The sequence below is a fragment of the Zootoca vivipara genome, chromosome 12, assembly GCF_963506605.1.
Source record: "Zootoca vivipara chromosome 12, rZooViv1.1, whole genome shotgun sequence".
Classification (NCBI taxonomy): domain Eukaryota; kingdom Metazoa; phylum Chordata; class Lepidosauria; order Squamata; family Lacertidae; genus Zootoca; species Zootoca vivipara.
The window spans coordinates 58,043,133-58,112,747 of record NC_083287.1 but is presented as its reverse complement, the minus strand read 5'-3'; the positions used below and the strand labels follow the sequence as shown (position 1 = coordinate 58,112,747).

Below are 69,615 nucleotides of genomic sequence, written 5' to 3'. Positions count from 1 at the left end.
TTCTCCCACTTTCTGGACAATGAAGTTGTCTGCAAGGCCAGTGAGGAATCTGTTCGACCTTATGCTCTTGGCTGAGTTTGACATCCAACAAATATCAGGATAGTTGAAATCCCCCATTACTACTATCTCACTTCCTTTGGAATGCTTGGCCATCTGTTCCAGGAAGGCATCATCTGTGTCCTCAGTTTGGCTTGGGGATCTATAGTAAACTCCCACAATGAGATCACTGTTGTTTTTCTCTCCCTTAATTTTGACCCAGATACTCTCAATTTGGCTTTGAAGTTTTACATCCTGGATCTCTTCACAGGTATACATATCCCTAACATATAAAGCTACTCCTCCTCCTTTCCTGTTTGGTCTATTTCTCTTAAATAGATTGTATCCCTCTATTACTACATTCCAGTCATGAGACTCATCCCACCAGGTTTCAGTGATGCCTATTATGTCATATTTAGTTTGCTGTACCAAGAGCTCAAGTTCATCTTGTTTATTTCCCATGCTCTGTGCATTAGTATACAGACATTGAAGACCGTTGATCATTCCCCCATGTCTCTTATTTAAGGGTATTTTCGTCCCACCACTAGGTCTGCATGCTGCTTGCTCCATTTGGTCCTTGACATTTGGATGATCATCTTCAGCATTTGATAGACTCCTACCTTCAGGACCACTGTCTCCCTCCCCCACATAAGTCAGTTTAAAGCCCTCCTGATGAGGTTTTTGAGTTTTGTGGCAAAAACATTCCTCCCAACTTTTGTGAGGTGCAGTCCATCACTTGCCAGAAGTCCATCTTCAAGAAACTGCAGACCGTGATCTAGGAATCCAAACCGTTCCTGTTTGCACCATTTGCGAAGCCAGTTGTTCACTTCTCCTATTTTTCCCTCTCTCCCTGGGCCATGTCGTTCAACTGGGAGGACAGAAGAGATGAAAATTTGTGCATCTAATTGCTTCAACTTCCTGCCCAGAGCCTCATAATCATTTTTGATCTTCTGTAAGCTATGGCTTGCAGTGTCATTGGTTCCCACATGCACCAAAAGGAAGGGGTATTTGTCAGTGGGTTTTATGATTCCTTGCAGCCGTTCTGTTACATCTTTGATCTTGGCCCCCGGTAGACAGCACACCTCTCGAGACATCTTGTCAGGCCCACAGATCACTGCTTCTGTACCCCTCAGTAGGGAATCCCCTATCACCACTATACGCCTCTTCATAGGCTTGGTTGGGATTCTTCCATGTGCTGTCCCTTCCAAGGTTACCTGAATATTCCCGGAGGACTGTCTTTGCTGCTCGTCTTCATATTCCTCATCAACTGTGATGAGGGAGAGATCCTCAGGTGGAGTCTGTTCCTCGTCTTCCATGAGCACTTCAAAACGGTTGTGTAATTCTAAGCATTCAGAGCGATCCCTGGGCCTTCTACTTCTATGAGTCACGTTCCTCCATACATCTGGCTGCTGTGTTGGGGAACTGACCTCCTCAGAGAGAGTCTCAAGTTCTTGCCCACTCAAACTGGTCTGCAAGAAATGTACATTTATATGCTCCCCCTTTTAAAAAGCAGCTGCAGATGTTTTGGCACTTGTAGAAGGGCTGTAGAAAGTCACGGTGCAAACATTGGAAGCTGCCGTAAACTGAGCCAGACCACTGGTCCATTTAGCTTGGTATTGTCTGCTCTGACTGGCAGCAGTGGCACTTCATGGTTTCAGGCAGGGTTCCCTCCTCCTCCAGCTTTACCTGGAGATAGCAGGGATCAAGCTGAGCACCTTCTGCATGCAAAGCAGGTGCTCTGAGAGGCAACATCTCCTTAAATATTGGGATTTCGTAGAATTGTAGAGTTGGGAGGAACCCCTAAGGGTCATCTAGTCCAATCCTCTGCAGTGCAGGAATCTTGAGTAAAGCACATTGCCCGGCAGCTAAATACTTCACACTGTTGCATTAAGAAATCATTTATGAAACATTGGATTTCATCCTGTCGTGTCCCTGCCAGTGACTTTTTAAAATCAAAATGTTCAAACAGTAGATATCGATTCTGGTGCAGCTTTGAGGTCTGGGTGTGAAATGGTTGTAATGTGGGGTCTGGTAATTCTGTCCCCCCCTTTTCCTTTATTTTGACAAATCATAAATAAATAAAAATAAACATGTGCAGCCCACCCCCAAGACCATTTCATTGTAACTACCCAACCTCCCAAAATTTCAACACGTCTTGCAATGGTTTGACCCCTTTCCGTTTTAACAGTACATATTCTACAAACACCCTCCATATCTCCTCAAAATCATTTCCCCTGCATATTCCCTGTCTTACCTTTAATGGCACATGTAAATTTATCATTAATAGCTATACCCCACACTCCTTTATACCGTTCTTCCATTTTATATTCTGCTTGCCCCTTCCACTTCCTGGCTATAATAATCCGTGCAGCTGTCAATATGGAGCCTAGTAATTCTTACTATTATCATCATCATCATTGCTGTTATATCAAGATGGGACGGCAGGTGTCTGTCCACATCTGCATAAAGTCAGGAGAGCCATAATTTCCTAAAGAGCAACTGAATGGCAAGGAGAGGGAAGATGGACATTGGCTGTGCAAGAAGATCCACGTTGCCGTGAGAGGCTGGCTTGGCCTGACCCAGAAATGCCTTCCCAGAACTATTATCCATGAGTCTTCGGATGCAGTGACTCAGTGAAACGGCTCTGCTGGGGGGCTCCGCTTTTCTCCTCCTCCTCCATCCATTCCAGATCAAATGGTTTCCGCTTAATGAAAGCCGCAGGGATGCTTCCCTCCTCTGCACTTTCAGTCCTACAACCTGTTGTTCTTCGGTATTTTCCCCCCTTAAAGTATTAAAGGAGAAACCCCTGGATACCTCGTTCCAGGTTTGGGGCAAGTGCTCTTTGGCAAGAGAGCCTCTGCAGAGATTTAACATCACAAAATGTGCAGCAAAATTTTCATAGAATCATAGAGTTGGAAGAGACCACAAGGGCCATCCAGTCCAACCCCCTGCCAAGCAGGAAACACCATCAAAGCATACTTGACATATGGCTGTCAAGCCTCCGCTTAAAGACCTCCAAAGAAGGAGACTCCACCACACTCCTTGGTAGCAAATTCCACTGTCGAACAGCTCTTACTGTCAGGAAGTTCTTCCTAATGTTTAGGTGGAATCTTCTTTCTTGTAGTTTGAATCCATTGCTCCGTGTCCGCTTCTCTGGAGCAGCAGAAAACAACCTTTCATCCTCCTCTATATGACATCCTTTTATATATTTGAACATGGCTATCATATCACCCCTTAACCTTCTCTTCTCCAGGCTAAACATAGCCAGCTCCCTAAGCCGTTCCTCATAAGGCATCGTTTCCAGGCCTTGGACCATTTTGGTTGCCCTCTTCTGGACACGTTCCAGCTTGTCAGTATCCTTCTTGAACTGTGGTGCCCAGAACTGGACACAGTACTCCAGGTGAGGTCTGACCAGAGCAGAATACAGTGGTACTATTACTTCCCTTGATCTAGATGCTATATTCCTATTGATGCAGCCTAGAATTGCATTGGCTTTTTGAGCTGCTGCATCACACTGCTGACTCATGTCAAGTCTGTGGTCTACCAAGACTCCTAGATCCTTTTCACATGTACTGCTCTCAAGCCAGGTGCGCCCATCCTGTATTTGTGCCTTTCATTTTTTTTGCCCAAGTGTAGTACCAAGTATTTTTGTCGGCCTCCGTCTGTCTCAGGAGACACCTTAGGGGGGGCGAAGCAATACACAAACCACATATCACAGACAGCACAGTCTTCGCTCTTGGCCAAAGGAAACACGGACCCTGGGTAAGTCTGCCTGGATCCCCTCAAAACGGCTCAGAGATTGGGGTGGTGTGCAACAGTGGAAAGAGGAGCACCTACCTCCAGCCATGGTCTGTTCACCAGCAGTGGTCTTTCCTGGACTAGGATAGCATTGCAGCTGTGGCACGTGCTCCAGGAAACTCCTGCGTAGGCTACTGCAATGTGCTGTATGTGAGACTGCCCTTGAAGATGACCCAGTTGGTGCCAAGTGCAGCCACCCAGATCTCAGGTGGTGGAGTCAGGTGGGACTATGTTGCGCCCCCTCCTCCAAGAACTGCATTTTTGTTTCAGGTGTTTGCTTCAGGGACTTTGCATGCAGCTTGGGGACCAGGCGCTTGAAGGAAGAAGAAGAAGAAGAAGAAGAAGAAGAAGAAGAAGAAGAAGAAGAAGAAGAAGAAGAAGAAGAAGAGGAGGAGGAGGAGGAGGAGGAGGAGGAGGAGGAGGAGGAGGAGGAGGAGGAGGAGGAAGAGGAAAAGGAGTAGTTTGGATTTGATATCCCACTTTATCACTACTCGAAGAAGTCTCAAAGCGACTAACATTCTCCTTTCCCTTCCTCCCCCACAACAAACACCCTGTGAGGTGAGTGGGGCTGAGAGACTTCAGAGAAGTGTGACTAGTCCAAAGTCACCCAGCATCTGCATGTGGAGGAGCAGAGACGTGAACCCAGTTCCCCAGATTATGAGTCTACCGCTCTTAACCACTACACCACACTGGCTCTCAACTAAAGCAACCATGACAGATGGGGAGTCCACCACCTCCCATGGGAATCCCTTGCATTGTGGAGCAACTCTTCCTGTCAGAAAGTTCTTCCTGATGTTTAGCAGGAATCTCCTTTCTTGTAGCTTGAAGCCATTGGTTTGGGCCCTCCCCTCCAGAGCAGGAGAAGACAAACCTGCTTCTGTCTATAACTGCAGCACATTGTGCAATTTCTCACAGCAGGATCTTCCTGGGGCTGTCGGGCTTCCTGCTCTGCCATCTCCCTCAGAGGGACCTGCTTGCTATTGAATTAATTCCTTTAATATGGAAAGCCAAGGGAGGAGAGGATGGGGCAGAAAGCGGATCCTTGCTAGGCAGCACAACCTCCTCCTTCTCTTCCTGCTCCTCCTCCTCCTCCTCTGCTTGCCTCCACCTCAGTGGACCATCTTCTTCCTCCCATGAGCCTCTCTACTGCTGCCTGTTGTCCACAACCAGCTGCTGGAAATGCATTTTGGTGTTGGAGGTGATCAGGGATGGTGGAGGGTACAAAAAGCCCACTCAGCCACCCAGTAAATTTGTAGTACCATTAGTTCGTGGCCACACCACCTACCGTGTCATGACATTCTTGACAATTTTATATTTTAGTTAGGTATCGTGTAGGTTGTATCCAACACTGGATAACTTGGTTGGTTAAAGTGTGGTGCTGATAACCCCAAGGTCGCAGGTTCAATCCCCTTAAGGGACCACTGCATATTCTTGCATTGCAGGGGGTTGGACTAGATTCCCCTTGGTGCCCCCTTCCAACTCTACAATTCTTCGATTCTATGATTCTATGCTCACAGGCAAAACCAACCACCAGAAGCCTTTTCTCTTCCCAGCTCTCCTCCTCCTCCTCCTTTCCCTCCCTCCCTCCCTCCCTCCCTCCCCCCTCTCTCTCTCTGTAGAGGGGCTACTCATCACCATGGCAACCACTCCGCCTTTGGGCTCCCACAACTGCACAGTAACTTCACTGCTGCTCCTGCAGAGCCGGATAAATTAAAAGGGAGAGAGATGGAGGGGAGGGGGGGGAATGAGAGGACAGTCTGGGGCCTCAAAATGTGGAAAAGGGTTTATAGGAGTTGCCCCAGGAGGAAGCCAAAAGGAGGGCTCAGCCCCCAGGCCCATCCATCACGCAGCTCCTCCGCATTACGTAACTGGGCTCGCCTGCCCCAGGCACAGAAGATGATGAAAGTCCTTTCCTTTGCATCCGTTCAGGCACTCTGCTGCGAGTGGCTTGAGGTGCAGTGAGCCCAGGCAGAGCAGGACCCAAGGACTCTCAGCCCCCCCTGTGTGTTCTGGGAGGTGACTCTGATGCTGCACGGACAAAAGTCTAGTGTCCAACTCAAGGAAAGTCATAGTCCCACTCTCTTCTGCCTTGCTCAGACCACACCTAGAGTCCTGGCTCCAGTCCTGGGCTCACAATTTAAGAAGGATGTTGACAAGCTGGGAGATGTGCAGAGGAGGGCAACTAGGATGATCAAGGGTCTGGAAACTAAGCCTTATGAGGAACGGTTGAAGGATCTGGGTATGTTTAGACTGGAAAAGAGGAGACTGAGAGGAGACAGGAGAGCCATCTTCAACTATCTGAAGGGCTTTCATATGGAAGAGGGAGCAAACTTGTTTTGGAAGGCAGGACTCGAAACAGTGGCTTCAAGTTACAAGAAAGGAGACTCCAACTCAACATCAGGAAGAGCTTTCTGAGAGTAAGAGCCGTTAGACAGTGGAACGGTCTCCCTTGTGAGGTGGTGGACTCTCCTTCCTTGGAGGTTTTTAAGCAGAGGTTGGATGGCCATCTGCCCTGGATGCTTCAGCTGAGATTCCAGCATTGCAAGGGGGGTTGGAGTCCACCATTCTACGACTCCATGAAATGCCTCTCCCAGTTGAGGGAGAGGTCCCCCTGAATCCCCCAGGGCGATTTTCCCACCTCAGCTGCCTTGCTTGGAGGAGCAAGTCCCTCCTTCCACTAGACACCTGTGGAGACTGAAGGGCACAGAGGAAATACCGTAGATCAGGCACCCCCAAACCAGCCCTCCAGATGTTTTGGACTACAATTCCCATCTTCCCTGACCACTGGTCCTGTTAGCTAGGGATCATGGGAGTTGTAGGCCAAAACATCTGGAGGGCCGCAGTTTGGGGATGCCTGCCGTAGATTGACAGAGTTGAAAAGTCAGCCAGGGTTGCTGTCCAAGTCCTGAAAGTGCAGGGACACAACCTTCCCTCACTTGGCTGTCATGGACGGCCACCTGCCATGGCCGATTTCACTGAGATTCCTGCATTGCAGGGGGTTGGGCTAGATGGCCCTCAGGGTCCCTTCCAGCTTTACAGTTCCATGATTCTCCAGCCCAGCCTTCTTTGCCTCTGGCTCACTGGAGCCTGCAAGCCAGCACCCACCTAAGCAGTCAGAGCCTGCGTATTTTTAGCCTTGGAGAATAGCCAGTGAATGGGAGGGGGGAAGGAGTAGGCGAGGGATGACTGCCTGCTCTCACCTTCTCCTCTCCTCTCCGGGGACCCTGGTATCATCACATTGCTCAGGAGCCGTGAAGCCATGTGGGGATGGGGGGCATCCCAGGCCCAGGAGGAAGAGGGAAGAAGCGCATGGATTTAACTCCTCTCGTCCATGAGAATGGAGCAGGAGTCCGATGACAAGAGGGGGAGTTTGTGGCTGGTGGCTGCATGGCTGAGAGGCATGTGTGTTGGGCAATGCCACTGGCTTTGCCACCTCTCCCCCCCAGGTGTTCGAGAGACGCCAGGCAGGTATTATGATTCCTCCGGGCCCTGACTTATTTATTAGTGCTGTAGACGTGGATTATTTATGCTCGTCACACATTATCCTTAGCACAGAGCTGCACACCAGTGGAGTCAAGAGACCGACTCAGTCCCCGCAAGCTGGAGAGATGCGCGAGGCGAGCGGCTGGAGGAGCCGAGCATCCTGGTGCGAAACGGGGGGGGGGGACAGAGCGGAGAGCAAAACTGCTTCAAGTGCTGCTTTTTCTACAACATTAATTTCACACCCAACAGACTTTCTGAAAATACCTCTGTGTACCAGGAAGGCTTTCTCCCTGGCTGCCTAGGGATTCCCTTGCAAGAGGTGAAAAAAGGAATGTCAGGAGCTGTGATTAGGGACCGGGGGCCCTCCCACACCTGGCCTCCCCCCCCCCCACAGCTGCGTTATCATGTTCCAGAGAAAACGCTGAGGGGTGTCAAAGGTCCTCCCAGAGCATTAGCCAAGGGTCCCTTTCACTTTCACTTTTATTTTTGCAGTGTTTTCTTCCTGATTGCTGTGTGTGTGTGTGTGTGTGTGTGTGTGTGTGTGTGTGTGTGTGTGTGTGTCAGACTGCTGCTGTGTTGGTAAAACAGCTGCTGAATCCTGTTGGGATGTGAATAGATGCTAGGAGAGGCTATATTTATCAGATATTATTTCCTCACATTTGTGAGTTCAGCAGATTGTCATCCCTATTTAGGTAAAGGTAAAGGGCCCCCTGACCATCAGGTCCAGTCGTGTCCGACTCTGGGGTTGCGGCGCTCATCTCGCTCTATAGGCCGAGGGAGCCGGCGTTTGTCTGCAGACAGCTTCCGGGTCATGTGGCCAGCATGACTAAGCCGCTTCTGGCGAACCAGAGCAGCGCACAGAAACACCGTTTACCTTCCCGCCGGAACGGTCCCTATTTATCTACTTGCACTTTGATGTGCTTTTGAACTGCTAGGTGGGCAGGAGCTGGGACCAAGCCACAGGAGCTCACCCCGTTGCAGGGATTCGAACCGCCGACCTTCTGATCAGCAAGTCCTAGGCTCTGTGGTTTAACTCACAGCGCCACCTGGGTCCCATCCCTATTTAAGAGAAGCTTAAATAGCCTGGTTTTAGCCTTTGAGTTTAACTAATCCAGGATGCTTTAAGGCAGACCGGATTCTCCTGGTATTTTCATCTTTTCATCACACACAATATAGTCTTGTAAAAGGTGAAAGTATCTTTTACTCACTCAGAATACAGTACTTGTTGAAGGGTAACAGATACAGCAACTTTGTTGAGGTAGGCTTAAAGTGGTAATTCAGTTACAAAGTCTAGTTTAAGACGGAGTCTGAGCATTGGACCTCAGATTTAGCAGATGTTCTCATATTTTTTGCTTGGTGATGAAAAGGTTTATTTTGTGTGGCTTTAGTTTTAAACGTTTCTGCTGTTTAACTGTGTGTGGTTTTTGTTTTGTTTGTAGTGTATATTGCCTTGAGAGAATTGTATAGAAAGCGACTAATGACTTAATGACAATAACAATCACAAATCCCACCAGCTAATAACACCGCCTTGGTCCCAGTGAGTGGCATTTAATCTGGGTTAATTAACTTGGAGCAACACATCCTGTTTGGCCCATACAAGGATTTGCAAACCATTTAATAAATTCATAAGCGGTTTTTAAACACCAGGCTATACCTCCTGCTGCACTTGTAGGCTGATGCTGAAGAGATAGCTCCTCTTTCCTCTGGTGTAAACCGGGCCTTCCTCCAGCCTGGGGGGTTGCAGAATCATGCCCTGGAGCTATAAGCAGATCACCGTATCCATGGCAGCGGGATCCTTAGCTGAAAGATCCTTGACACTCGTCACCTTTTCCTTCTTTCTTTCCACTAATCTGGAAGCCCTCCAAGTCTCATTAGACTTCCTCCTCCTCTACCTGATGTCCAGGGATGATGGGAATTGCAGTCTCTCCACATCTGGAGCCACAAAGAATTGTCTGTCTTGTGTTGTCAAGCAGCCAGTGGCTGAAATCACACAGCTTTTGGAAACTGCAGCTCGCTTTGCTCAGATATGTGATGTAATTTGGGATGTTTCCTAGAAATATATTCCTAGGCATAGGTGGAAAGGAAACCGTAGCATATTATCAAACTTTCATGCATCTGATGGAAATGGGCTGTGGCCCACACATGCTTTCCCCCCTGCCACAATAAATCTGTTAGGTGCTACAATGCCTGATGAGGAACGGTTGAAGGAGCTGGGTATGTTTAGCCTGGAAAAGAGGAGACTGAGATAGGAGAGCCATCTTCAAATGCCTCAAGGGCTGTCACATGGAAGAGGGAGCAAGCTTGTTATTTCCTGCTCTGCAGGGTAGGAGGCGAACCAACGGCTTCAAGTTACAAAAAAGGGGATTCTGACTAAACATCAGGAAGTCTTTCTGACAGTGAGAGCTGTTCAGCCGTGGAACAGACTCCCGTGAGAGGTGGCGGACTCTCCTTCCTTGGCAGTTTTTAAGCAGAGGTTGGATGGTCATCTGCCATGGATGCTTTAGCTGAGATTCCTGCACTGCAGGGGGTTGGACTAGATGACCCCTGGGGGTCCCCTTTCAACTCCACAGTTCTATCATTCTGTGATGTTACTATGACTGATCTTTGGTCTTTCGGGGGGGGGGGTGAAACGGAACTATTTATATATGCTACCACAGCTGCCCAATTGATATTTGCCCAAAATTGGAAGGAGCAACTGGCTCCAGAAAGAGACAACTGGCAATTAAAAGACAATTGGCAATTAAAACTGATGGAATATGCAGAGGTGGCAAAACTTACCGGAAGATTAAGAGATCAAGATGATAGGCTTTTTGTAACAGAATGGGGGAAATTTATTGAATACATGAAAAAGAAATTGTAACCAATTAAACATGTTAGCAGGAGTGATATAAACACGAGCAGTAAGAAATTTGAAGGAATTATAAATTTGTAAAGAGGATAAATTTGGATATGCAGTAAGTTAAAATAATAGAAAAATAAGAAACCGCAGAAGGGGAGGGAAGTCACAGAAAACATTATTTGATTTGTGTAGGTTTTTAGTCATTGTTGAATGCTGTAAAATGGAAAAATAAAATATTTAATGAAAGGTGCCTTGAGCCCCTGTCAGGGAAAAAGGCAGGGTATAAACAACAACAACAACAACAACAACAACAACAACAACAACAACAACAACAACACTGGGCGGCTTCAAACAGAACATTAAAAACATGATAAAAGATCAAACATTAAAAACTTCCCTAAACAGGGCTGCCTTCAGATGTCTTCTAAAAGTCAGGTAGTTGTTTATTTCCTTGACATCTGCTGGGAGGGCATTCCACAGGGCAGGTGCCACTACTGAGAAGGCCCTCTGTCTGGTTCCCTGTAACCTCACTTCTCGCAGGGAGGGAACCGGCAGAAGACTCGGCGCTGGACCTCAGTGTCCAGGCTGGATGATGGGGGTGGAGATGCTCCTTCAGGTATACTGGACCGAGGCCATTTAGGGCTTTAAAGGTCAGCACCAACACTTTGAATTGTGCTTGGAAACGTCCTGGGAGCCAATGTAGGTCTTTCAAGACTAGTGTTATGTGGTCTCATCAGCCGCTCCCAGTCCTCAGTCTAGCTGCCGCATTCTGGATTAATTGTAGTTTCCGGGTCACCTTCAAAGGTAGCCCCACGTAGAGCGCATTGCTGTAGTCCAAGCAAGAGATAACTAGAGCATGCACCACTCTGGCGAGACAGTCTGCGGGCAGGTAGGGTCTCAGCCTGTGTACCAAATGGAGCTGATAGACAGCTGCCCTGGACACAGAATTGACCTGCGCACCTGGTCCTTCAGGGGCACAGTTACCCCATTCAGGACCAGGGAGTCCCCCCCACCTGCCCGCCCCCTGTCCCCCCAAAACTCTGTCCAATCCAGATGCAATGTAAAGTTGAGGGCAGAGCCAGGATGCTCCCCCCTCAGACAACAACAGGAGGGGAGGGACACTGCTAGACATGTCACTCTGTGGAGACTTGCTGCTCTTGCACTCAGCCTGCTGCTTGTGGGCTTCCTATAATGGGCATCTGGTTGGCCCCTGTGAGAGCAAGATCCTGGACTGACTTGGGTCCCCTTGGGCCTGATCCAGCAGCTTGCCTTGTCTTAGGCTCTTAAAGTTTTCCAGGAAACCGTCAGTTACCCAGGGGTTGGGGCAGTGGGATGGGAAAGATTCACCAAAAATGTTTGTAAAAATAGATATAGAAGGTGGTTGGTGGGAGGACCCTGAATGAGAGGCTGAGAAGTGAAGATCTCCCAGGGTGGGAGAAGAAAGGAAACGAGTGAAGTTGAAGTATTTGGGCCTGAAAGCATTGCAGAGCAGAAGGCAGAACAGCTGGATGTCATCCAAGAGTGAATATTTTTTGGGGGAAATTGTATGGAACTGGCAGTTGGAAAGTCTGAAGTGCTTTTGAGCTCTCTTTCTCTCCTCTATTCCTTTTCTCTTCTTTATTCTTTCTTTCTTTCTCTTTTGTTTCCCTTGGTGTCCTCTGCTCTGAGTCTTTATTGGGATTATGGTGGTGGGTGGAAGGACCCTGAGTGAGAGGCAGGGGGAGGAAAATCTCCCAGGTTGGGAGATGGGGAGAAGAAAGCAGAGGTCCCAGGCAGAAGCTGGGAGGGTCCACTCCTTCCTGGGTGAGGCAAGAGTTCAGATCTACCTGTGAGGGAGGCCTTTTGCGTTCTTCTTCCTTTCTCTTTCTCTGTTTTTACTTTTGTCTAGGTTAGTTTCTTTTATCTTATTGCGTGTGTAAGTGTAAATAAACACACACATACACAGCTCCCCAATAAGCAGCTTAGATAACTACCGTTTTTGGTCCCTAAAGTTCTTGGATTCACAGTTCAGGAGCCGCCTTCAAGAAAATGGATGTTTAAACTCACCCCACCCCCCAGCAATTTTACTGTTTTTATTAGCCACTTTTTTCCTGCTGGGATAAAAATGTCTAAATCCCAATATGCTAGGTGGTGTGGGGAGGGAGGGAGACAGACTCAAGACCTTTGTCTGCTTTTATTTTGCCTTTTGATCCACCGCTTGATAAATCCAAGGCCGCCTGCTTTGTGTGTGTGAGTGTGTGAGTGTGTGTGTGTGTTCCTGAATAACTCCTTGTGTCAACAAGGCTTTCAGAAGCCCTTTTCCCCTCAGCTGCTTGACGTGACGTGGAAACATGCAGTGATTTTGAATCGCTATGAGCTTTCGCAGCGGATGTGCCATGTGTCTATATTTAAACCAGGCTGATAAATTTTGCATCAGACACAGTTTAAAGGCAATGAACAATTAAAGTCCCCCCCAAAATGGGCTGCAATGCATTTGGACTTGTTAACAAATGTGTTTGTTTTTCTTGATTGAGGGGGGCATTTCTTCCCATGAGGGCATTTCTTTGTCCCACAAAGAGAGAGAGAAGCTAAAGGAGTGCCCATTCCATGGGTCAAAAAGAACATCTGCTTCCTATGACAGGCCATTTGCACAGCTGTTGCTGCTGAGAAGGTTTCTAAATCTGCAGCATCTCCTTCCTAGGATATTTTAAAGCAGAGGTTGGATGGCCATCTGTCAGGGATGCTTTAGCTGAGATTCCTGCCTTGCACGGGGGTTGGACTAGATGGCCCCATGGGGTACCTTCCAACTCCATAATTTTGCGATTCGTTGGTGTGGAGCAGGCTTCCTCAAACTCGGCCCTCCAAATGTTTTTGGCCTACAACTCCCACGATCCCTAGCTAGCAGGACCAGTTTCCAGGGATGATGGGAATTGTAGTCTCAAAATATATGGAGGGCTGAGTTTGAGGAAGCCTGGTGTGGAGGAAACAAGACACATTCTGCCGCCTGCCTGGGGTCCTTCAGACCTTTCCCTGCCATATCTCTAAAACAAGAAGCTCATATTTTTTGCTCCTCTCACCAAGAAGCACCATGGTGTCATTCACAACACCATGGAGGGCAGAGATCATGAGCCCCACTGCGCTGTGAGCATCAGATGCTTCCCTAGACAGTGCTCAAGGAATGGGGTCTGTGCTGGAGCCTGCCCTTGTGGGTGAGGGAGTGCCTGAGCGCCTCTTCCCCACAGCTGGAAACCAACAATGGCTGCAGCAGGATTTGGTTGCAGTTCAAGTCAGTCTCTCTTGTGAAAATAAAAAAATTCCTTCAGTAGCACCTTAAAGACCAACTAAGTTTTTATTTTGGTATGAGCTTTCGTGTGCATGCACACTTCTTCAGACCTTTAGGTAGCTGTCCTATTGTGGGGCTGGGAGCACATTGAATATGGAGCTTAGCTGCCGTGGCTGCTTTTCAGCACTTGGACAGCGCAGATCTAGCAAGAGGGATTTCTTCATTTGGTTCTACTCTTTCATTACCTTTCTAGGCTGCCCTTCATCCAAAGATCGCAGGGCGGTTTACAATATAAAAACACGAAACAGTCAAGTCGTCTACCCACAGCAGTGACCAGAGGAGAGATGGCCGCTGGGAGGAGCACAGAGAGAAGAAACGCTCTGATGCGACTGCAGCAGCACAACGGGAAGCCTTCATCTGCCCTAGCTGCAACAAAACATGTCTCTCCCACATCGGTCTCTGCAGCCACAGAAGGAGCTGGGACCTTCCAACAGTTTGACTTCACCCCCCAAAGGCACACTCCTCCATTGTCTCCCAAGAGTGGTGGATTTCTACGAATATAGCATAATACAGCATAATACAAAAATAATACCCCCCACAATTCCCTCCAGTAAAGAGCTTTTTATTCAAAGCGTCTCTCACGAAACAGCTGCCAAACTTGCAGGCAGGTTTCAACAGCTGCACCCAGAAAGAGGCAGGTGAGCGTGTAAGAAGTGGCCCGCAATGGACAAGCCTGGCTTTGTGCTGACCTCACACAAGCCCCAGAGAACCTGCGTATGCTAGGAAATGCTTCTTGGCCCAACCTTCTTCTCCCCCACTCCCAGGGCCAAGTTGCAGCAGAGGCAAGGACCTTAAAGGTAAAGCTGTGTGCGCACGTGCGCATGCGCACAGAGCACTGGGTCTTGCTCATCAGCACCCTCACCTTGAGCAGGAGTTGCCAAGCAGAGAAGCCTCTTCCGTGTCCACGGCCAGGTGACAGATGACTTTTCTGCTGCCACCAGCTAATTTTAGCCTTGCACTGGGAACAAACAGCTCTTGCAATTTTTTTCGGGAGTTACGGTGAAGGGGCTGCCATATGTTCGCCTGGGATAGTAGAGTGGGAAGCGATCTTGAGGGTCGTCTCAACCCTTTGCAATGCAGGACACGAACATAAGTGCCCTCTCTTTTCCTGTGGTTTTTGGCAATGGGTCCTTTTCTGAACAAGCCCTGCTGAGGCCCATCAGCACGAGTTTGCTGGGATCTCGGGGTGCGAGAGTTCCCCTAAACATTTGTGGGTCCGAACTGGAACTCCTCCAGCAGCCAAACAGCCGCCTGGCAGAGAAGATCCCCTGTTTTCCAGTGGGCCAGTGGGCATCTCTTCCTGCTGTGCTTCTGCTCTGTCCTTGAGACCTCCCTCCCTCCCTCCTTCCCTTTCCTTTGGATGTGTCTTCTGCTCTTAAGCCTATACTCCTCTTCTAATCTACCCTCTGCACCACAGCCACATGTAACTGGGCCCCTGACAATATCACTTTAAGAAACTGCCAGCCTTCCTCAATAAATTTTCACCCTCCCAACTCTTCACAGCAATTTCCCAGGTTTGCTCAGCCAGTCATGGCTCAGGATGTGCTGAGGGGCATTTCTTCCCACCCATCATGTTATGGGCTGATGGATGCAGAGCAATGGTGAGAGGAACCAGCTGGGGAACCCTCAAGGGAAGAAGGCTCAGAACCCGGGGATTGGTGGTGGGATGACAATGAGCAGTCAGAGAGAGTAGACTGGGAGGAGGAGGTGTCGGAAGCTGATGAGGCAACAGGGCTTAGTGAGCGAGGAGAGTCTGTGTCAGAGAGCAGTCCAGAATTAGAAGCTGAAGCTGAAGCAGGAGGGTGGGAAGAGAGAGGCAGAGATGAGACAGGTTGGTGTAGAGTCAAGCCTGTCTCCCCCTCCTGCTGCAACAAGCTCCCCTTCCCCCCTGTCTCCCAGAACCAGATGAGGCATGAAAAGGGTGGAGGGGACTTAGACACAGATGTAGTCTCTGACTGCTTGGGGAAAGCCCTGGAGAGGAGGGGATTTAGACAGCCATGGGGGACTTTCAGTCTCAGCAACTGATCTTCAGTGTATCTGAAGAAGTGTGCATGTGCATCTGTTCATCTGTGTATCTGAAGAAGTGTGCATGCACACGAAAGCTCATACCAAAATATAAACTTAGTTGGTCTTTAAGGTGCTACTGAAGGAATTTTTTTATTTTGCTTCGACTCAGACCAACACGGCTACCTACCTGTAACTTGATCTTCATAGAGTAAGACCACCAGGAACGAACTTTTCTGTGAACTGCTCTGAGACCTCAGGGCATGGGCAGTATATAAATTCAATAAACACAAACACTAACAAAAACACCTGGTCTGCTCATTAGGCCTGACACTCAACCAAGTCCATGGAGACTGTGTATTTTGCTAATAAAGAGTAATTCCAATTTTGAACTGTGTGATTACTGACCAGCAGTCTCCTTTAACACCAGATCTCTCTCCCTCTCCCTCTCCCTCTCCCTCTCCCTCTCCCTCTCCCTCTCCCTCTCCCTCTCCCTCTCCCTCTCCCTCTCCCTCTCCGCTCATTGGAGCCCCAACCTCTCTTTTTCCAGTGGTGCTTTTCAGGTGATTTCACTCTCTTCATTTCCTCTCCACCCCACTTCAAGGAATTAAAAGTGTGTGTGTGTGTGTGTGTGTGTGTGTGTGTGTGTGGTAAGATCATAGAAGAGCTTGCTGAATCAGGCCAATGGGCCTTCTAGCCCAGCATCCCGTTCTCACATCCTGCTCTTAAAAATTGGCAGATGGATCGTCTCAATTTCGCACCTCCTCGGCTCGATGCTCAGTGCAGGGAACCAGCCTGAACCAGCCTAAATGCAACCGGGGGGGGGGGCACCTGCTTGGCCACTGTGAGCTCAGGATGCTGGGCTGGGTGAGCCTTTGGCCTCACAGGACTCTTCTTACATTCTTAGTGCCAAACTGGAATTCGGAGAGTTTGCCTTTTCTCTGTAGCTGAGAATTCTGTGTCATTCCAACCTTCCCGATGAAGAGTCGGGTGTAACCCGGAAGCGTTCAGATTCCATCAGAGCTAATTTTTGGTGAACAAGTCTGAGGGCTCACCCACACTTCTCTGCTCGATGCTTTCTAGACTCACTTTCAGCTTTTCCAGGTCTGTGCCAAAGGTGGCGGTGGTTGTTTTATTGACTTTGCCCAGGAAAACCTGTGATTTATGAGATTCTTAAGGTCATGGGTTCAAGTCCCTCCTTGGCCAAAAGATTCCTAAATTGCAGAGGGTTGGACAAGATGGCCCTCGTGGTCCCTTGCAAACAGCAACCCACAGAAAACCCGATTTGCTCCAATTCAGCGGTAAAATGCAGAATCGATCGCATGACATGGCACGCACACACCATTTGAATGCAAAACACTACTAAACCTTAGGTTACGTAAATACAATCTTGGTAACAACACACACAATGTAATGGGCTGTTTTTGACTATGTAACTTCTATTTCAAACACGATTCAACATATAATATCTCACAAAGTGTAATTCCATAGACCAACACATCATGCAAACAAAACATATCCTGAGAAATTAAAGTTCAATGGGTGGCCAATTTAGGAACCAATGGACTTTATCTCCTGGCCATCCATTGGACATTAATTTCTCAGGATATGTTTTGTTTGCATGTGTTGGTCTATGGAATTACACTTTGTGAGATATTTTATGTTGGATTGTGTTTGAATTAGAAGTTACATAGTCAAAAACAGCCTGCTACGTTGTGTGTGTTGTTACCACACCATTTGAATGGCAATGCCCAACAATCTTTTTTTGGGGGGGGCAGCCCCCTCAAATATTTTGTTGGGGTGGCCGAAAGGACCTCAGCCCCTAGGAGGTGGCTCCTAGGAGCAAAAGATTCCTTCATTGAAGTGGGTTGGACTAGATGACCCTTGGGACCCCTCCCAACTCTACAATTCTGTGAAGTAAAAGCCCGCTGGTTTCTCGCAGGCTGCTGGGCTGCTGCAGGGTGGTGGGTGGGTGGCAGGCTGTCTATCCAGCCCAACTGGTAGAAGTGAAGCCCTTAAGAGCATCGGAAGAGTCTGGCCACAGGTTGATCAGGCCAGATCTCGCCTAAGCTGCCTCTTGGGGACGCAGAAGTCCGGCTGGAATCGGCTCTCCATGTGGGTTCATTTCATAGCTGCCAAGTTTTCCCTTTTCTCGCGAGGAAGCCTATTCAGCATAAGGGAAAATCCCTTAAAAAAAGGGATAACTTGGCAGCTATGGTTCATTTCTGGGGAGAACTTCGCGAAGGCGGTGGGAGGGGGGAGTGTCCGGTGAGCAAAGCGCTTCGGCGCCAGCAACCTCACAGAACAGAAAGCCAAAATGGGAAGAGCTGAATTGGGGGCGAGGGAGAGAAGCAATCCGACGTCGCGGACAGGGAAAGAGTCGGGGAACCCACGCCTTTGCTCTCCCCTGCGAGGATTAGGGGCACCCAGAACCAACCGCGCTGCGCTGACACCACAGTTTCTGGTAAGCAGAGAGTAACCCTTCAGACGGGAGAAGCGATCCGACGGCGCAAACCTTCCTCTCCGCCGGCGCGCACTCTGCGCAAGCTCTGCGGCTCCTTTTTTTGCGCGCCCGAGAAGGTTAAGCTTGGAGAAAAAAGTCTGCGGCGGCGGATCTGGTTTCGGGGAGAGCGGCAGCGGAGCGCCGCGCCGTCGGAGCTGTCCTTGCGTGGGTTGGGCAGCGCCCTCCCCGCTGGAGGGCGGGCAGAAGCGAGCGGGAGCGTCTCTGCCAGGCTCGGGGCTACGGGCGGAGGAAGCCAGCGGCGGGCAGCACTGAGGCGCTGGCCGTCGCTCGGCCGTCGAGGCGCCTCCATGCGGCGCTGCTGCCGCCGTCGCTGCCACTGCCGCTGCCGGACGGAGCCGCGGAGCAGCGGCGGGACATGCGCGCGCGCCTCCTCGGGCTGGGGCGCCGCCGCCACCTCCAGCCTCGCCGCCCGCCCGCCTTCCCCGCCGCCGGCGGGGGACGCCGCGCGGCCGAGGGATGCGAGGGCCCGTCGTCTCCCACCTCCTGCTCGGCGTGCTGCTCAGGTGAGACGGGGGGGGCGGGCGGGACGGGGAGCGTCTCCGGTGGGGGCCGCAGCTGCAGGGAAGGGGCGCTTTGCACGTGCTCAGAGGCGCGCTGGTATTTTCCAGGTGGCAGCGCGTTCTCTGCGCCGGGGCTGAGAGCTGGCGCTCCAAACCGGTTCGGGGTCTCAAATCAAGTGACAGGCGGGCCCCGCCCCCCGCCTCACTTTCCCTCTTCGCCTTCGTTCCCGCAGCTGCCTCGCTCGTTCCCGCACCAGCCTCGCTCAGCTCCTTCCCCTCCAGAGCCGGCTTTGGAGCCTAAGCCCCCCAAAGAAATCCCGAGATTTCTCTCCCCCACCTTCACCATCAGCTTAGCCGGCAGATCTCCACAGTCCCAGCCCCCACCTCGCTTCCAGATCTGCTTGGATCTTTTTGGGGGGGGGGGGCTTCCTGCTTGCACTCGGGCTGCGGGGGCGGCGGGTTGTGAAGGGAGGGAACGAGCGAGGCTGGTCTTATCCGGACCCAACGAGGCCTCTTGGTCCTTCTCGGGGGAGAATTTTAGCACCAGCCGCTTTTCACTGCCCGGGGGGGGGGTGGAGATACCCTTTGCCGGGCAAGAAGGCTCTGGGGACCGGATCCCCCTTAGAGACTGGCGCTGGCCATCCGGGCGGCGGGGGCCACTTACCGGTAGCTCTCAGGCCGGCTCTTGCAAGGCTCGGGGAGGGGTCTCAAGGAGAAAGAAGTCGTTTCACCTGAGCTACTAGGCCTGGTTCTCTCCAGGGTCCGAGCAAGCAACACTCCAGCAGCGAAGCGCCTCTTTGGAGTTGCCAGGGTGGGGTGAGCATTGGGGTCGGGGAGGGGTATGTTCTGGCATGCTGAGTACTCATAAGAGGAACTGACAGCCTTCCTGGGTTTAGGGGAACACAGAGGTGCCTGAAGCAGCAGCAGCAGCAAAACAGCAGGGTCCTTGGGGTGGGGTGGGGGGCTTGCAAGAAGATCCTTTTTTGCACTGGGAGGTCCCAGCATCGCCCCACAGGCAAGCCAGCTGTGGGGGAGAGCAGCGCTGGGGGAAAACTCATTTAAGCGTCCTGTAGTGTAAAGAGCCTTGTAGATGTTTTCAGGACTCCAGCACCCCGTGAATATTTCAGATCCCCTCATGTCAGCCTCGGGTTTCCAGGTAAGCGCTTGGAAAGCTGAGCCTAAAAGCCTGCAGGGAGGTCAGGCAGGCGCAACGCCCCCCCCCCCCCCAACCTGCAGTCCGGGCTTGTTCCGCTCTGCAAATTCGCCAGCTGTCTCTAACATAGCAACCATTTCTACACACGCACTCGAACAGTGCAGTTGTGAAGTGGGGGAATAGCCGAGGAGGTTATTTTTGATCGGGAGCAACCTCTGCCCATTGCCTGGACTTAAAGCTCAAGGTTTGGGGGAGAGGCCTGCCTGCCAGCGACGCTGAGATTTGGGGTTTCAGACCTCCTCAAGAGAGACCCCCGCACCCTCATGGAGGGATGCACTGAAGACAACCGGAATCTTCCCCAAGCTATGGTGCAGTTCCTGCATTCCAATGAGTGTGGGGCTACCCCCGTGAAGGCCCCGCAGCTACTGCAGGGGTGACAGCAGCCAGCCAGATTTCCTGGCTCTGTGGGACTGCATGATATGGGGCTTGGCTCTTGCCTCGGGATCCTCTCTCTCTCCTGTCTGCTGTGTCCACCGGGAGGGATATCAGGTTTCCCTGAAGGCACTGAAGCTAAATCAGGTGAAGGTAGCTGATGGGTCTCCATCCTTCAGTGAGTCAGGGACTCCCCCTGCATGCAAAGACAGACTCCGGCCGATGGAGCGGATGAGACCAGGAGTGGGTCAATGGTCAAGAAGGTGGTTTCTGCAGGTGCTCTAGGGGGAAGTGAGGGGCAGGTGGGGCTCGTCCACCTGGAAAGGGAGCCTATCTGGGTGAAGGAAAACTCTGATCCTAAACATCTGCTGCCTTGCGGGATATCTTTGGGAGAGGAAAAGGCTCAGGAGTAAACCCTACACAATTCCAGAGTGGAGTCCCTAAGACGGTTGGATGGTGCCTTGTACGCCTCCTTCTGGCAATTCCTGCAGCCAAGCTGGTGCCAAACGTCTTGCTCTGCTCTCCTTTGGACCCCATTAGCGAGGCCGAGAGGAGGGTCTTGTTGTCTGGGCAGCCCAGGACCTCCAGGCACACTGCCCAGGCTTGCATCCTGGGGAAGCCACTTCGGTGTTGCTAACACAGTAGTTTGACTTTACCCCTGGAGATGCAGGCAGCAAATGGCCTACACTTCCTGTCGCTGTTTTCTGACCCCTCCTGCTCAGCCCAGAATGGCACAGCTCTCCCCCACCCAGGCATGTCTACAAGGGCTCACCCACCCAACTTCTGCCAGGGGGGCTACCAGCCTTTTCAGGCAGCACTGGCCCAGTAACGGGGCAGGGTCACTGGAGACGCATCCAGCTCAGGTATTTTTTACTAGTTGCTTTTATTTCGATGTCATTTCTTGATGCAGAAAGAGAGAGGAGAATGTATATTCCACTTGCTGCCAAAGCCTCAATGGGCTTGTAAGTTACTCCAGATCTTTCAGCCCCCCAAAGGGAGGGGAAGGGAGCCGTTCTTGCCACAGATCAAAACCTCCAGGGGGGGGATCTGCTCCACTCTGGATGCTGCAGGAGTCTTGGCGAGCGAATGATGAGTTGGATGCAAGTGCTACTGACCTCCCGCAGCGCTTGCTTTGCTGACCTTGCAGAGGAGCTGCTGTGCTTGTTAAAATTATTTGGCCTCCCAGGATCTGCGAAGCCTCTTTTGTGTCTTTTAACAAGGTAGTGTCTTGCAATGTGCTTTCCCAGTCTCGTCTCCTTTCCCGGGAGCTTCCTTCCTTTTAACGGACAAGCATTTTCACGTGGGGAATCGGCAGCAAATCCTTGGGCAGCTCTTGGGGAAGGAGGCGTTTAGGAGAAGTCTGACTAGCTTGGTGGGTTGGAGCGTGGCGATGATAACACCAAGGTTGCAGGTTCGATCCCCGTATGGGACGACTGCATATTTATTCCTGCATTGTGCGGGTTGGACTAGATGACCCTCAGGGCCCCTTCTAACTCTATGATTCTATGACTGGGTGGCAGGGGGGACTGGGTGGCTGCCTTAGGGACAGAGATGGAGCTAGCTGCTCCAGCACCCGGAGCGGCGTACATACTGTGCACCCAGGGGTGAGGTCATGGGGTGGGGTGAATGTCTCAGGGGGGCAGGGTGAGCATCCCAGGGGGAGAGCCGCCCATAGGGGGTGGAGTGAGCTGCCCATGGCAGGTTGCTTCCTGGGGGGGGGGGAGCCGCACCGCTTTGCCAGCAGCCTTCTTCCCTTCCCTCTTCCTTTCAACAGGTCATGGGAAGCTACCCCCCCAAATTGCCCCCACTGCCCCCCTTCCTCCGCTCCTGCTTAGGGACGGGCAGAGCCTGGGCTCCTTGGAGTTGACAAATGGGGGGGGTGCCCAGGGAGGGAGCAGCAGCTGGCCAAAGAGGGGAAATATTATTGACTTGTTCACAGTATCTATAGTCCTCTCTACACTGAATTCTCCCCACTCCCAAGAGTGGGGAACAAAGTAATGAAAGCAAACAGAAGAACAATTTACAAAATCTTTTAAACAGGTCCATTGAAAACCTAAACAATGTCCTTTTTGTCTCGGGGGAGGAGGGAAGGTGTGTGTGTGTGTGTGTGTGTGCTGCCTGCCTGCCTGCCCCTTTCAAGCACTGCTTGAAAGGAGAGGCCTCTGCAGGCTGGGCACACTCAGAGGAAGGAAGGCGACAGAGAGAGACTGCAGGGCCCGCAGGGCCCTCTTGCCTGGGGATGGACAGGGAGCGGGCAGAGAGCAGCAACCCCCCAGGAGTGACAGCAAACTCCCTTGGGGTGTGGAAAGGTCTGCTCTGGCCCTGGCAGCTGCACAAAGACCTTGAGGAACTGGAGGAGGAGGAAGATGGCATCTCCCTGGGGCCACCATAAAAAAAAGTAGCCAAGGTTGATGTCCAGTTTTTGCAGTGCTGGTTTGTCTTAATTTGCCTAATGACCATCCTAATTCTGAGCAGAGCTCTGGGGAAGCACCCCTTGTTTCACGGGGAGAGCCAGCACAAGGCCTCTCCGGCGAGATGCAAGCTGGGCCCAGACTGGCAGCAAAGGAGAAACCTTTGTCCCTCTGGATAACTCTCTCTCCCCTGCTGTTGGGATGTGAAGAGATGCCATGATCTAATTATTAGATACTATCCTTCCTTCCTCACATTTGTGAGTTCACCACAGTGCCATCCCTTTGCAGCTTAAAAAGGGAAGCTTAGATAGATTAGTTTTAGCATTTTAGTTTAAGCAATCCAAAATGCTTCAGGCAGACTGGGTTCTCCTGGTATATTTTCCTCCCCTTTTCTCACACAAACAGTCTTGTAAAAGGAAAAAAACCACAACAACATTTCCTTGCTCAGAATACTTGTGGAAGAGTAACAGATGTGGCAGCTTTGTTCAGGCAGGCTTAAGATGGTAATTCAGATACCAAGACATGCTTAAGTCTAGCTTAAGATGGAGCCTGAGTTTGGAGCTCAGGTTTAGCAGATAGTCTCACATTTCTGGCTTGGTGGAAAGTGCTGAAAAAGAGACCATGTGCCCAGGGAGGTCAGATAATATATATGGCTGTGCCCCCTCTCTGTCATGGCACAGTGGGGGTCCCCCGTCTCTCACAGAGGGGACAGGGGGCACCAAGGGGCTTGAGGGGCACCAAGAGGTTTGACAGTTTATTTTATGCATCAAAATTATGTTCCACCTTTTCCTCCAAGGAGCTCAAGGTGGCATACAAAGCTCTCTTTGTCCTCATTGAACCACCACCACAACCCTGCAAGGTAGGTTAGGATGAGGGGCAGTGACTGGCCCAAGGTCATACCTGGTAAGCTTCATGGCTAAACTCTCTCTCAGGTTCTAGTCTGATGTGCTAACCACTGTACCACACTGCTGCCTTCTACCTCTGCGTGTTGAGACACCTAAACCCAGCAGGGCTGAATGGCGACAGGCAGCCCAGATGATGCCAGCTCCCAATTCCAGAAGCGAAGTGTGTGTGTGTGTGTGTGTGTGTGTGTGTGTAAAAGTGGGGTTCAGCCTGCTGACACCCCCTCTCTTCCCCCCACCCCCTGCAGACTGGTGTCAGGGAAAGAAGCAAAATCTGCCTCACGGAGTCTCCCGCAACCAATGTCTCCCTCTGATTTCTTGGACAAGCTTATGGGCCGAACGTCGGGGTACGATGCCCGCATCAGACCCAATTTCAAAGGTAAAGGAGGACTTTGCTCACATCCTTTCGTAACTTTCCCCCATCAGGGCTTCCAAATCCAGGACACCACACACATCCCTCCCATGCTGAAGGTCACTCTGTGTGCAAGAATATTGGAGGCTGGAAATTTGAAAGACAGCCAGGGATGCAAAGGGCTCAGCGGCCCCTCCCTCCCTCCCCACACAAAAAGAGAGACACCAGAAGACAAGAGAGCCCTTCCCAGTGGGTGGAAGTGGGGGAGTGTCACCCCTGGGAATTATATTGCAAGACTCCTGGTGTTGGATAGATTTAGATGAGAAAGAGAGAATATTTTATCCAGTCATTATCCTATCTCTTTCTCACTTCTGTGAGAATGGAAATACCTATATTTTTTTTTAGCAGAGTTAAATCCACCATCTGCGCACGGCTTATCTCTAGAAACTGTTAGGATAAGGTTGCACGACCTTCTAGAACAATTATGATATCCAAGGATGCTCTAGGGAGACTTGGATTATCTGCTGCTGTTCATATTTCAAGAAATCGCTCGCAGGCTATTTAGTAAAACAAGAAATGTAAGGTTTACTCACATCAAAAGTCTTGCCAGGATTCAGCAGATACGGTGATGAAAATCAGACAGGCAGGCATCCTTAAATATTACAAACATCCATAGTCCAGTTCAAACTGCAGTGTGCTTTCTGGAGGAGACAGGAAGAAGTAAATATCAAGTTTCTACTGTTCGCCTTCCTGCCGCAAAAGTTTAGAGGCTATGACACAATCAAGTCCTCTGTTTGTGACTATCTAGGAATCATGCATTTGTGATTTGGCTGCCCATCCTCTCAGGCCTGGGATCATTTGAAAGACCAGTTACCTGTATCAGGCAGGATTCTCCTCCAGGTGGACCTTTGACTAAGTTGAAGGCAGCTTTGAGTTGCCCCCTGGCACCTTGTCAACTCACCTGTGCTTTCCCATTGGCTTACAGGCCCACCCGTCAACGTGACATGCAACATCTTCATCAACAGTTTTGGTTCAGTCACCGAAACAACCATGGTGAGACTCTGATTGCTCGCCTCGCCCCAAGCCCAAGGGTTCTCCTCTGCACTGGGGCTGGCTAGGCAGCGATCCCTGGGGGTTGTGCTTGCCTCTAAGTGGCTGCTGTTTCCTTGGAGGTTGATTGGGGGGCAGGGAGAGGAAAGGGGTGGGAAAGGTGGAGGCTCAGGTGATGAGGACAGTTGGGAAGAAGGCAGAGAAGAGCCTTGTGGCATGTGCATAAGAGCACACAAATAACCCTGTAGCTGGATCAAACCCATGGTCCTTCTAGCCCGGCATCCTCACTTACAGTATACGGGTCTTAGTCTATCATAGAATTACAGAGTTGGAAGGGACCATGAGGGTCATCTAGTCCAACCCCCTGTAATGCATGAATCTTTTGCCCAATGCGAGTCTTGAACCCACAACCCTGAGATTCTGAGTCTCAGGCCCTACCAGATGAGCTACGGTGGGCACAGTGGCCAACAAGAAACCTGCAAGAACTCTCTCCCAGGGGGTGGACTGGATGACCCGTGGGTCCCTTCCAACTCTACAGCGTTGATTCTCCCCTCCTGTGGTTTCCAGCAAATGGTATTTGAAGGCATTCCTGCCCCCCCAGCTGGGGAGGGAGAGCATAGCCTACGTCAATAGCCATTGATGTGCAGGAGTTCCAGAGCATTCCACCAAATCTCTTCCCAGCTTGCTTGCTCACTTGCTCCCTTATTCCCCCCCCCCCCCCGCCTTGCTCACTCCTGGGCCAGGAACCAGCCTTGTGTGTGAATGTTCAGGGATGCAGGAGAGGATATATTCTTTGATTATATCCTATTCCAACTTGTGTTAACAAGTTCCACAATTTAGCAGAGCAACATTCCCCTTTGAAAGTCACACAGCGGATACGTTTGCTCAGGTTCGCTAAAACCTCTCTGATAATACTGTCCTGGTATTTCCCCCTTTATTCCCTCCTAAAAGATAAGACACAACACAGTCTTCTATAAAAGTATAAAGAGAGTTTACTTACATTTCACATCTGTTCACAATAGGATCCCAGAAGGCAGACTTAGCTTAGAAAAAGCTTCCAGCCAAGAGAGGACAAAGGAACTACTGTATCTCCTTATGGGATAGATTCCAGGTGTATGTAACTTTTTCTAAGCTGGAAGCCAAGAGGGCATCTTAGGCTAAGCAGATGTTGCTTGCGTGAAGAATGAAGTCAAAGAGAAAGAGAGATGGCGGGCAGTCCTATGCTTTTGTTACCTGCACAGGTGAGGCCACGCCCACATGCAGGAAGTCTGTCCCAGCCCAGGAGACATCCCCTTCTATGTCCACTCTAGGGATGTTGTACTTGACGCCTCTTCTGTTCCACATCCCACACCCTGCACATGGATGCATGTGTGTGTCTTCAGGGGCATGCCTGTCCTGTTGCTTGCCCCTGCCTGCCCCGCGTGTGACGGCTCTTCTCTGCTCTCAAGGACTACCGCGTCAACGTCTTCCTGAGGCAGCAGTGGAATGACCCCCGCCTGGCCTACCGGGAATACCCCGACGACTCCCTGGACCTCGACCCCTCCATGCTGGACTCCATCTGGAAGCCGGACTTGTTCTTTGCCAACGAGAAGGGCGCCAACTTCCACGAGGTCACCACCGACAACAAGCTCCTGCGCATCTTCAAGAATGGCAACGTGCTCTACAGCATCAGGTGGGCCAAGCGGCCCCTGGCACGGGCTCTCCCTGCTGCCACTCGGAAGCAGGGCAGGGCCCGACCCAGACCCCTTTCCACCCTGACCCCCTCCTTTCTCTCCCCTTCCCTCCTAGGCTGACACTAATCCTTTCCTGCCCCATGGACCTCAAGAACTTCCCGATGGACATCCAGACCTGTACGATGCAACTGGAGAGTTGTGAGTACCAGGGCAAAACCTTTTCGCGGTGCCAGGTGCAGTACAGTCGCCGCATCTGCAGTCTATATTTGGAGGCGAGGAGGAAGGATGGTGCCGAAATTGTTGCCAGTGAGCTGCATGGAGTGGCTGGCAGCTGGGCAATGGAAGGAAGGACTGCCAGCTGAGTCCAGGGTGGCTCCCCGATGCCATTGTTGAAGGAGAGGTTCTGGAAGGCCCAGCAGACTCTGGCCGTGGGAGAGTCCATTACGAAGCAGCTCTGGTGCTTCTCAGAAAGCAATGATGCCTTTGGTGGCGGAGTTGGAGGAGCGGGTCAAGGGGAAAGGTGATAGCCCCTGGGGGAGGGAACATGTCTCCCTCCCAGCAGCCAGCAAGGGAGGACAGTGGAACTTGTAGTCGAGCATCTGCTATGGGGTGGGATGGTGGCTGGTGCTGAGCAGAGGAAGAGGCAGTGAGCAAAGGGCTGTCCCATGGAAGATGGAGCGAGCTTGTTTCCTCCTGCTCTGGAAGGTAGGACTCGAACCAGTGGCTTCAAGTTACAAGGAAGGAAACTCCAACTAAGCACCAGGAAGAGCTTCTGAAGGTGAGAGTTGTTAGACAGTGGAACTGACTCCCTCAGGAGGTGGTGGACTCTCCTTTGTTGGAGATTTCTAAGCAGAGGTTGGGTACAGTGTTAGAAACAGAGATATGAAAGCTAGGAGCTAAATGGCAGCTTAAACCGAGATTGTGGGCGCAACAATGGAATGTCTAGGTGTGCTTTTTTAAGAACAGGAATACAAAGCTGAAAACAAATGAACTGCGGCTAAAATATTATGTTCATTTTTCACATGGTCTAGTCCTTCCCCTGCCCACCCCCCTAATATTCTTAAGAGGGTCTCTTCTCAAGTCTTCAGAGAGTAGCTTGAAGTGGGGAGGCGGAAAAAGGTCCTCCTTTCCTTCCACTCTGCAGTTTTAACCTGAAATCTTAGGTGCCGTCCTGCACCCAGAGCTCAGAAACTGCTCGCGCCAATTAAATTCCCTGTCACAAAATGCGCCTAGAACGACGGGATTTTTGAAGACTGGTTGGGTAGCCACCTGTCATGGATGCTTTAGATGAGATTCCTGCATAGCAGGGAGTTGGACTAGATTAGAGGTTCCCAAGCTTATTTGGCCTACTGCTCCCTTTTCAGGAAAAAAAATACTCTGTGCTCCCTGGAAATCTACCTTCATTGAGTGCACAAACAGAAAGATGCCTTGGCAAATTTGCATTCTTTTAATGTATCTATATTTCTAGCTACGTCCTAAGTGGGTAATCGGTCCGACTTTAACTCTATGTTACATTGATAAGCATCATTATACAACCAATGAAACATGTACAAATGGTTTTTCAACATTTTATTCTCTTCTCGTCTTTCTTCATGCTTTATTCAATGCCCACTACTGCGACTACTGCTCCCTGGATCGTTCCAGCGCCTCCCAGGGGGTGGCATCACCCACTTTGGGAAACACTAAACTAGATGACCCTTGGGCTCCCTTCCAACTCCCATTCTACGATTCTATGAATGCCTTGTGGTTTGGGAGAGGGTGCCCGACAGCCCTTGTGACTTTGTGCAGATGGCTGGTTGCCCCTCCCACCCTTCCTTCCTTCCTCACCCCGCTGCCTTTGCCTTATAGTTGGCTACACCATGAACGACCTGATCTTTGAGTGGGTGAAGGAGCAGGAAGCCGTGCAGGTGGCCGAAGGCTTGACACTCCCTCAGTTCATTCTGCGGGATGAGAAGGACCTGGGCTATTGCACAAAGTCTTACAACACAGGTAACCAGCCTCCCTCGGTCAGATGCTTCAGAATGAGCATCATTTACATCATTCAGCAATATTTATACATTTGTGGGATTCCCTGAACCCCTGGACTCCCCCCTCCTCCCCCTTCTGGTTTTCCTCAAATACGTTTTTAAAATTTTGACCGCATCTCATTGCATATATCCAACTTTAATTAAATCCTTATTTAATCCCTTACCAGTTAAAAATTACAAGTGCTATATCAATCCTGCTAACGTCTTTAAATCTTTACATTGTTCATTAATGTACTCTATGAATCTTTTTAAAATTTACTATCATCTTGCCAGTCATTTCCGTCATTTTGGTGTAGTCCATCATTTTCACTCTCCACTCTTCCTTGTTTGGGGTTTCCTCTTCCTTCCATCTCTGGGCAAAAAGCATTCTTGCAGCTGTTGTTGCATACATAAACAGTTTTTTAAAAGTCCGTTGGCATTTCTTCTCCTGCAATGCCTAATTAAAAAGTTTCCAGGATTTTTTTTATTACAAAAGTTATCTTAAACATCATTTTCACTTCATTATATATCATTTCCCAGAATGCTCCAGCCTTTTTGCATGTCCACCACATGTGGCAGAACACGCCTTCATTCACTTTAGTGTTTTGTACATTTTCGCTAATCTTGTGGGAGTCAAATACCACCGGTACATCACTTTCATATAGTTTTCTTTCAATGTACAACATGCTGTAAATTTCAAATACTCCTTCCTTAATCTTTCCCAATCAGCAGTGTCTCATGGGCACGCTCAGGGCCGGATTGAGGTTCGATGAAGCCCTCAGCTCCTGAAGGTCATGGGGCCCTTTCTATGTCCAGCTGTCCTTTGTCAACAACAAATTGTCACTGTTTTTTGTGTTGAATACAGTGGTACCTCTACTTATGAATTTAATGCATTCCGAACACACATTTGTAAGTCGAAAAAAAATGTAAGTCGAATCCCATAGGAATGCATTGGGAGAAAAATTCGTAAGTCGAAGCAACCCTATCTAAAAATTTGTAAGTTGAAAAAATCCTATCTAAACCGCATCCAAGATGGCGGACGGAGCTCCATTTGTAAGTAGAAAAATTCGTAAGTAGAGTTATTTGTAAGTAGAGGTACCACTGTATATGCTATAGGGTCATTTATGGACCTAATAGGTATCTAAAGCCATTTGCACATAACAAAATATGTATTTTATCAAAGTAACTGTTGAACTGAAATACAAATAAGAAGAAGTTTATTAATAGTGAAATACAATTAAGAAGTGTATTAATAGTGAAATAATTATTAAGCTCTAACTTATTCATAACAAACTTAATAATGCAAACACATTGGCATTTGGCAATAACAAAAGTTCCTTTAAAAACACAATGTACAAAGACGCATAATGTACAAAGACGAGAGGGCCTTCTCGGTAGTGGCACCCACCCTGTGGAATGCCCTCCCACCAGAGGTCAAAGAGAATAACAATTACCAGACCTTTAGAAGGCATCTCAAGGCAGCCCTGTTTAGGGAAGCTTTTAATGTTTGATGGATTTCTGTATTTTAATGTTTTGTTGGAAGCCGCCCAGAGTGGCTGGGGGAAACCGGCCAGATGGGCGGGGTATAAATAATAAATTATTATTATTATTATTAATCTAGTCTCTAGAAACTTGCTACAGTGGTACCTCAACTTACGAATGCCTCAACTTCCGAAGGTTCCGACTTCCGAAGTCCGCTAACCCGGAAGTATTTTCGCGTGCGTGCGTTCTGCGCATGCACAGAAGCGGCGCGCACGGTCTGCGCGTGCACAAAATGGACACTTCGACTTACGAAGGATTCGACTTACGAAGAGCGCTGTGGAACGGATCGCCTTCGTAAGTCGAGGTACCACTGTATAACATGAAATGATAATTGTAGGTTTTATTGTATTTGTTTTTTTATCTTATATTTTGGAAATGTACATCCAGGTTTTCCCCCTCTAATCCCCCCCCAAGAGAGTGGGGCCCTAAGATAGAGCTCATTTAGCTTATATGTAAATCTGGCACTGGGCACGCTCTGTCTTTTCCCTTGCAGGGAAGTTCACCTGCATTGAGGTGAAGTTTCACCTGGAGAGGCAGATGGGCTACTACCTGATCCAGATGTACATCCCCAGCCTGCTCATCGTCATCCTTTCCTGGGTCTCCTTTTGGATCAACATGGATGCTGCCCCAGCCCGGGTGGGCCTTGGCATCACCACGGTGCTAACCATGACCACGCAGAGCGCGGGCTCCCGGGCATCTCTGCCAAAGGTTTGAAGGGGGAGGGGGAGAGAGAGAGATCTCCAGTCCACAAGATGGCGTCTTGCAAATATTTGTTGCATTATTGCTTTCCTACCCACCTTTCCCTCCAAGGAGCTCAAAGCGTCATAAGTGGATTTAGAGGAGAATCATAGAATCATAGAGTTGGAAGAGACCACAAGGGCCATCCAGTCCAACCCCCTGCCAAGCAGGAAACACCATCAAAGCATTCTTGACATATGCTTGTCAAGCCTCTGCTTAAAGACCTCCAAAGAAGGAGACTCCACCACACTCCTGGGTAGCAAATTCCACTGCCGAACAGCTCTTACTGTTAGGAAGTTCTTCCTAAGGAGAGGCTGTTTTATTTAGCCATGCTCCTTCCTCTTTCTCACTTCTCTGAGAATGCAAATCTCTATTTCAGCAGAGTTAAAATCACCCTCCTGTGTGCAGCTTATCTCTGGAAGCTATTAGGACAAGATTGCATAACCAAAGATACTTTGTCAGGGACAGGAAAAAAAGAGAGAGGTTTATTATTTATTCATCACATCCACCACCCACCTTTTCTCAAGGTAGTGTACATAGTTCCTAGAATCATAGAATGTTTTTATTTTTGCAGAAAAGACAATACAGTTATTATAGCCAGTTACATTTCCATAGATTATTATATAGATATAAGTGACATTATTATCCTAATACGTATATGCTTATTAAAAACTATATTCTGTATAAACTCATTCAAAATATCAATATATTTCTGTGAACAAAGTCTACGTCTATAAGCAATCCACTCCTAAGCCGAGAGTGTTGTCATGTTGTCAGTCCATTGATTAAAGAGGATCAGATCTTTAGTCTTCCAATTCATCAGTACAGTCATACCTTGGGTTACGAACGCTTCAGGTTGCGCATTTTCGGGTTGCACCAACTGGAATGGGTTACTTCCAGGTTTTGGCACTCGTGCATGCATAGAAACATAAAATGACATCACACGCATGTGCAGAAGCGCCGAATTGCATCACACACGTGCGCAGATGCGGCACTTCAGGCTACGAACACTGCGGGTTGCGAATGTGCCTCCTGCACGGATCACGTTCACAACCGGAGGTATGACTGTATAGAATTCATCAAAGAAATGCAGAGTTGGACGGGACCCAACCCCTTGCAATTTAAGAAGGATGTTGGAAGGTGTGCAGAGAAGGGCAACCAAGATGATCAAGGGTCTGGAAACCAAGCCTTATGAGGAACGGTTGAAGGAGCTGAATATGTTTCGCCTGGAAAAGAGGAGACTGAGAGGAGATTGGATAGCTGTCTTCTGTGGGAATGTTTAGGAATGTGGATGAGGAGATATTGTTTAAAATATATCCTATCCCAGCTTGTGTTAGCAAGCTCCAAACTTAGAAGAGTTTACATTCCCTTTTAATGCACAGCAAAAACGGTTGCACAGGCTTGCTTAAGCCTCTAGAATAAAATATATTTCCTGGATTTCCCCCTTTATCCCTCTTAAAAGAAAAGACATGACACAGTGCTCTTTAAAAGTAGAAAGAGTTTACTTACAGTACATCCTGAGTTAACAGCATAATCTCAGAAAGGCAGGCTTGCTTAGAAAAAGTAATATATACACGTGAAATTCACTCATAAGGGGTGAGACTCCATTTTCTCTCTCTTGGCTGGAAGCCGAGAGAGACTCTAACACTAAGATGTTGCTTCTCTGAAGTCGGGATTCAAAGAGACTGAAATGGCCACTGGCCAGTGACTTTACCTGGCCAGGTAATGCCCATCTCAATTACATGTAGAGGAAGCCCATCCCAGATCAGTGGCAGGAAGTTTGCTGCTGACCTGGTCAGGTGTCCCTCCATGTGGTCACTGTAGGAATTGTCGTGATTTGACTGCACCTAGCTTATATCCCACATCTTCAGGTATCTCAAGGGCTGTCACATGGAAGGGGGAACAAGCTCGTTTTCTCCTGCTCTGGAGGGTAGGACTCAATCCAATGGCTTCAAGTTATGAGAAAGGAGGTTCTGACTAAACATCAGGAAGAACTTTCTGACAGTGAGAGCAGTTTGACAGTGGAATGGTCTTTCTTGGGAGGTGGTGGACTCTCCTTCCTTGGAGGTTTCTAAGCAGAGGTTGGGTGGCCATCTGTCAGGGATGCTTGAGCTGAGATTCCTGCTTTACAGGGGGTTGGACTAGAGGACCCTTGGGATCCCTTCAAATTCTATGATTCTTTTATTCTAAGACACTCTGGGAAGGGGACCAGATCCGCAAGGGGGCTGGAGTCTTTCAAGACAAGCCCTGTCTAGCGATCCACCTTCCTCCTTTGCAGGTCTCCTACGTCAAAGCCATTGACATCTGGATGGCTGTCTGCCTCCTCTTCGTCTTTGCCGCCTTGCTGGAGTACGCCGCTGTCAACTTCGTCTCCCGCCAGCACAAGGAGTTCATGCGCTTGCGCCGAAGGCAGCGGCGGCAGCAGATGGTGAGTCGGCGGATTGACACCCCCCCACCCCCACCTGCCCTGCCCCCCACCTTGGCTGTCTTCTTGATGGAAGGGAGCGATTCGCTGGCTGTATTCCCAGCTGCTCTTCTCAGCCCAGACACAATGGCCATGATCCTGGGTTGGGGGAAGGGACGAGTGGCAATAGCTGAGCCATCCCTGCCTGCTGGGTTGCTCAACCCCTTCCTAATGGAGCAGGGTTGGCCCCACTTGCCCTCCCTTCCCAGATTCCTGGCCCAGCTGACCCTGAATTTTTGTTGAAAGTCGCCCAGGATGTGGTGGGGAGGTAGGGGCTTTGGGGGGGGGGGGCTGTAGCTCAAACTAGCCCAAATGAGCATGTTGAGAAGCAGATGGCTCCGAGAAGATATTTCAGGGCCTCTCACCTGTTTTGCAGGTGTTTTTGTTTCATCAGGTTCACCAAATCTGCCCCGAGTCTCTGTAGCAAAAGCAAAACAAAAAAAAACAGGTTTTGAATCTGATTTGATACCACCATCCTTGGCCACTGCAGCCAACTCCCCAAAGCTCTCCAGGTCTAGCTGGAGTCTTTCACTCTGAACCATGAGGACAAATCTTTATTTTGAGGGGAAGGGCTGGGGCTCAGTCCATGCCGAAGGCCACAGGCACAACTCCCAGCGGCTTCTCCGGGGAGGGCCAGGTGTATCAATGCAATTTGTTCCTTTTGGGGATCCTTTTCAGTCAGCCAAATCACCCAGGAAACCTTCCAGAACCTTCTTTCTCAGTCCAGTTCATCTGCTGTTGAATTCCCCTGTGGGAACAAACACCTCACCCATTCTAGTCCTGCTTAAAGTATTTATTGAAGAATTAACATTACAACCCTGTTGCTAGGGGCAAAACTATGCAAGGATCATTTCAAGTCTGTTTTTAAGACTACACTAACAGGGAGAAGATGCTTGATCCGAGAGCTGCTGCCATTCAATGTATGGAGCTGTAAGAACATAAGAATGGGGGACAACCTGGTTTTCCAGCAGTACATGTGAGAAGAATCTAGGGGGTCTCGGTAGACCCCAAGCTTAACGTGACTCAATAGTGAGATGCAGCAGCAAAAAAAGGTTGGATGGCCATCTGTTATGGATGCTTCAATTGAGATTCCTGCCTTGAATAGGGTTGGACCAGCTGGCCCTCAGGGTCCCCTTCTAACTCTGCGAATCTGTGAGCAGGATGAGATGTTGCCCAGCTGGAGGGAGTATCTCTGAGCAGGTGCAGAGGGCAAATGGCCTTCTCTAGCTGCAGCAAAGCCAGGCACAGATCTAGAATTCTAGATCTAGAATTCTAGATCTAGAATTCAGAAGAAGCCCTTCCTGGGCATGACTGCAGGGTTCCCAGGTGGGTTTGTACCCCCAGAGATAAAGCCACTGGTCTTCTAGGGCAGGCATCCCCAAACTGCGGCCCTCCAGATGTTTTGGCCTACAACTCCCATGATCCCTAGCTAACAGGACCAGTGGTTGGGGAAGATGGGAATTGTAGTCCAAAACATCTGGAGGGCCGAAGTTTGGGGATGCCTGTTCTAGGGTGTCTGTGAGACTGTGTTGCTGCTGCTGCTTCCTCCTTCCACCCCTCTCCCCTTCTCCTCAGCCCCCTTTTCCTGAGTTATGTGCCCCACTGTTCACCCCCACTGTAACCATCTCATTTGTAGAGGCCCACACATTAATAAACGAAATCGTCACGAACAGCAAATGTTGAAAGCACATTTTTAAAAGCACATTTGCGTAGGTTGGCTTATTTGGTGTCCATCCATTTCCCGGAGTTGCAAGAAAGGGCCAGGATTGCCGAAGGACCCTGGGCAATTCTGCTCAGCCCCATTCTCCTCACCCACCCCACCCCATGCCCATCTTTTGAGATGTCACCAAGCCTTGACCAAACCCTCCCCATTCAACACCCGCAGCCTTAAGGGCTTGCCAAGATGGAATCATAGAATCATAGAGTTGGGAGATACCCCCAGGGTTCATCTAGTCCAACCCCCTGCAATGGAGGAATCTCAGCTCAAGCATCCCTGAGAGATGGCCATCCATCCTCTGCTTATAAACCTCCCAGGAAGCAGAGTCCACCACCTCCCAGGAAGGAATGATTGAATGGCTCTTCTCACCAGAAAGTTCTTTCTGATGTTGAGATCCTTGTAATTTGAATCCATTGGTTCAGGTTCTACCAAGGTGTGTGTGTGTGTGTGTGTGTGTGTGTGTGTGTGTGTCTGGGAATGAGGGTTGTCCTTGGGGGGAACGGACTCCCTTGGAAAGTGGTGAACTCTCTCTCTCTCTCTCTGAGGTCTTTAAGCAGAGCTCGGATGACCATCTGCTTGAGCTGAGATTCCTGCCTTGCAGGCGGTTGGGCTAGGTGACCCTCAGGGTCACCCAACTCCACAACGCTATGATTCTGTGATTCCAGGCCACCCACCAGGGCCTCTAAGCCCCACTGCCTCTTTTCTGCCAGCTTCCAAAGAAGAGAGGCTGGGCATGCCAGGCACCTGGGTGTTCTGTGCATGTGTGAGTCCACCCAGAGGACTGTAGTCAACCAAGCTCTCTAAGAGGAGACCTGTTGAGCCAGAGTGAGCCACGGCCTTGGGCCTCAGTGGACAGACCCATTGCACGGGCTCCCGCCCAGAGTCCCTGTGCGCCAGCCGAACCCTCGGTCACCCACTCTCCTGTTTCTGTTTGATCTCCACTCACTGCTGGATTGTCAAAGGGTCTGAACAGCCAGACGGCCAGCTTGGAGTCCCTACGGCAGCTGGAGGTCACGCCCAGCAGCGAGTCCACCTGCGAGACCCTCTCTCAATTTGGCAGCACCGACTCCAGGGTAAAAAGCAAGCACACACCCCTTCTCCACCCCACAGATCTCCTGCTCTCCGCCTGACACCCTTCGCCACACCAACCCTCTTGTGTTTCCCCTCCCTCCCTCCCTCGCACCGCCTTCCCCACTGCCTGTGAGAACCCCACCCTGCAGTGTTGCCCACAAGTGCTCAGCACCCCCTGTATGTGTGGGAGCAAGGGTTTTTTTTGCTGGCGACGGGGTCAGCAAACAGCCCTTGGGAGCCAAAGGAGCTCAGAAGGAGAGAAGGTTGCATTTGCTGGAAGTGAGCTTAGGAGGACCGAAGGGCAGCTGCTATCAGGGCATGCATGCCGTCTGAAAGGCCCAGAGCTCTCCGTCAGGCACACACTATAGAAGCTGGAAATAGAGAAGGCTGCAGCCCCTTTTCACATGCTCTCATGGGATGCCTATGGAAATAAGGAGATAATATATTTGTTGCTCACATTTGTGAGCTGAGCAGAGTACGCCCCCTTTGCTGCAAAAATAAGGAAGCTGTTGATAATTTAAGCAATCCAGGATGATTTATCGTAGGTTGGCTTTCCTGGTATTCCCATTTTTCCTTCCTTAAAACAATAAACACACAAAACAGTATTCTTATGAGTAAAGATAGATTTACTCACCCAGTTTCACAGCAGCAGACTTGCACCAGGCTTAAAAGGTAGTTACAGACATATATGGTAGTTTAGATTAAAATGGAGTTTGAGCCATGTCTCATACTCAACACGTCCTACATCCCTAGTCACTGAAGAGGTGAGAGAGATCAGAGATCAGGAATCAGAGAGCGAGCAGGCCTGGGGACGTGACCAGCTTATATAGGCTGCTCACCTTTACCTGGCTAGACACAGTGGGAGTGGCTCTCCCAGGGAGGATTTCCTGTAGAGACCCAACTTGCCTTTCTAGCAAACATGCCTTGTTGGTTTGACTGCCTTGTAGACATCCCACCTGCTCTGCTGTGGCATGTCTCTGGTGTTACCTCGAAAGCAATTGCGTCCCATTAGTTTCAGTGCCCTGGTTCAAGCCACCATCCTTTGAGGAAGGATTTTGGGCTTGAGCCATGATACTGCAGCATCGAGGCACCTGCTGTCCTGTAGACAAGACGGAGAACCTTTAAGCTGTGACTTAAGCAATGACCACAGCTCCCTGGGCTGCTCCTTCCCTTCCCCAGGAGGAAGAGGTTGTCCGCGAGAGCCGCTTCTACTTCCGGGGCTACGGCCTGGGCCACTGCCTGCAGCACATGAAGGACGGTGGGGCAATGGAAAGTCTTGACATCTACAGGCCGCCCCCTCCCACCTCGCTCCTGAGGGAGGGCGAGACGCTCCGGAGGCGCTACCTGGACAGGGCCAAGCGCATCGACACCATCTCTCGGGCGGTCTTCCCCCTCACCTTCCTGGTCTTCAACATCTTCTACTGGGTGGTCTACAAAGTGCTTCGCTCAGAGGACGTCCACCAAGCCACACCCTGAGCTCTTACCAGGACTCGGAAGCTAAGCCACAAGGACCTTGGGAGCTGCATTCTGTCTGGCGTTCACCTTGCAAAGCATCGGGGCGTTGATCTCTCTCTCTCCCCCACGCCCTTCGTGTTTCCTGGACACAAGTTTCCCAGTGCTGGCCAAGAAAACTGGCGAGCTGTGCATGGCATGAGAAGGTCCAAAGCGGAGCTTGCTCTCACTTCTTCCTCCAGTACCTCCACCACCGGAGCATAGCATTTAAGGGTGGGGCATGTTTCTCAAAGTGCTGACGCTCCTGTCCCAGGGATTTTAAGATGCCACCAGCCTGTTGGAGGCACCAACATTTCTGCTCTAGACCTGTGTTGCTGTTCCAAAGCCCCTGCAAGGAGGTGGGAGAGTAAGTGGGACTCAGTTTTACAGCTCTGCAGCATAGCGTGCTTCCACCGCCGCCCTTGCCATCTAACCCACAATCCCACCGACACTCAGCCAGCATAGTCCAACAGAGGATCTTCTTCGAGGAGGGCGTTTCCCAGTCACACAGCATGGTCCTTACATCAGCTGGGCTCCTGCCCTGCATTAGCAGCATGGATATGTCTTGTAAACAACGCCACTTCCTGCCATCTCCCCAGCCCCAACACCACCCACAGATCTGGAAGAGCAACCAAACTCAGTGGTGCAGGGGGTGCGAGTCGGGGGACTGGGACATGGGGCAGATATGAAGGTCCTTTATGACAAGGCAGGTGGGCTCAGTTCTTGATGGTCTAGAGAACCTGCCCAGAAATGGAAACACAAGGAAGGCACAAGTAATGCAACTCTCTCTCGCTGTGTGTGTTTATACTTTTTAGAAATGTTTAACTTCTGCTTGGATGGACTATGAGAGAAATGTTTTGGTGTCCTCGTGCAACACAGTTCAGTTCTTTTTTTGGGGGGGGCATAGTTTTTATTCCTTTTCCTCTTTAAGCTATTTATCATGGTTGCATTGAGATATATCTTTGTTTACATTAGAGCATATGACATGCAACAATTACATAAAATTAAAACTAAGACAACAATAAACACATACAAATGTTTATGACAAAGTTGTGTCAAAGTGTATATACCACAAGTATGACAATTACTACAGATGAAATGGTGCAAAGTAGCGGTGACAGTAAGTAAGAGGTATTTTGTATCAATAACAATTAGAATTTATAGGAATTTATAGGAAAGGGGTAGGGAAAAATTAAAATATGTACTTCATGCACGCTAGACTGTGCTGTAAACTTTGGGTACGGTTCTTCCATACGCCTCTTTATTTGTGTAATCAATAAAGTCACATCAGATTGCATAAAAATCGTCATGATTCTTTTGCCCTCTTGCTACTTTTAATTTTTGTGGCAGTTTTTCCAATCCTGTTGTTTGCCAGATTGCATTAGACTATTGGTCATTAATCAACCATTATTTGTGATTTTTCCCATGTCCTGGCAATGGTTGTTCTTGCAGCAGTTAATGGATGTGTTATGAGATTCTTTTCCCTTATTTTGCAACATATTGTGACTTGCAAGTTAAGTAGAGCCAGTCCTGGGGGTCTGTCTGCCTTGTAATCAAAGAGATGCTGGAGACACAGGGCAAGGGAGGGCGTTGCCTCATGGTGTGCTTCCTGAAGGCTTCGGCTCTCCGCAAAACAGGGCTAGAATGAGACCATATTGAATTAGGACACAAAAGCATCGGAATTCAGAATCCCACCCTCCTGGCACCTAAACAGGGACAGCATTGGCATGCAGTACATTTTCCAGAGGAGAGGGCTCCTTAATAGAATGAGGGAAAGTGAAGAAATGGAAAGCTCCTAGGCCTATAGTGACATCTAGGGACCATGGATGGGAAGTTTGCCTCAATGCAGGGCAATCCTCTTGAGAGCTCAGTATACATTTCTTTTAGACTGCACAGATTCTCCCCAATCAGTGACATAGTAAGGGGGGTGCGGTGGGTGTGGGCCGCCCTGGGTGTCATCACTGAGGGGGGGGGTGACAAAATGGCAAAAATAACTGAATTGCCAAAGCCTACAAAGACATGGAATTTCATTGGGTATATTGCTTTTAAAAAAGAAAGTTTAAGCAGCGTTTAAAAGAAGCCTGCCCAATGAAGGTGTCTGCCTAAGATCAACAGCCCGGGAGACCCAGGGAATAGATGCTGTCCCTCTAAAATATGGATTTCTTGCAAGTGCAGGACAGATATTAAGCGGCACTTGTGAAAAGTCCCAGTTCCAGAGATGGAAGTCGGACAGGTCAATCCTTCAAGTAAACTGACCCCAAGCTATTGAGGGCTTTGTACACTAATAGTCGCCCCTCTAATTTGGCTGAATAACAAACCAGAAGTGCAGATTTTTGACAGTGTTGAGGTGAATGATGTAGAGAAAGAAGCCTCTCCGTCTTCCTGCTACTGGAGGAATTTCTGTGAAAACAAGGCCTATCACTGGTTATGTTTTTGCTAGAATGAACTTGAGTTGAACATTGGGTAACTGAGGAAGTGAACTTCCTCTGCATTCTCCCTGCCCTGCCCCACCACCTCCGAAACCTCAAACCGGCCTGTTTCCTGTTTCTGTGAGAAAAAAACACATCAAGCTGCAAGTCAGTTTCAAGTGGCAGCAATTGTGCGGATGGAGATAGCTGCTCTCCCTGAACCTAAGTTGCTTCACTGCAAAAACGAATGGTCCCCCCCCCCCAATTCTCTAGGCGTGGACAATGAAGTCACCTCTCCACAGAGTCCTGGTGTTGCACCTGATGGGAATCTTCACAGGAGACAATCAGGTATGAAAGGGCACCTTGGAGGGTGGAGGAGGGGGCAAAGGGGTGGGCTTCAGTCCAAAATTTCATCTTAAACCTGGAGTTTGGGTTTCACCAGCCTCCCATGATCAGAACTGGAGGAAAGAGGAGCTGTGGCTATGAAGGTCCGATCTCGAAGATGAGAAGCCACCAGTGTTGTCTACAGGGTTTCAGGCAAGGGATATTCCCAGCCCTTTCTGGAGATGTCACCTGGGACCTTCTCCTCTAACACAGGGCTTTGGCTCAGACATTCCTCAGACTTGGTCCAGGCATTCTTCAAGGAAGTCAGTCACTGCTAACCTCCAGGGTCAAAGGTGCTATACCTTTGCAAGGGCTGGCTTTTGCAAGTATCTGATTGGTCCATGGGCAATGTAGGTAACTGGATGCCAGATGAGATGGACCCTGGGAAACATAAGATCCTGCCTGTTGGATCAGGCCAGTGGCCCTTCTAGTCCAGCAGTCTGTCCTCACAGCAGCTGACCAGATGGGAAGCCCACAAGCAGGGCACAAGTGCGAGAGCCCTCTCCCCACCCTGTGGTTTCCAGCAACTGGTATTCAGAAGCATTATTACACACAGCTGTGGAGACAGAACAGAGCCACCATGACAAGCAGCCACGGAGAGCCTTCTCCGCCCCCTAAAGATTCAGATCTTTACTGAAGAAGTTGTTCACAGCTCTGCCCCCCAGCCCTCAACAACTAGGGGCAGAGGTATCAATGCCTTTGCATGGAGCTGGAGAAGTCAGAAGGAAGGGTTGCCGAGAGCCCCAGACGATACCAAGGGAAACATTGCTTCCTTTTTCTCAGTGCTAACTGGACACAATTCAACTTCCAGGAAGCCAGGAAGCCAGCCCTCTTCACTTTTAGCATAGATATATTTTTTGTTTTCTGCATATGTGCAGTTGGAAACAGCCTCAGCACACACCCCAAACAAGGAAAAGGGGCAGTTTGTAAAGAGTCTCGTTTCCTTTTTATTGTTTTCTTAGAGTAGGTAGTGATTTGGGGAACACCTTATTTATTCAGAAAAAATTATGCACTGCTTGATTTGTGATGCGGGTGGTGCTGTGGTCTAAACCACTGAGCCTAGGGCTTGCCAACTGGAAGGTCAGCGGTTTGAATCCCCACAACTGTGTTAGCTCCCGTTGCTCGGTCCCAGCTCCTGCCCACCTAGCAGTTCGAAAGCACATCAAAGTGCAAGTAGATAAATAGGTACCACTACAGCGGGAAGGTAAACGACATTTCCATGTGCTGCTCTCGTTTCGCCAGAAGCAGCTTTGTAATGCTGGCCACATGGCCTGGAAGCTGTCTGTGGACAAATGCTGGCTCCCTCGGCCTATAGAGTGAGATGAGTGCGCAACCCCAGAGTCGTCCGCGACTGGACGTAACGGTTAGGGGTACCTTTACCTTTACCTTTTTATTTGTGAAAACTAAACAAACCTCAACGTGCTTTACAAAAAAATATACAACAACAACAACAACAACAACAACAACAACAACAACAATTTATTATTTATACCCTGCCCATTTGGCTGGGTTTCCCCAGCAACTCTGTGTGGCTTCCAACAAAATATTAAAATCACAATAAAACATCAAACATTAAAAATGTTCCCTAAACAGGGTTGCCTTCAGATGTCTTCTAAAAGTCAGATAGTTGTTTATTTCCTTGCCATCTGATGGGAGGGCCTTCCACAGGGTGGGCGCCACTACCAAGAAGGCCCTCTGCCTGGTTTTCTTATCAATAGGAAAAATCAACAACGTAAAACTTTCAAAAAATTAAAAAAAACAATAGAGTAGAAACAGATTGGAGGACACTCCTTCCTTGGAGGTTTTATAGCAGAGGTTGGACGGCCATCTGTGTCAGGGATGCTGCATAACCTTGACCTGAGATAGGAGCCTCCATCGCAAAGTCTCACCTTCCCAGCCTCTTCGTACGCTAAGCTGCTTACCCATCTTATTCTTTTCTGCTTGAGGTCTCCCATAACTCCAGCCCAAGACAAGACCGTTTTTTAGGCAACGAGTTAATGCTTGACATGGCCCTGAATTCCTTCGATGACCAATATGAGGGCTGTGAACAGACGATGGAGGAGGAGATTGCACAGCTAAACCAAACTGAGTTCCTCAAGAACAAAATTTATGCCAGAGCCTGGAAGTTAACAGCCAACTTGAGGGATGATAGTAAGTGGCTCGGAAACCTCAGGCCAGAATATTCTGCAGCAATCATGGCTTATACCTTTGAAGAACCCAAGTTGTATCTTGATTTCAATGCAGCTGTAAGAAAAGCTGGGGAATCGAAGGCACATTACCAGAATAATTTCAACTTCAAGACCTTCCACTTTCTCCTGACCAGAGCCCTTCAGGATCTGAGGATCTCCAACACCCCCAGTCCCCCCTGCTACAAGGTGTTTCGTGGAGTCAGCAATATCCACTTCAGCGCTACCGTTAAGGATACGGTCCGTTTTGGCCAATTCACGTCCTCGTCACGGCAAGAGTGGATTGCACAGGGTTTCACTGCAGATTCTAAATCGGGAGTTGGGCAGCCTGTGGCCAAAACCATCTTTGAGATTTACACTTGTCATGGGGTTCTCATCAGAGAATTTTCTGACATGCCCGTTGAGGATGAGGTTCTGATCCCACCCTACGAGCAGTTCAGGGTGGTAAGTTCCAGAAAGGGTGAGGATGGCACAACCCACATACAGCTCCACTCTGCTGGAAAATTCAGCAAACACAACTGTGCATATGCAAGGGGTAAGAACCCAAGCAGTTACTCCTGGGATCAGAGAACAGAAAAGTTCCTTCCTTCCTTCCTTCCTTCCTTCCTTCCTTCCTTCCTTCCTTCCTTCCTTCCTTCAGAATGGGAGAGGGATAACTGTCCTTAATCATAGTGCAGACCTATTGATATCAGTAATTTAAGTCAATTTATTTCATTGCTCACACTCTGAATATGTCTAATATTGGATGTCAACCCCTAATAAAACAAAGTAAAAGCAGCATCAAATAGCAGAGTTAAAATTATAATTACAAAGAAGAGGCAAAGAAAGTAAACTTCTTATAGAGTTGCCATATGTCCTCTTTTCCCAGGACATGTCCTCCTTTTCATGGGTCGAGTCGTCATAGCGATCCATAGTTAAAAGTAGAAGTTGGCAAATTATTATTATTATTACTACTATTACAGTGGTGCCTCGTTAGACGGATTTAATTTGTTCCATGGGTCTATTCTTATAACGAAAAATTCGTCTAGTGAATCCCATAGGTATGCATTGAATTTTTTTTTTTTAAAAAAAAAATTTGGCCATAGGAATGCATTAATTGAATTTCAATGCATTCCCATGGGAAACCGCGATTCGCTAGACGAATTTTTCATAAAATGAATTCGTCTAGCGAGGCAACCTCCGCTAGAAAATCCTTTCTTTAAGCGAAAATTTTGTCTTGCAGGGTGTTCGTTAAGTGAGGCACCACTGTATTTATTGAATTTATATACCGCCCTATACCCAGGGGTCTCAGGGCAGTTCACAGAATAAAATCAAGATATAAAACCACAAAATACATACTAAAAATAAAAACAGCAACCCTCTTATTTGCTCTTCAAAATATGGCAAACCTAGGAAGGTTATTTTTAGAGGGCTAACGATGTCCTATATCTGGCATGGGAATCTCAGGCCCAGGATCTGAAGGAAGATGCCTAGGCTTCTCTCTAGCCCAGGGGTCCCCAGACTTACCGCGCAGCGGGCCGGTGCCCGCCGCGCCGACCGCGGGGCGGGTCGGAGGGCAGGGGAGTGCGCGCGCAGCGGGCCGGAGGGCGGGGGAGTGCGCGGCCGTGCGCATGCGCACACGCACACGGGCGGGAAAAAAATCGCCGAAAATCGCTTGTGCGCATGCGTATGGGCCTCCCCCGACCCGGAAGTGCATCGGAAATGACCTCTTCCGGGTCGGGAGAGGCCCATACGCATGCGCACAAAGGATTTTCAGCAATTTTTTGCCGATTTTTAAGATCGTCGCCGCGCCGCGCGCCGTAAGAGCGGGCGGCGGCAGCGGGCGGCGGGGGTCGTTGCGGGCCGGATTGGGAGGCCGATTGGGCTGCATCTGGCCCGGGGGCCGTAGTTTGGGGACCCCTGCTCTAGCCCTTTGCCTTCTGGGCTCCACTCCTCACTGTATCAGCTCTGTAGCCTCCTCACATACTTTTCACAGTGTGGAATGTGTAGTGGTGGAATGTGTAGCTAGTGTGGTGTAGTGGTTAAGAGTGGTAGACTCGTAATCTGGGGAACCGGGTTCGCGTCTCCGCTCCTCCACATGCAGCTGCTGGGTGACCTTGGGCTAGTCACACTTCTCTGAAGTCTCTTAGCCCCACTCACCTTACAGAGTGTTTGTTGTGGGAGTGGAAGGGAAAAGAGAATGTTAGGCGCTTTGAGACTCCTGAAGGGGAGTGATAAAGCAGGATATCAAATCCAAACTCCACTTCCACTTCTTCTTCTTCTTCTTCTTCTTCGGGTGCAATAATGCCATAGGGCGCAGGTGAAGGTTAATAATACATGAATGACTAATGTTGTGATTCTTGTTTTAGGTGGGAACTACGAGGACGATGCTGTGGACCAAGGGTCACTAAAGTTTTTGGACCAGTGGGAACACTCCGAATTTTGAGAAAGTGCTGGGTGGGCCAGTCACCAGAGGTGCCAGCTTGTGAAGGCAACTGGAGGGGCCAACGTTATGTGTGTGATGGCAGGACGTCGGGAGGAGCTGGGGGCACAGCTGAACGCAGCGGCCGTGTGGCTTCAATGGCCAGTGGGCTCTGCCTCTGCCACCTCCCAGGGCCACCACCGACAGGGGGCTGCTTTGAATCTCCTTCCCTTCCACAGCAGGAAGAGGAGGAGCCAGATGCCGGAGCTGGGCCACGGTTGGCTCCACACTCTGCTTCAATGCTTTTTGAATGTTGACGGGGTGCCCCTACCACCCAAAATATGGGGGGAGGGCCAAAATATCTGTGTCCCCAGGAGCTTAGGACCCTGCCAGTCACAAAATGGCTGCCTCAGAGATGTGAAATAGCACAAAATCTAACACCAAACCTGGTTAGACACATATCACGTTGATATCCAACACACTCTCTGCTGTTAAAGACACGAAGAGGACAATGGAAGCTAAGATGATCCCCAAATGTTCTCCAGGAAGGTGATAATCTTGGGAACACATTGATCTCTGTCCTTGATCTTGTGGCATTTGTGATTCTGTTTTCCACAGCGACAATTGGGAATGTTGCTTCCGCTGCCTGCAAGCAGCTCTAGCATGGCATCTGAAGTCATCCTTGTATCAAAACAGTTCTCATAGAGGTTGTAGCCAAGGTGATGTAGGGTGATCCCGGTTGATCTCCTGGATGGTGAACAGGGAGGACAAGGTGTGCCAGTAGAACCTAGACCAGGCACAGGCAAACTCGGCCCTCCAGATGTTTTGGGACTACAACTCCCATGATCCCTAGCTAGCAGTGGTCAGGGATGATGGGAATTGTAGTCCCAAAACATCTGGAGGGCCGAGTTTGCATATGCCTGACCTAGACGATTCGTTGCAATAAATGAATCAATTAAAAAGAGTGAAACTGCTACTCACAGCTGAATGAAAACAAGCATGATATGATCCACAATGCTTAGTATTCATTTAATTATCTTATTGCATTTATATCCAAATTGTATTCTATTCTATCCATTATATACCATGGGTAGGCAACCTAAGGCCCAGGGGCCGGATCCAGCCCAATCACCTTCTAAATCCGGCCCAAGGATGGTCCGGGAATCAGCGTTTTTTGACATGAGTAGAATGTGTGCTTTTATTTAAAATGCATCTCTGGGTTATTTGTGGGGCATAGGAATTCGTTCATATTTTTCTCCAAAATATAGTCTGGCCCCCCACAAGGTCTGAGGGACAGTGGACCGGCCCCCTGCTGAAAAAGTTTGCTGACCCCTGGATTATACAATAGAGGCTGGAGACTCAGGCTTCATTTCAGGACCAGGGATGCACACAGTCTTGACAGAATAAAACCGAGTAAAAAATGAATCACCCATCCCCAAAGTTTGTAAAATACTGTCAAGTTTATGCAAAGGCTGCTTTTGCTGCAGTGGTTTTGACTGCTTCAAACGGGGGCTGTATAAAGTCCTCACTTGTTCCTCAGAAGGAAAAATGGGGGTCAAGGAGGCGTTTTTTAAAAAAATGTTTTTTAAAAAATAAAGGATGACCACTGGGTAGAAAACAGGTAAGGTAGTTAGAAGCCATTTGAGTCCAGGTGGGGAAGCACCAAACACCTCAATCCTTACAAATGAGGCCTGGTGGGTTGAAGGGTTGTGTGTGTGTGTGTGTGTGTGTGTGTGTGAGAGAGAGAGAGAGAGAGAGAGAGAGAGAGAGAGAGAGAGAGAGAGAGAGAGAGAGAGCAAATAGAGTAATAATAAATAAAATCTCTGAACCTTGGAAATGGCCTTCGTTTCATGTCATCCTCACCTCCCTCCTGCAGGTGCGATGATTCAGGGCATCCTTTGGACCCTTGACCAGACTCATTTGCATTCTTGTGTCACCATCTTCAAAAAGCAACAGGAATAGCCAAATATCTTACTAAGGAAGACCCAGGAAATAAGGAAACAGAAGAGGCATGTAGGGAATCTTTTCCCAGCTCCCATCGGTCCCACAAGTCTGGTGGTCAAGGAAGAGGAGAACTGTAGTCTGTAGGACGTCTAGAGGGCCCCAAGTTTCCCCAGCCATGAAATAGGGGCTATTTCCTTGATAAATGCGGCAGTAGTGTTGGAGAACCACAGCATCCCTCTGTATGGTGTTATATGGGGTTTTGTAGGGGGAAGGACCCCTAAACCCCAGAAATTAATAAATGGTAGGATTTTGATTATTTGGGGTGTGAAGGGAGAAATGCAAGTTGCAGAGGAATTCCTGGGCTAGCCTGGGCAAAATGACCTGGCCAGGCTTAGGGCCATTAAGAAACAATACAAGCCCACTGAGGGCCAATGGCATGTGAGAGAACTGTTATCGCCCTGGCCCTGAGCTATGAACAAGGGTTTTGGAAGGTTGCCAGGGTAACTGGGCATGGAAGAGGCTTGACATAGGAAGAGGCTTGACATAGCTGAAAAAGGTTAGACCCATCTTTGGCAGGCTGGGCGAGATTCCTTGGGATCCAGAGCTGCATTGCTGTGGAGAATAAGCCCCTCTTGAGATGGCCATGCTGTAAGATCTGGATTCCCTCTATGTAGAAATGTGTTAAACCCTATTTCTAAAGACATGACTCATGTTTCGATTCTCACAGGGACACAGACTCCAAGTGCCTGGAACTCTCTGGAATCCGACCACAGCTTGGCAGAGATTGGGGGGCGGCACCCAACTTTTGTAACCACAGCTGTACCTCGGAAGCCAAACGCCTTTAAACTCGAACATTTTGCCTCCCTAACAACCGAAAACCAGAAGTGGTTGTTCTGGTTTCCAAATGTTTTCCGGAAGCCAAACGTCCTGCGCGGATTACAATTGGCTGCAGGAAGCCCCGGAAGCCGTGCCTTGGTTCTCGAACCGTTTCGGGAGCCAATGCATTGCAATGCTTCTCTTCCCCAGGAGGAAAGGGACCTGAGAATGTTCCCGTCAGGTCACAGCTCAGCCAAGGAGTTCTAGGTGTCTCAGCTGAGTGGTGGTCAACACAACCTGTGTACGCCAAAACTGCCTCCTCCCCAAAAAAATGAGGCATCCCAGCTTTGGGGCGCTAAAATGCACAATTACGGAGCCCCCAAACTGCAACCGGTAACTGATGCAGCCCATTTTCATTTGGGTGCCCCTGCTATACCATTTGTAGGTCCTGAGTCACTGGGGGATGATGAATCAGAGCCTCCCGGGGTGGGGGTGGGGGTGGGGGTGGGGGGCTCCATGCCACTAGCGTCAGCCAGCTGAGCTAGAGAAGCAGATTTCCAGGATCTTTTGCGGTTTATCAAAATGTTGACTCTGTCCAGTTAAGTGGCCCTAGAAAATATTTTTTTTAAAAAAAACAAACTCACCCCAAGGCCATAATCTTCCATTACGAAACCCCAAGAACACCTGCTTGTTGCGTTCTGAATGCAGCGGAAGAACTGGACCCTGACTAATGTAAAAGATCAGACACGAGACTTGTCCAGCAAGACTCTGGGAGGAAGTGCATGGCCACTCACAGGCCCAGGTCGTTTTATTAACAAAGGAATTTCAACACAGCATTCGGCCTCAGTCCAGTATACCTGAAGGAGCGTCTCCACCCCCATCGTTCTGCCCGGACACTGAGGTCCAGCTCCGAGGGCCTTCTGGTGGTTCCTTCATTGTGAGAAGCCAAGTTGCAGGGAACCAGGCAGAGGGCCTTTTTGGTGGTGGCGCCCGCCCTGTGGAATGCCTTTCCATCAGATGTCAAAAAGGTAAACACCTACCAGATTTTTAGAAGACATCTGAAGGCAGCCCTGTTTAGGGAGGCTTTTAATGTTTAAGAAATTAGTGTATTTTAATGTTTCTGTTGGAAGCCGCCCAGAGTGGCTGGGGAAACGCAGCCAGATGGGCGGGGTATAAATAATAAATTATTATTATTATTATTATTATTATTATTATTATTAATATTAATATTATTATTATTCGTAAGAACCAATCAAATTCTCTCTGGACATATCAAAAATCCCCACGTGGGGCAAAGTCAGGTAACAGGAAACCTTTTTAACTACGAAGACTATTTGACTACTTGAGGCATCCATGCATATTGAAGACAGATAAACAGGAAGCCAAAAAAGGAAGGTGCTTAACATACCCTGGAGGTAATTACCACAGGAAAGGAAAGATAGGCATTTACCACTTCCATACTGAAACTGTTTGCCTGGCACTAAAATCTACCTAAAGATTAACAAAGCTACGTCAAAGTTACCTTCTTATCTTTATGCTACGTACAAAGGATGACTGGCAAGCAAATGGTCTGTATGTGACTGACAGGCATCGAGAAAATGGCAGAGATGCAAAGCCCTGTGGGATTCGATCAGAAATGGTGCCCATGAACCAAACCCAGTCGAACGATGCTTTTATCACTGACACAATGGTCTGTTTCATCTTCATAATTCATCATAGCAATCCCACATGACCACCACACCTGTTGCCTGTGCATCTCTCTGTGTGGGATAACTAAAGAGGGGGAGCCACAGGGAAGGATCAGAGCAGGAAATGTTTGCAGAGAGTCTCGCTGGGTCTGAGATCAAGCTGGGCGGCGTTATTTGTTTATTTGCTCCACTCCTATCGCACCTTCCCTTGAAGGAGCTCAAGGCTTCCCCCTCCACAACAACCCTGTGAGTTAGGCCAAGCTGAGAGATCATGACTGTCCCAAGATTATCCCATGAGTTTTGTGGTTGATTCTGTCATTCACTGCCAGGAAAATGAGAGGACGACAAAGACAAGGCTTTGTTGTGATATTGGCATGGCATGCAGCACTGTAGTTCAGCTATGTTCCAATGAGATTACGTTACAAGGCTATAGAGGAGACCTGTTGGGAACAAGATTTCAAGTACAATAAACTGAAACCGGAGGGTCCACTGCCAGCTTTTCACTTCTCAGAGTTGCTGTCACATAAGATCAATCCATATCCAAACAGCTCAAGTTGAATGGCAGGAACTGAAGGATTTCCAGAGGAGGAGAAGGGAGAGGTAAGTGGGAAACAAGATGAATGTGAGCCAGGAAGCCAATGAGAGCATTTTTCATGGGAGAACTAAATCAACGAAGCAGTGGAACCTAAGTCTCTAGTCAAATACTAAACCCTTACAGGTAGGTAGCCGTGTTGGTCTGACGCAGTCAAAACGAAATAAAAAAATCCTAAGGTGCTACTGGAAGGATTGTTTTTATTTTGTTTTGAATAAACCCTTATATTTTGTTATATTCTTCTCTGAGCCTTGCTATTTCTGTTTTGTCCTTCTTAGATTTTCTCTGAGCCTCACTATTTCTGCTTTGTCATTATTAGATTCTTTTCTGAGTCTCTCCAGTTCTTTGATCATCTCCAATTCTTCTTTGTCCTTCTCTAACATCTCTTCTGAGTAATATTGGCTTTCTACATTTTTTTCCACCAGCTGGTCAACCATCTGAAGCAGCTCCTTAACCTGATCTTCTCTTTCCTGCCCTTCAGCCTGGCTGTTGAAAGCCAGGCAGCGCCCCCCACACTGAGCGATCAAGCTCTTAAGATCTGCGTCACCCTCTTCGACAAAATCCTTGAGAAACGTATTTCCCAGATACTCTTTTTGAGAGAACAAGATGATCATATAATCCATTGCTCTAAGGCTGAAATTATCTTGAATTAATTTAGCAACCTCCTTCTCTTCTTGGCCGAAATAGCCCAGCCGAACTACTTGTATAATGGCATGTGGACCCGGGTAGCACCAGTTCACACATTTTCTAACTTCTTTGACACAGTTAGTGGCAACTGGCTGATCCTTGGTACCGTATAACCCAGGAGTATCAACAACCACTATTTTTCTGCCATCCCGTACAGTCTTTCCCCTTTGAGACACGCATGTTATTGAAACAGATGATGGGTGAGATTTGAATATTTTACTCCCCAAGATGGCGTTTCCTGCTTCACTCTTCCCAGCTCCAGTTTTCCCAACAAGCACAATCCTGAGTTCATTCCCTGAAAATAGTGAGAGAACATAAGGAAGCTTTTGGTCAGCAGTGTAAAGTCACAATTTTATCTAGAGGGGTTTTGATGGTGGCAGCAGGCAGGGACCACAGCGTGAGCAGCACACAAGGGCAACATGAACTTTCTGCTAATCCCCATCCCCCAGAAACCATGGCTGGAAGTTCAGAGGACTCATTACTCATTACACCACCCTGTAGCATTTGGGAGAATTTAAGGCCCTTCTGAATATTTGTATCCTGGGCGGCTTCCAGCACATATAGAAACATAATAAAATGCCAAACCTTAAAAAGCTTCCCTCTACAGGGCTGTCTTTAGATGTCTTCTGAATAGTTGTTTATTTCCTTGACATCTGGTGGGAGGGCATTCCACAGGGCGGGTGCCACCACTGAGAAGGCCCTCTGCCTGGTTCCCTGCAACTTGGCTTCTCTCAACGAGGGAACCGCCAGAAAACCTTCAGAGCTAGACCTCAGTGTCCGGGCAGAACAATGGGGGTGGAGACGCTCCTTCAGGTATACTGGGCCAAGGCCTTTTAGGGCTCTGAAGATCAGCACCAACACTTTGAACTGTGTCTGAAACTCCCATTGTTCTAGGCGTGTTTTGCAACAGGGAATTTCATTAGTAAAGCAGTTTCTGAGCTTTGGGCCCTACTGCACCCAAGATTTCCGATTAAATCTGCCACGGCTGGTGCTGAGGGTTTGGGAGAAATTCCTCCCCGTTGGACTTCCAAGAGATCTGCTGCAGTGTCAAGCAAGCATTTTGCACTCTGCAGCCTCAGATTGGCTGCCCTTAGGAGTCCAGCTGCCTTTTCCCTCCCCACATCCTGTTCAATGGAGCTTTCTCCCCCCCAAAATGTGCATGGATTGGGGATATGAAAACTTTTTCTTTTTTCTCTTTTAAACCCAACATGTTTTGTTTTGGTTTTAGTTGCTTTGTTTAATGCACTTTTAATGTATGATGGGCTTTTAATTTGAAATACGATGGTTTAAGTAGTGCATGTTAAAGTGTTCTCTACCTCAGACTCTCACTGTGATGCTTAAAATCTAAACAAATTTTGGAGTGGGATCATTGAAGGACCCTTAAGTTTTCGGTTTGTGAACTGGACACTCAATGTCTCTATGTATAGGCCTGTAATATGAGTTAACTGTGGTGCTAAAAATATACAGTGGTGCCTCGCTTAACAAACGCCCTGTAAGACGAAATTTTTGCTTAAAGAAATGATTTTTCTAGTGGAGGTTGCCTCACTAGACGAATTTGTTTTAAGAAAAATTCGTCTAGCGAATCGCGGTTTCCCGTAGGAATGCATTTAAATTCAATTAACACGTTCCTATGGGAAAAAATAAAATAAATCAAAATAAATTCAATGCATTCCTATGGGATTCGCTAGACGAATTTTTCGTTATAAGAATAGACCCGTGGAATGAATTAAATTCGTCTAGCGAGGCACCACTGTATATTTAAATGAAGGAAAGGGGGTGTAGGGAGAATCCATAGCTTGTCTGCAGAGTGGAAGGAAAGGAGGGCCTTTTTCTGCCTCCCCACTTCCAGCCACTCTCTGAAGACTGGAGAAGGGACCCTCTTAAGAATATTGGGGGGGGGGCAGGCAGGGGGAGCATGGCTTTGTTTTTTGCAGTCTTCAGATGAGGACTAGACCATGTGAAAAATGAACATAAGATTTTAGCTGCAGTTCATTCATTTTCAGCTTCGTATTCTTGTTATAAAAGAGGTGCACCTGGACATTCAGTCGTGGTGCCAGTTATCTCCTAGCTTTCATATCTGTGTTTCTAACACTGCTTGGAAACTGGAAGCCAACGCAGATCCTTTAGGACCGGTGTTACAGCTTATACTGCAGGTCCATCTATGGCTACTCAGGAGTAAGTCTTATTAGTTCAATGGGGCTTATTCCTGGTTAAATGAGCATTGCAGCTTTAATATATGATGAAAGATCTCCCAAAGGGCTCATCTGTTGTGTATTCCACACTCCCTTGCATGGCTAGGGGAGGGAAACAAGGGAAGTTCAATGGATCTTAGGGGGATTTCCCCCCTAGAAACATTAACTTTTTAAAGAGCCCATAATGAACCATAACAGAGACTGTTTTTAACAATATAAAGCTTGGCCAAGCATAGTAGTAGCTGGCAGGGATTTCTTTCAGCTGTTAACTTGCCGGAACTCAGTTCCAGCCCCTCTCAGGTGGGCGCCATTGCCATTCTAAGAGAACAAGGGAGGCATTCAAGGTGAATTATGGCACCTCTTTTTCTAGAAAAATAGCACTGGTAGTTGGGCTGTCAACCAACTGGAATGGTGGATATTTAAGCCCCTGAGCTGAGTCATGAGATGGGGGGCAAAGGACCTGACAGGGACATGGAAAAACACCCTAAGTATTGATCTGCCTCATGTTTGGGGGATTTCATTCCTGTGCGCTGGGTTCTGTGATGTTTTGCTGTATGAGCAAGTTCAGCTTTAAAACTGCCTACTCAGGTTTAAGAGTTTCCTTAGGTCAGACGGGGCCTGGGAAGCATAAAAGATCCACTTATGTTTGCCGGGGAGGGGGCCTTGGCTAGAGTGGAGGCAAACCCCCCCCCCATTTAGTTCACTCAAAATAAAACAGAAGGTTTCGGAGCCATCTCCCGAAAAGCTTTACCTGTGACGTTTTCAGCCATAGTCCTACAACAAGCACAAGTCACAAGCCTCTATTCGGGATATCTGGGTGAAAAGCAAAACAAGATGGAAAATCAGGTAAGGGGAATTCATCCAAAATGTCACCTGACATAACACACAGGCAGGAAATAGAACCATTTATGCCTTCCGAGTAAATTTCCTGAAGGGCCACCACAACCCCTCAGCATTCATTTCTTCGTTCTATACCTGGCAATAAGGAAATCTGTTGGTTTCAGCTTCTCTCCTTTTCCCTATCTTAAGTTGACATTTCTTGACATTTCTACCACCATTTGTGATTTGGAAGAATAAAATTCATTAGCGCTTTGGTGCAAATTTATCCTAACCACACACCTTTGGGTATATATTTGCAAAGCAATCCCCCCCTTAAATAACACACACACACACCCCATATCCACTAATAGATGCATTGATATGCATACTTTATTATCTGGGCTTCTGTAAGCCTTACTTGGGTGGTGAACTTCATTGCAAAATTTGGAGAAGTGTGAATTTTGAAAGTTGGCTGTGTTTCATTCTGCACATTGTTTTGGAAAGTATAAATCAGGTAAGGTCACCCATAAATGCAAACTCAATGGGAGATTTTCCTCATCCTGCGCCCCCCCCCCCCTGCCTCAGACTGAATGACAATCGCTTACAGGTTTGGAATGAGACCTTGTGGGTCTTACCTCCCAAATGCAAAACTCCTACCGCGTCTCCAAAATGTTGGTGGCAGCTCAGATTTTGGGGTGTTGCCAGGAGGAGATAGTTCTGAGCCACTGGGAGCTGCTTGTATTTGTCCTTAGTGTCTGGACCTGGAAAGCAGATGGTGTTGGCAATGAGAAATCACCCAGTCGCCCTGGAATATAGTTTATTGTTCTAGGATGCTGTCCTCTGCATTTGTAGCTTTTGGACCAGGCTCGAGGGCAGCCCAACATATAATGCATTGCAATGGACCTCATGGAAGGGTGGTGAGCTAGAAGTCATATTTCCAAATCCTTAAAAAAAATTAAAAATAGGCACCACCTCTGTGCAAAAAGCTGAAGACTGCTAGATCCTCCATCCATGAAGTCAGAGTTTATCTAATTGGCTTCAGAAATAGAGTAAAAGTGGAACAGCTGCTCTGTCCCAGGAAAACACCCCCTGGCCTTCTTCATTTTTCTAACGCCACAAAATGCCATGCATTGGTTTTAATTTTTTGATTATAATTTCAAGAGAGGAAAATACAAACATAGGTTAATAAGCTTACAAATCTGGTTGCACGTTGATATATAATGAATAGAAACTATAAAAATGATGTTAATTTAAACTTAACTCCTGAGTAAAATTGGGGGCCCCTCAGACATCCTTTTTATAGCACATCCATGATTATTTGCACTCACGGTGCTGTTGGGTCACAAGAAATCCAATTTTCGATGCTGTTTGCATTTTGGCACAGCCACACACCTCCATTTCCACAAATGCTGTACAGTGGTACCTTGGTTCCCAAACGGCTTAGTTGCATAGCTGCCAAGTTTTCCCTTTTCTCATGAGGAAGCCTATTCAGCATAAGGGAATTTCCCTTAAAAAAGGGATAACTTGGCAGCTATGCTTAGTTGACAAACAAATAGGCTCCCATAAATGCCCATAAACTTTGGGGGGCCCTCAAATATTTTATTAGGGGGGCAAAGGGACCTTGGCCCCTAGGACTTGGCTCCCAGGTTCTTGTATGTTATGTAAGTGATTTATTTTATTTATATACAGTATATAAAACTAGTGAATCAATAAATAAGATGGCCATGCATGAAAAAAGAAGACATCCCTCAGGATAGACAGGATTAAGGCACAGAGCGCCATTCTGCCAACCAGTCGCCTGACTAACATGCCAAAATCGCCCTCCCCACAAGCTCCCCTCACTCCGATTTATTCACGTGAGAGTCGCGCTGCACTTTGGACCCCCAATATAGGAGCGGAGCAAGCTCTATGGGGTTTCCTCGGGAGCAGCGTCCCCGGAGTCTCACCACCGAAGTTTGGGAGCCCAAAAAAGAAATGAAGGAAAAAATGAGCGCCGCGCAGCTCCTTTCGGGGCCGCGGGAGGGAGGCAAGACGCAAAGGCGCTGCGCAACAGCGATGGCACTTTCGGTTTCGTTTCCATTCACCCGGACGGAGCTTTTGCGCACGAGCTGGGCGGACGCGGAGAGGCGGAGGGGAACTCGGCAGCGGCTCTCCAGGCCCGACACTCCCCGCTTTGTCTCCCTCCCGGTCCTCGTGCGAGACTCGAGTCGGGGGCTGGGCGTGAGGACTCCTGCTGCCCTGGGCAGGCTTCGTGTTACTCCTAAGGGAGGACCTCGGACGGATTGACTTGGCTACGCTACGCCCATGGGCCCCGATCCCCCTTCCCTCTTGCAAGCCGACTCTGGCAGCACAGCTGCGTTGGACGGGGAAAGCGCAAGGCGCTCCCCACGCCCGGTTTCCCCGGGTCTCACCTCTGGCCAAGGAATCTGCCAACCGAGAAGGGAAGAGATGCGCGCCACGGCAGGGCGCTCAGCTCAGCTCAGCTTCCAGGAACCCTCTGCTCTCCCCGCCCTCCCGAGGGGCGTTTTGGAACAAAAGGAGGCGGGATCATGGGATGATACGCTCCGCATCCATCCACCTTCAATGCTGAGAGATTCTGGCACAATGCCGGATTTACATATAAGCTAAACAAGCCATAGAATCATAGAGCTGGAAGAGACCACAAGGGCCATCCAGTCCAACCCCCTGCCGAGCAGGAAACACCATTAAAGCATTCTTGACATATGCCTGTCAAGCCTCTGCTTAAAGACCTCCAAAGAAGGAGACTCCACCACACTCCTTGGTAGCAAATTCCACTGCCGAACAGCTCTTACTGTCAGGAAGTTCTTCCTAATGAGAGGCTGTTTTATTTAGCCATGCTCCTTCCTCTTTCTCACTTCTCTGAGAATGCAAATCTCTATTTCAGCAGAGTTAAAATCACCCTCCTGTGTGCAGCTTATCTCTGGAAGCTATTAGGACAAGATTGCATAACCAAAGATACTTTGTCAGGGACAGGAAAAAAAGAGAGAGGTTTATTATTTATTCATCACATCCACCACCCACCTTTTCTCAAGGTAGTGTACATAGTTCCTAGAATCATAGAATGTTTTTATTTTTGCAGAAAAGACAATACAGTTATTATAGCCAGTTACATTTCCATACATTATTATATAGATATAAGTGACATTATTATCCTAATACGTATATGCTTATTAAAAACTATATTCTGTATAAACTCATTCCAAATGTCAATATATTTCTGTGAACAAAGTCTACGTCTATAAGCAATCCACTCCTAAGCCGAGAGTGTTGTCATGTTGTCAGTCCATTGATTAAAGCTCTTACTGTCAGGAACTTCTTCCTAATGTTTAGGTGGAATCATAGCTTAGAGCCCCACTCTCTTGGGGGCCCCAACAAAATTTAAAGGGGGAAAAAACACCTGGATGTACATTTCCAAAATATAAGATAAAAAAACAAATAAAACAAAACCTACATACAGCAACAGTGTTTGCGTGTTGCCTAGGCTCCTATGATGTAAATCATGGGCCCTACCTGCTAGCCTGCTCCCTAAAATATCACTGGTTTGCTCATTTCTATATATAGGGTTCCTCCATTCTGCTATTTATAACTATTAGTAGTTTGCATCATATATTTACACCTATTATTATTTCATGTTATAGCAATTTCTCGAGACTAGATGATGAGTCTTTGTAAATGGTGTTTCTAAAGGAACTTTGTTATTGCCAAATGCCAATGTGCTTACATTAAGTTTGTTATGAATAAAAATCATTTTAAGTTAGAGCTTAATAATTATTTCACTATTAATATAATTCTTAATTGTATTTCACTATTAATATACTGAGATGGAGGGCACTAGGAGAAGGGGACGACAGAGGACGAGATGGTTGGACAGTGTTCTTGAAGCTACGAACATGAGTCTGAACAAACTGCGGGAGGCAGTGCAAGACAGGAGTGCCTGGTGTGCTCCTTCAGTAGCTGAGGGCCTCATCAAACCTAAATCCGGCCCTGTTCTGGCACATGCAAAATGCATTGCGGGTGGGCCGCTTGTGCATGGAAAGGGGCCATTTCCCCAGCCCTCCCCTCAAAGTGAACATGGGCGTCTTACTGAAAGATCCGACTTCTGGAGGGACAATGCTCCTGCGAAGTGCGGCGTATGGGCTTGTCTCTGACGCCATATTGTCACACAACTTGCACTTTCCTGCAAGCAAGTCCTGCAAGCTTGGACAGCGAGCTGAAGTTTGAAACTCGCATTTTGCAACAGGGAATTTCATTCAAATACAGAGCAGTTTCTGAGCTCAAAAGTCGAAAATAGAAACAGAATTGTTAGATTCTAAAAGCAAAAATTTATCAAAAATGTATAATGTATTGTTGGAATGGCATACAAAAGATGAGCAAACAAAAAGTGTTATGATCAAATGGGCAAATGATGTGGGGCACAACATCATGGTGGAGGAGTGGGAAAGGTTATGGAAGCACAATATGAAATTTACCGCGAGTACAGTTTTAAAAGAAAATTTAATGAAAATTATGTATAGATGGTACCTGACTCCAGTAAAGTTAGCTAAGATTTACCATAAAAAAGACAATAAGTGCTGGAAATGTAAAAAGCAGGAAGGTACCTTCTTCCACATGTGGTGGACGTGCCCCCAAGTGGGAGACTTCTGGGGAAAGATTTATAATGAACTGAAAAAAGTGCTGAAAAGCACCTTCGTTAAGAAACCAGAGGCCTTCTTACTTGGGATAACAGGGGATGATATCCCCAAGAAAGATGTTGTTTTCTTTCTGTATGCCACAACAGCAGCAAGAATACTACTGGCAAATAATTGGAAGAATGAAGAATTACCAACGGTGGATGAATGGCAGAAGAAAGTGACAGAATATATGGAACTGGCTGAGTTGACGGGAAGACTCCGGGATCGGAGTGAAGAAGCAGCAGAGGAGGATTGGAAGAAATTTAAAAGTTATTTGAAAAATAAACACGTAATAGATTGATTTAGTGGTGGTGAGGGAGTTACAAGGATGTTGTAGATTATACAAGGGTTTGAAAAATAAATATCGCTAGAAGATAGGGAAATTAGAATTAAGATGAAAGATATAGTTTTGAATGTTGTAAAGATAAGGAAAAATAGATATAATATTATGGTAATATTGCTGCTAATTTAGAATTCATGTAAGATATAGAATTTACTAAATATGAATTGTAAGGAAGCGCAGCAGGAGGAGGAAGAGGAAGTCACTAGATTAGAAATAAGGTTTTAAAAAATAAGAAGTTTTTGAATTTTGTATATTTTTTCTATTTTTGTGTGTATCATTTTGTTGTATTTTGTATTTTTTTGTATTGTTTGTGCTTATTGTGCTTAGTATTTTTGTATGTATAAAATCCTTAATAAATATATTTTTTTAAAAAGTCATATCAACTTATTGAGAGGGGAGGGGGATAGGAAATCTGCCCAAATGGAAATGAGAAGCACCAGGTGCGCAACGGATACCAGGTGTCTGCTGGTTGGGGTAAAAAGAGCTAAGTGATCTCAGAAAGGGAAGAAAAGGATGTTCCAGCTGCCTTGGACCCTGGCCTCATAGATCAGCAGCTGCCAATATGTTTTCCAGGGGCACAATTGTGCCCTCGACACCTTCCCCTGCACACACACACAGCCATTGAACTCCCCATGCCCACTGCCAGGGCCTGAGAGGGCTTTTATGTGGGTTAAACCACAGAGTCTAGGGCTTGCTGATCAGAAGGTCAGCGGTTTGAATCCCTGCAATGGGGTGAGCTCCCGTTGCTCGGTCCCTGCTCCTGCCCACCTAGCAGTTTGAAAGCACATCAAAGTGCAAGTAGATAAATAGGTATCGCTCCGGTGGGAAGGTAAACGACGTTTCTGTGCGCTGCTCTGGTTCGCCAGAAGCAGCTTTGTCATGCTGGCCACATGACCTGGAAGCTGTACGCTGGCTCCCTCGGTCAGTAAAACGAGATGAGCGGCGCAACCCCAGAGTTGGTCACGACTGGACCTAATGGTCAGGGGTACCTTTACTTTTAAGCATTTAAAAGATGCCCCCATATATATCTAATTCAACATATAAACAATAATCTTATATTGATGGCCACCAACATGGATGACTTTAAAATAGGATTATTGATTTATTTATCGCACACTGGGCTTGTCCACCCTTCCTCAATCCCATGCCTAGAAAACACCGGTCTGAGTGGTTTCCCCCCTTTTGAAACTCCTCTCCGATGGAACATCAATTCCTGGGAAAGATGATTGACATGAGCGCTAAAGAGAGGGTTTCCTGTGGAGAGGCAGCAAAACAAGGAGAAGTGTGGATAAGGCACAGAATTCCATGGATCCAAAATGTTAAACCCACATTAGGCTTAAGGAGGTTGTGAAGGGAAGGGGGAGGAAGGTCGTGAAACAGTGCCACACGGAGGACGTGCAATAATGATGGGAGAAAGCAAATTATCCTGCTGTCTTTATTGATGATACTGCTTCCGTTTACATTGGAGGACGAGATCTTCCTGCTCCTCCTCTGCCTTCTTTGGAAGCTTGTCCGGAGGAGAAAAAGGAGCTCACTGTAGAAGTAAATGCCTGTTGGAAACAAACCCAGCGTAAGTGTTTGGTGTGGAGTCAAGAGAAAGGGGGAAATATGTCAAGGGGAAGAAGGGGGGAGTTCTCAAATAAGCAAGAATTTATCCCCCCTCCCTTATGCTCATGGGAGAGACCTCAAAAGTCATCTAGCCCAACCTCTCAATAGGGACCCCCCCCAGCCTCTGCTTAAAAACCTCTAATGAAATAGCATTCATGGGAGGATTAAATGGGGGGGGAACCACGTGCGCCCCCTTGAACTCCTTAGAGGAAAAGGTGGGATATACATGCATTAAATTAATGAATTCCTCCCCAGGAACATAAAGTTCAGGGCTGATTTCCTTAAGAATGGATAGGTTTGATCTTCTTGCAGTCCTTGAGAGTCCCATGGACTGCAAGAAGATCAAACCCATCCATTCTGAAGGAAATCAGCCCCGAGTGCTCAGTGGAAGGACAGATCCTGAAGCTGAGGCTCCAATACTTTGGCCACCTCATGAGAAGAGAAGAATCCTTGGAAAAGACCCTGATGTTGGGAAAGATTGAGGGCACTAGGAGAAGGGGACGACAGAGGACAAGATGGTTGGACAGTGTTCTCGAAGCTACGAACATGAGTTTGACCAAACTGCGGGAGGCAGTGCAAGACAGGAGTGCCTGGCGTGCTATGGTCCATGGGGTCACGAAGAGTCGGACACGACTAAACAACAACAACAAAATGTTAAGTCTCAATCCATTTCCTTGTACTTTCAAGCTGCTTGTTCAGCTCTTACCCTCTGGAGCAACTTTTCCAAGTTTGAATTTGGCTACCATGTTAGTCATCAGCAATTGGAAAAGACAGGGGCCCAGTCCTATTCTTTGCACCCTACCTCCACCACCCGATGTTTCGATTTCTTCTTCTGGTGCATTTCAGGGTTTTCTTTAGCATTCATTTCACCTTCCACTGGTTCCTCTGCTACTGTCTGCTTTGAAGTCCCCCCAGGATTCCTTCCCTCTGACCTCAGTGACATCTCCATCGTACGCGGCATGAGATACAGCTGGTCCCTATTCTCCTGAACCACCTTCTCAATCAGAGACAGCAGCTCTTCCGCCTGGCTGGCCCTTTCCTCTCCCGTCCCTCTGTTGTTGAAAGCGCAGCAGCGGCTCTTGCATTCTCTCACCAAATCCTGCAGGGCTCTGTTTCTAGACAGCTCTATGTACTCCTCTAGGCTTTCTGTCTCTAGGTCTTCTTTGCGGGTGAACAAGACGATCATGTACTTTGTGGCCTCTGAGCCAAAGACCTCCTCCACCCTCTTGCCGGCCACAACGTCTTCCTCAGCAAAACGTCCGGCCTGCGTCACAAACACCAAGGCGTGGGGACCTGGCTCACAGAGAGAGAGGCACTTCTGGATCTCTGGGTTATTCTGCTGCTCTGGAAGGCAGGCGTCAAAAATGGCCGGAGTATCAATGACGACCACTTGTTTCCCCTCCCACTTCTCTGCTCGGACCTCTCTGTTGCAAGTCTGGGTCACTGGCTTCGGAGAGAGTTTGGATTCAAAGGTCTTCTGCCCCAAAATGGTGTTTCCTGTGGCACTTCTTCCTCCACCAGGCTTCCCAACAAGGACGACCCGCACTTCTGAATCCTTGTGGGATCGACTCACGTTCTCAGGCTCTGTTGGAAAGGAATAAGGAACATGAACAACACTCCCACTTCCTCCATGCTTCCCAGGCACAGTCCTCAAGTTATAGATCTGTGTCCAATGACCTGGTCTTGGTTTCCCCAAGAAAACCTGTTCTTTAAAGCTGAATCAGAGCAAATGTCAATCCTTGGAAAACCTGAATTGACATTACAAATTACAAGGAAGGGGATTTCTTGGCAGTAAGTTGTTAGACAGTGGAACAGTCTCCTTTGGGAGGTGGGGGACTCTCCTTCCTTGGAGGTTTTTAAGCAGAGGTTGGATGGCCATCTGTCAATGCTGCTTTAGCTGAGATTCCTGCATTGCAGTGGGTTGGACTAGGTGGCACTAGGGCTCCCTTCCAATTCTATGATTCTATGACATTTGCTTTGATTCAGCTTTAGACAGTCAGTTGTTGTGGGGAAACCCCACAGCAACAAACAAACAAACATTCTCAGACACAGAGTTTTAAATCATGGGTGTTTGCCTGGAATGTGTTGGGTAAAATGTATGTAAGTGTGGATAATCTCTCAGTGTCAACTGAAACAGCATCCAGGGCTGTCTGAATTCCTCTGGACCCCATTTAAGGTGTTATCCAGGGCTCTCAAGGCCAGACTGACCTGGGACCAAGGGGTTCCCTGGAGCCCTTCTCCCTCCATCGGTCGCCCCAGATCCACCTGAGATTGGCAGGGGGTTCCTTTCCTGCTGTCCTGTTGGTTGGGGAGGCTCAGGGTGCCCCAATGATGTGGTGTGGCCAGGACTTCCCAGTGGTGAGGATGCGGTTGTGGAGTCTTTTCCCCTGGAAGAATCTATCGGATTCAGACTTTCTGAAACAATATTCAAACAAAACAACTATCAATTGAAATTCACATTTCTCTGAATTTATCAGTGCAGTTTTCCAGCTGAGTAAGGTGTACAAAAATGTACACAATAGGGTATATGTTGAAATGTGGAGAGTTGTACTTAATAGTTGGGGAAAGTGAGAAGGAGAGAGAAGCCAAAACTTAAGAGATTCTCCCATCCGTAATCAGGAGGAAGAACACAGATGTCCACCGGCCTATGTCTGGGCTTGCACTGACTCCACTTGGGACATTATGAGGGAGGGTCTGAAGGGGCTTCTAAGCACATTCAGCCAAACACAATTAGAAGCCACCCCACAGCCAGGAGCCCCAATGACCCAGAATTTCCAACCACTGGGTCGCTGGGCACATGGTTTGCATGTGTGAATCAAATGCTTGCATAGGTCTCATGTGACTGATTGCAGAAAGCAAGCAAAAACATGCATTTCCATCCTTTGCAAAATATTTGCAAGCTACAGAGCCACCCCCTTTTAGGTGCAGGATTTGGCCCTACTTTGAGCTCTTCCTTGAACAAAGAAGAAATGCAGGTACTTGGTGGGTCTCTTTAAGGAAGGGCTACCTTGGGAAACTCAACTCAGGGAGGTCTATAACTGCTTCGGAATCATAATTTGATTCTACCTTCAGGGAATTCACTTGGTCCTCTTTCATCTGTGTCCATTGCCTCTTCCTCTGGTTTCATTTCGGCTGCATTTCTTGTAGATCCTCTTGGAAACTGCTCAAGGAAAGGCTTCTTCTGGTTGTCCATCATCATCTGCTTAATTTTCACCAGCAGCTCCTTCACTTGCAGCTCCTCCTCGTCTCCCATCCCTCTGTTGTTGAAAGCGCAGCAGCGGCCCTTGCATTTTCTCACCAAATCCTGCAGGGCTCTGTTTCCAGACAACTCTATGTACTCCTCTAGGCTTTCTGTCTCTAGGTCTTCTTTGCGAGTGAACAAGACGATCATGTACTTTGTGGCCTCTGGGCCAAAGACCTCCTCCACCCTCTTGGCGGCCACAACGTCTTCCTCGGTGAAACGTCCGACCTGCGTCACAAACACCAGGGCGTGGGGACCTGGCTCACAGAGAGAGAGGCACTTCTGGATCTCTGGGTTATTCTGCTGCTCTGTAAGGCAGGCATCAAAAATGGCCGGAGTATCAATGACGACCACTTGTTTCCCCTCCCACTTCTCTGCTCGGACTTCTCTCCTGCAAGTCTGGGTCACTGTCTTCAGTGAAGATTTGGACTCAAACTTCTTTTCACCCAAAATGGTGTTTCCTGTGGCACTTCTCCCTCCTCCCGTCTTCCCAACAAGAAGAATCCGTAGATCTTCATTGAGGTTTGTCGTTCTGCTCTCCCGTGCTTTGGCGGTCTCTGGAAAGAAATTAGGAAGATGTCTAGGAATCCAGGACTGTTTTAAAGAGATGTCAATTTCATGGCACGTTGCAGTAGCCCAACTGAGAGATTACCTCGTAGAAACACCACCCAGGTTCTTATTCTCAAGAAAGGCCCTAAGCTGGCATGTCAGCCAGGAGTGAAAACAACATTGACCTGGCCGCACTCATACCTTGGAGACCCAAGTCAAGAACTATTCCTGCAGCACCACTAAGTCTTGTTCCTTAAGGGAGAGTGGGCTGCTCGTCTCCAGATTTGTGGACCTGCCTCTTGCCTGGGAATTCACCCCCTGAATTAACCTCACCCCTCTAACTGTCACCTCACCCCTCTAACTGTGGCCCACGAATGGTCCAACCTTCACCATTCCCATCACGTGGTTCTTTCAGAGGAGGGTCAGGAGAAAGGAGAGACTTACCTTCAACTTCCTCTCTCCATTCATCCATTGTCCAGGCAGAATGCTGAGCTGGAAGAGAACCAGAAAATGAAGTTCATTAGCTCCTGCAATCCAGTCTGACTAGTACTTTGCACGAACTCCTCTCCATCACCAGAAGAAACTTATAATGTAAAATAAAAACTCCTGAAAGAACCTCAAAGCACCATATTCTGCCCCTGCAGATTTGGGATTCAATTACTAGGGAGGCAGTTGATGAATTTTTTTACATGCATTGGTCCTAAATTACGCTTGCTAATTTTTCCTATTGATAATTTCATTGTTCTATCTTTTTGGAAACGGCTCTGAAGGTGTGTGGTTTTTATCACCAACAGGTATATAAGCATTAATAAATAAACATGCCTAACACTTTGTCCTTCATAATCTCTTGCAGGAATTTCCCCACCCTCTACATTTGCAGGCATACTTGCTTCGCCCTCACCACCCCTCAAATGGTTGGGGGGAGGGAAGCACCCAGGTATTCCCTTCCTTCAGCCAGAGCTGCATCTCCCCCCCCCTTACCTGCTTCTGCTGCTGCCTCTGGAGTCCCTGGGAGCCTGGCCTGAAACCCTCCCTTCTGCAGCTCCCAGGCAGGTGGGCTGGTTTGGGGAGGGCCCTGAACAACTCAGAATGATGAAAATACCCTCCAGAGATGACAGCCTCTTAAAGGCAGCTGCTTTTCAGTGGGGGAGGGGCTGATGCTAACCAGTTCCACTCCAGCACCTCTCCCCCCTCTTGCCAGTGGACTCTCTCCCACTTGCTTCCTTCTGCTGCTGCTGCTGCTGAATGTCACCATTTCAGCCCCCCAAAACCTCCCCACTCAGAAGCCCTGGAGAAGTCACTGTCAGTCAGTGTAGACAATACTAATCTAAATGGACCAGTCAGTCTAGTTCAGTACAAAATAGCTTCCTATTTTCTCCGGGTGATTTGGGGCAGGGGGAACAGCTCAGCAGTTGAGTCTCTGGTTTGCATAGAGATGGTCTCGGGTTCAACCACTGGCATCTCCGGGGGGGGGGCATTGCTGAGCCAGGTGACGTCTCCTTGCAAAGGGAGCTTCGGGTGTTCCTAAGACAAGAGAGCAAGCGGTACCTTCTTTGTGATGGTCCCTCCGCTCTGCAGTTTCTTGTCTCCCTCTCTGTCGATGGCTGACTCTGTTCTGAGCTGAATAAAATGGAGATGGCAAGCATGAGCTCGCATCCCAAGTATTTCTTGGCTAGCAGCCAGATCATGTTCTGAGAAGCCAAAACAGCTCCCCGAAATTGCATTTCTGTTTCTATTGGCTACTGGAGAGGACAAAACTGTCCTATGGGTGGGAAATTTAAGAGGAGCTGCATTTGGTCTTCTGCAGTTCTTGGAGAAGCACCCCAGAGCAGCCGCAGCCACAGGAGGAGACCCAAACAGAGGGAGACCCACACGGAGGAAGACCCACACAGAAGACGGACCACAGGTTGGTATTGGGGACCAGGGAGCAGCAGCCACAAGGTTTGACTTTGAGTCTTTTGTATCTCAACCTGTGTCAGAGATAAAATAAAAAATAAGAGAATTCCTTCCAGTAGCACCTTAGAGACCAACTAAGTTTCTTATTGGTATGAGCTTTCGTGTGCATGCACACTTCTTCTTCAGATACACCAATAACAAACTTAGTTGGTCTCTAAGGTGCTACTGGAAGGAATTCTTTTTTTAAAATTTTGTTTTGACTATGGCAGACCAACACGGCTACCTACCTGTGTCAGAGATGCTCAAGGTCTTGGTTGTTAGAGCTCTCGAAAGCAAAACTTTGGCTTGTGTGTATAACCGTGAATCTTTTCCTTTTGATTAAATTTGCAGTTCAAGAAGCCCCTCCATGGTGGATTGAGCCTGACAATCTGCAGGAACATCCTTCTAGGGGTTTTAAAGTTTATTTTTAAAAGAATATGTCCTTTTCCCTTTTTTTTCCTCGGGCCAGAATTGCCTGAAATTTGCAAACATGGAGACTGACAAATCCCAGAATTAGAGCTGCAGTTTCTCCTTTGCCATTTTGGGGTGGGTACAAAAAGAAAAAAGAAAATATTAGGATGGGGGAAAATGGGAATGACTTCTTCTGCCCCACAGCAGGGATTTTTCGGAACACAGTTTCTCCCTGCAAGAAAGATCTCTCTCCATTGAATTGGATAGAGAAAGGAGAGGCAAAGGAAAGAGCAACGGTCCCTCTGAAAAATCAATCTTTCGTTGGCATCTCTTCCCAAATCACTGGGAATTGGGAAAGGGGCCGGGCGGGTGTCGGAAAAGCCAGTGGTGCGAGACAGGGATCCGCAGATGCAAAAAGTACACAGACAAGTGCTGAGAGAGCTCTGAGCGAAGTGCTGAGCGAAGTGCTGAAGATTACTCCTAGCCCCAGCTCCTTTATTCAGAAATTCTCCCCTCGTAAAATACATTAACCCAGTGGTTCCCAACAGGTGGTCCGGGGACCCCCAGGGGTCCGCGAGCTATGCCAGAGGGGTCCGCAAGATGCAATTAGAATAAAAAAATATATTAAATATATTTGTATGATAACAGATTTTTTGTTTTGGCTGCTTCCTGCATGAGCAGAGTCTAGCGCAAAACTAGAATTAGATAGAGGCAGTAGTTCTGCTGTATGCCATTTACAAACACTACTGTTTTGCAAAGAGGCAGCGCGCGCATTCTACTAACGCTCACCTCCCCAAGTTGCTTTGCGCACGTCGGCTTCATTTGTGCGCTACTGCGCAGGTACCCTGTCTTCTCCATTCCCCTCCCTCCTCCCTGGCGCGCGCTGCCTCTTTGCAAAACAGTAGTGTTTGTAAACAAAGCGTTGTTTTTTGCGGAAGCTACAGTTCGCGTAGTTAAAAATGGACCGTTGGTTAAAAAGTGGTTTGTTAAAACAACAAAGGCCTACAGATGAAGAGGAAGATAATGCATTTGATGTTCAAGCAACTGTAAAAAATGTATAAATATAAAATATAAAAAGACTGGATTGGGAATTAATGGGGGTCCTTGTCACAATAGCGGCTCGATGAGGGGTCCTCGAGAAAATTTTGTTGGGAACCCCTGCATTAACCATTAACACATACATCACTCATGCCAACAAGGAAGATGTGTAAACAGACAGACTGGCGCCAGTGGTCCTGTGGTCCTGTGGTAAATCACTTGATGGATTACCCCCCAATAAACCTGTGCCTTACACAGAGAACTCCATTTGTACATTCCCACAGAGTATTTCATGTGTAGATTCCCACAGGCGGGGGGCGGGGAAGCTGAGAAAATAATTCAGTGATCAAGACCTCGACTTGCCGGTCAAAGTGAAATCTCCCACCTTCCCTCCTCTGTTCTCTCCAGCCCATCTGCACTCAAACTCAGGTGGTTTCTCCAGTCCGGGGGGGAGACAAGGCCGGGTCCCAAAGAAAGCAAGGGAGTCTTTCGCCATGAGGGAGAATTTGCTCAGTTGGCAGGGCAGCTGCATTGCATGCAGAAGGTCCGAGGTTTGATTCCCGGCCTCTCCAGGTGGGGCTGGGAAGCTCCTGCCAGTCAGTGCAGGCGACATTGCACGAGATGGAGGAAGGGTCCCACTCTGCGTAAAGAGTTCCCAAGTCTAGAAAGAGAACCGTACCTTCTTCTCTGCGGTGTCAGAGAGCAGCTGCGCTTTAGGGGCGTTGTTCTCTCTCTCTCTCTCTCTCTCTCTCTCTCTCTCTCTCTCTCTCTCTCTCTCTCTCTCTCTCTCATGTGTGGACCAGTGATTCGGTTCAAAGAGGAATAAAACGGGAGGGGCGAATCCAGCACTCCTCGTTCTCACCCTGCAGCAGTCCGCGCAAATATTTCTGGCTAGCAGCCCAGAGCCCTTTCTCAGAAGTCAGGGATGTTTCTCTGACTTCTTTCTCATTCATCAAAAGAGAATTGCCAAGCGGAGACGACCTCTGCTCGCCCCACTTAGTCTGCACCCGAGAGGCAGAGGAGCCCCACACATGCATCTCTCAGACCCACAGGTTGGTGTTGGGGAGGCGCGACTGAGCAGCAGCTGCAAAAGTTTAAGGTCTGAATCTGTAGCTTTGGGCAGTGGTTCCCAACAGGTGGTCCGGGGACCCCCAGGGGTCCGCGAGCTATGCCAGAGGGGTCCGCAAGATGCTATTAGAATAAAAAATATATTAAATATATTTCGTATGATAACAGATTTTTTGTTTTGGCCGCTTCCTGCATGAGCAGAGTCTAGCGCAAAACTAGAATTAGATAGAGGCAGTAGTTCTGCTGTATGCCGCTAGGTGGCGCTTTACAAACACTACTGTTTTGCAAAGAGGCAGCGCGCACATTCTACTAACGCTCACCTCCCCAAGATGCTTTGCGCGCGTCGGCTTCATTTGTGCGCTACTGCGCAGGTACCCTGTCTTCTCCATTCCCCTCCCTCCTCCCTGGCGCGCGCTGCCTCTTTGCAAAACAGTAGTGTTTGTAAACAAAGCGTTGTTTTTCGCGGAAGCTACAGTTCGCGTAGTTAAAAATGGACCGTTGGTTAAAAAGTGGTTCATCTCATTAAGAACTGAAAATTAAAACTAACTGTATACTGATGGAGTACTCTGTTGTAACTGTAAAAAACGTATAAATATAAAATATAAAAAGACTTAATTTGGCTCTCACTTTTTAATTTTAGGATTAGGAATTAATGGGGGTCCTTGTCACAATAGCGGCTTGATGAGGGGTCCTCAAGAAAATTTTGTTGGGAACCCCTGGCTTTGGGAAGCAGAGCAGTCTGTTTTGGAGAGGCTCCGTGTCTTTCCTGTTTGTCTTTCAATTTGGGACTCTGGTAAATTGGGCAAAAAAAATGAAAGGCACAAATACAGGATGGGAGACACCTGGCTTGAGAGCAGTACATGTGAAAAGGATCTGGGAGTCTTGGTAGACCACAAACTTGACATGAGTCATAGAATCATAGAATCATAGAGTTGGAAGAGACCACAAGGGCCATCCAGTCCAACCCCCTGCCAAGCAGGAAACACCATCAAAGCATTCCTAACAGATGGCTGTCAAGCCTCTGCTTAAAGACCTCCAAAGAAGGAGACTCCACCACACTCCTTGGCAGCAAATTCCACTGCCGAACAGCTCTTACTGTCAGGAAG

General features: G+C 48.3%; 3 protein-coding genes across 6 annotated transcripts; 2 read left to right on the top strand and 1 right to left on the bottom strand.

Moving 5' to 3' along the window:
• The first annotated feature begins 23,678 nt into the window (after positions 1 to 23,678).
• On the top strand, positions 23,679 to 38,131 carry LOC118092318 (glycine receptor subunit alpha-4). Its single transcript, XM_035130252.2, has 8 exons — positions 23,679 to 23,783; positions 24,742 to 24,809; positions 26,255 to 26,478; positions 26,595 to 26,677; positions 28,328 to 28,468; positions 30,521 to 30,735; positions 33,044 to 33,193; positions 37,197 to 38,131. The coding sequence occupies exons 1-8, from the start codon at positions 23,705 to 23,707 to the stop codon at positions 37,491 to 37,493; spliced, it is 1,257 nt and encodes a 418-aa protein (XP_034986143.1). The 5' UTR covers positions 23,679 to 23,704; the 3' UTR covers positions 37,494 to 38,131.
• Positions 38,132 to 40,090: 1,959 nt separating this feature from the next.
• Positions 40,091 to 44,931, top strand: LOC118092305 (erythroblast NAD(P)(+)--arginine ADP-ribosyltransferase-like). Its single transcript, XM_035130231.2, has 3 exons — positions 40,091 to 40,264; positions 42,247 to 43,021; positions 44,835 to 44,931. The coding sequence occupies exons 1-3, from the start codon at positions 40,199 to 40,201 to the stop codon at positions 44,909 to 44,911; spliced, it is 918 nt and encodes a 305-aa protein (XP_034986122.2). The 5' UTR covers positions 40,091 to 40,198; the 3' UTR covers positions 44,912 to 44,931.
• Positions 44,932 to 47,796: 2,865 nt separating this feature from the next.
• On the bottom strand, positions 47,797 to 68,171 carry LOC118092287 (GTPase IMAP family member 8-like). Of its 4 annotated transcripts, XM_060280505.1 has the most exons (7): positions 66,241 to 66,503; positions 64,502 to 64,549; positions 63,334 to 64,065; positions 62,476 to 62,682; positions 61,145 to 61,851; positions 55,764 to 55,773; positions 47,797 to 50,909 (listed from the first exon to the last, which is right to left on the bottom strand). In XM_060280505.1, the coding sequence occupies exons 2-7, from the start codon at positions 64,527 to 64,529 to the stop codon at positions 50,182 to 50,184; spliced, it is 2,412 nt and encodes an 803-aa protein (XP_060136488.1). In that variant the 5' UTR covers positions 64,530 to 64,549; positions 66,241 to 66,503; the 3' UTR covers positions 47,797 to 50,181. The 4 variants fall into 4 exon arrangements, with proteins under 4 accessions (XP_060136488.1, XP_060136487.1, XP_034986082.2 ...); XM_060280504.1 differs by lacking the exons at positions 47,797 to 50,909; positions 55,764 to 55,773; positions 66,241 to 66,503 and adding exons at positions 59,774 to 60,209; positions 68,121 to 68,171 and having other exon boundaries at positions 61,070 to 61,851; XM_035130191.2 differs by lacking the exons at positions 47,797 to 50,909; positions 55,764 to 55,773 and adding an exon at positions 59,774 to 60,209 and having other exon boundaries at positions 61,070 to 61,851; positions 66,241 to 66,516.
• Between the last annotated feature and the right edge of the window lie 1,444 nt (positions 68,172 to 69,615).

Bases quoted from the DNA above. Each gene is read 5' to 3' on its own strand.
- LOC118092318 (XM_035130252.2), top strand. From the start codon at position 23,705: ATGTCTCCCTCTGATTTCTTGGACAAGCTTATGGGCCGAACGTCGGGG. The intron at 28,469-30,520 runs GTAACCAGCCTC...TTTCCCTTGCAG, and splicing joins CACAAAGTCTTACAACACAG to GGAAGTTCACCTGCATTGAG. The intron at 30,736-33,043 runs GTTTGAAGGGGG...CCTCCTTTGCAG, and splicing joins CCCGGGCATCTCTGCCAAAG to GTCTCCTACGTCAAAGCCAT.
- LOC118092305 (XM_035130231.2), top strand. From the start codon at position 40,199: ATGAAGTCACCTCTCCACAGAGTCCTGGTGTTGCACCTGATGGGAATC. The intron at 40,265-42,246 runs GTATGAAAGGGC...TTTCTGCTTGAG, and splicing joins TCTTCACAGGAGACAATCAG to GTCTCCCATAACTCCAGCCC. The intron at 43,022-44,834 runs GTAAGAACCCAA...TTCTTGTTTTAG, and splicing joins CAACTGTGCATATGCAAGGG to GTGGGAACTACGAGGACGAT.
- LOC118092287 (XM_060280505.1), bottom strand. From the start codon at position 64,529: ATGGATGAATGGAGAGAGGAAGTTGAAG. The intron at 64,066-64,501 runs GTAAGTCTCTCC...ATTTCTTTCCAG, and splicing joins ATGGAGAGAGGAAGTTGAAG to AGACCGCCAAAGCACGGGAG. The intron at 62,683-63,333 runs GTAGAATCAAAT...ATATTGTTTCAG, and splicing joins ACCAAGTGAATTCCCTGAAG to AAAGTCTGAATCCGATAGAT.